Here is a 72,089-nt window from a genome sequence, read left to right as displayed (position 1 = left end):
AGATAGCAAGGTTAACACAGAGAGATTGATTGTTCTCATTTCTGCAAAAATAGCAGGGGCTCTGGGCCTGAAACCTAGATGAACAAGCAGATTGACTGGCTTTTGTTTCTTTTGAAAATTCCTCCAGACCATAAATAAATAAATAAAATTCATACTTTGCAGTGAAAGTGTTATTTAGCATGAACACTTAATTATGGCCAGAAACTAACATCGTTTGTTGAAAGATGCTCAACTTATTGTTTGAAGAAACATTTGGCATTAATCAGAACATAAGAAACTCTTGGTAGCAGTTAGCTGCAATTAATTAATTTCTCACCATATTAATTCTTTTATGTTCTTGTATTTCAGTCATGCATTTTAATATTCATTTCTTTTAATGAAAGGCAGAAGCTGATCCATGATACACAGGGTAATGGGCAAATGTTTATGGCACATGGACTAACATGTGTGTACCTATGAGAATGAAGTTATACAGTAAATATTTACAAAGTATGGCATGAGTAAATTGGACCAGATTCAAATATACGTTCTCTTATGTATGTGTGTACACACTCACACAGACACAAAATATATGTATTTGTTTCTTCGCATTTTTATGGTTATTAAGTGTTGGGGTTGTTGTTTTGACTAACATGAGTTAATCAACACTTGTAATGAGCTTCTTATTTGTTACAATACTTCTGATTATTTTTTTTTACTATATTTTTACGAATACAAATACACATTGGCTCAGATGTTGGTCATTAGGCTGTGATGAGAAAAATTCTACACAAGATTCACATTAAATGAATACAAGCGTAACATCATTCTGAATGTACCTAATTAGTTTGGCATAAAGCAAGGACAGAAGAGGTTAGAAGCCAATAGGGGGGAAAAAAGACTTTGAACATTCAAAGTCAAATAGTCCCTGTAAAATCGAAGTCTTTCTAAAGATTCAGAAACATGCATTTAAACATTCATCAAGTCTAGGAAATGCAGAAAAATATATTTCTCTTTTCCAGAAAACTTTCTCCCATAGTATTTCTTATAGCAGTGTTTTTCATTTTCAGCATGTTGGCTGAGGAATTCTGTGAATTAATGTCCATACACCTTAAAATCACTGATGTTGAGAAACACCACCCTATAGAAAAGGCAATGTCTCAAAAGACTCCATGCCCAGTTCCTGCAACCTCTCTTCATATGTTTTAGTTTCTAGTCCCCTTATCATCCTGGTTGCTCGCTTCTGCACTTTCTCTAGAGTGTCAATGTCTTTTTTGTAGTGTGATGATCAAAACTGAATGCAGTACTCTAGGTGTGATCTAACTAAGGCCTTATAGAGTGGTATTAGTACCTCCTTAGTCCTAGATTGTATCCCTCTGTTAATACAATTTAGGATTATATTGGCCTTTTTGGCTGCTGCTGCACATTGCTACCTCATATTTATTTGGTTGTCCACCAAGACTCCAAGATTCCTCTCGCAGACGCTGCTATTGAGTGTGGTTTCACCCATTTTATATGTATGTCTTTGGTTTTTCTTACCTAGGTATAGGATTTTACTTTTCTCTGCATTGAATTTTATTTTATTTGTTTGGACTCAGTGTATAAGTCTGTCCAGATCCATCTGGATCCTAATCTTGTCCTCTGGAGTATTGGCTACTCCCACCAGCTTTGTGTCATCTGCAAATTTGGGTAGTTCCCCTTCTATTCCCTCATCTAGCTCATTAATGAAGGTATTAAAGAATACTGGGCTTAGGATGAAACCTTGTGGTACTCTGCTGCTTACTTCTCTCCATGTAGACTTGGACACATTCAGGACTAATAGTTGGGTACAGATGGTCAACCAGTTGTTAATCCATCTCCACAAGCTTTATTTAGTTGGCGGAAAAGTAGGTTGTGGCCCACTTTTTCAAATGCTTTGCTAAAATCCAAGCATACTTAATATACTGCATTTCACTGGTCTATTAATTTGGTCACAGTGCTGAAAAATGAAATGAGATTGGTTTGGTGTGATTTGTCCTTAACAAACCCATGTTGGTTGTTGGTTATTACCTTGTTTGTTTCTAAGTGGCAGCAGATCTGCTTCTTCATTATTTTTTCTAGTATTTTCCCAGGTATTGATGTTAAACTGATTGATCTGTAGTTACCTGGGTCTGGTTTTTTGCCTTTTTTGTAGAAATGAGTTAACTCATTTCCAGTCTTCAGGTTGTTCTCCTGTGTTTCAGAATTTTTGGAAGATGTGGTGCAGTGGTTTTGAAATGATGTTCTGCTAGTTCCTTTAGGACTCTGGCTGTAGTCCATCTGGTCCTGGTGATTTGTATTTGTTAAGTTCAGACAGGTGGTCTCTTACTGTATTTTCACTTATGTTGAATTTTTTTTCAGCTGTTTTTTGCAGTTGTGTAACTGGTTTGTTGATGTGCAGTTTCTTTTGTGTGAAGACTGATGCAAATAATGTGTTAAATAGCTTTGCTTTGTCTCTGTTGTCAGTTACTTCTTTGCTGTTTTCTCTTTTTAGTGGATCAACTGTTTCCTTGATTATTATTTTTTTGTTGTTGTTGTTTATGTGTTGGAAGAATTCTTTTTTTTAATCTTTGACTTTTGTTGCTGTGGGATATCCAGAATTTTATTTTATTTTATTTTATTATTTAGATTTGTATGCCGCCCCTCTCCAGAAACCATGTTCCACATTCTTTGTCTATTTTGTTTTCAGATCTTTAAAAATTATGTGTGATCTTATCAGCTTCTTCTACTGTTTGCTATCATCTTTTTTCATTATATTTGTTTCTGGTCTGTAAGATCTCTTTGTTTGGGATGTCCAACTGAGTATCTTTATTTATTTTTTATTGAAAGTAGTTGTTAATTGAATTGTTAATTGTTAATTCAATTAAATTGTTAATTTAATTGAATTCAATTGCTAATTGAAAGTAGCTGTTAAAAATCAGGTCTCTATAATTTGACCCTGACCAATAATAAAATTGTACTTATTTTATGTTGTAAATCTTAAAAAGTAACTATGGAATATGCAGGAAAAATGTAGCTTCATTTAATGCTATATTAAGTTATAAAATGCTATAAAATTAAATGTTATATTAAAACTGTGTTATTCCCTCCATCCAGACTACATTCTTTTTCACACATTTAGGAAAATGTATTGTTATCAAATTTATTGTGGCTGCTTTTTTATTTTAGTGCAATTATGCAGTCAAATTAAGAGCAGATTTGTATGAGAGATTTAGTGGAATATTTAACAAAATCATAGGATTTGATGGAACATTAGTAATCAATGGATTTATGCACTTTTGAAGATTTATTGATTCCTTTGGGACTGAGTTCCAACATTCCACGAACACACCATGCCTTTTTGAATCCAGTAAACATAATGTGGAAAGGAGGGAAGAGGGAAGGAATTTAAATTCAAATAAATATTCTTGTCATTCTGATTCTTTCATTGTTTTTTCATTTCTAAGCAAGGGATTTTATATGCGTTACTTGAAATAATTTGGAGACACCTTTACATAACGTCCTCAGATCATATGTATAATGATACTATTTATTTGTGTCTATGAAAAGTATAAAAATGTAAACAATATCAAGTCATAAACTGTTTCTGTAGTTTTCTGTAAATAATGGATTGTTGTTGTTGTTGTTGTTGTTGTTATAATGGTAATGTAGGTAATGTAAAGTGACTATATGGTAAATTTGCACCTATAGGCACTCAATATGCACTCAAAGTGACTATATGGTAAATTTGCACCTATAGGCACTCTTCAGAGCCTGTTAATAAATTAAATTTTGCACAAGGCTAGAAAGCCATAGGTCTATTTAATGTAGCCATATTTCAAACTAGAGTTCTGAGCCAGAAATTTATGCCAGCAAATATTAGTGATATTCAATTTTAAGTCCTAATGTCAACTGAGGGAAAATTAGGAAGTCCGAGCAGTTCAAATGAATATAAAGGTTTACTGCTGGCAAATGCTCTCTACAAGAATATGTACTACTAATAGACAAAACAAATAGGTGGTAGATAAGAGTCAATGGAATTCTGACTTGGCTGGATGTAGATCTCGTGTGGGCACAAAGGGTGGAGACTGATAACGCGTTTGACCTCTCCCTCAGGCTCAACCTATGCCCAAGATTACTTAGAACTTCCCTAGTCATTGAATACTCATAATACCGATTATAAAATGTCTGTAAAAATTACTAGGGAATTATTTTTAATATGAAGGAAGAGGGGAGAGCATTTACCACATAGAAATATAGACTTACTGGATGAACTGTATTTAAGTGATGCAGTGCATTTTTATTTGAATTCAGAATAAGTAGAAATCAAATCAAGTTTTCTTCTCATGCACCTTATTTCTTTTGAGGGTGGGGCCCTTGACATTTATTCATTCATTCATTCATTCATTCATTCATTCATTCATTCATTTATTTATTGTTAGAGTTGAAAGGAACTATGAAGGCCATCGAGTTCAACCCTCTGCCCAAGCAGGAACCCTATAGTACACCAGTCAAGTGGCAGTTCAATCTTCTCTTAAAAATGTCCAGAGTGTTGGAGTTCAGAACGTCCGCTAGTAGGTTGTTCCATTGGTTGATCACTCTGACCGTCAGGAAGTTCCTCCTTATCTCCATGTTGAATCTCTCCTTGGTCAGCTTCCAGCCATTGTTCCTCGTCCGGCCCTCTGGTGCCCTGAAGAATAAAGTGATCCCCTCCTCTCTGTGACATCACCTCGTATACTTGTAGACTGCTATCATGTCCGCTCTGGCCCTCCTTTTCTCTGGGCTATCCATGCCCAGTTCCCTCAGTCTCTCTTCGTAAGTCTTGGTTTCCAATCCCTTAATCATGTTTCTCAATTACCAAAAGTGACCTTAACTTGGGAAAATTGTTGAGAAATCTTCTGCTGTATCATGACCTGAATGTCAATCCATCAGACAGACCCTCACCTTGCCATGGATGAATGCCAATCCATCAGATAGCTCTTAAACAAGTAAATGAATTTTTGGAGAGGATGCAGCCCCAACTCATGTGATGTAGTAGACTATCAGATTGAGCCTGAGGAATGGGTCAACCACAACATCAATTTGGAGTCCCTTCTTGCCCACAAGAAATCTAAGTCCAGCTCTCCTTTAATTTCTCTCCTCTGCCAATTTGCCTACAATTAGTAGTTCAGATTCTTGTTTAGAGATAGCATGGAACAAATTTGTACTCATTTTGGACTCAACTCTGGTTCTGGATTTCTTGTGCCTGACATGTCCATCCTAGACAAAGGATTATCTCTGAAACTTGCGCTATGTGGAAACGTGGTCCTGCTGAATGTAGAGATCTAGGCAGCTGACAGGTTTGTTTCTTCATGCTAATACAATTTACCATGCTAATACAATCCCTTCTTTCATGAATTGAAAAAGACTTAAATATTAAGGTGAAAGAAAGATTGATTCTCTGTTATTCTCCCCTTGTCACTATGCCCAGTTGTAGAACACAGAGTGGGGTTTTTAAATTTTGTTTTCCCTGCTGCGATTCAGAATAGAATAGAATAGAATAGGAATAGAATGGAATGGAATGGAATGGAATGGAATAGAATAGAATGTAGTTCTCGACTTATAACAATTCATTTATTGCCCCTTTGAAGTTTCATTGGCACTTTAAAAAGTGATCTATGACCATTTTTCACATTTATGAACATTACAGCATCCCTGTGGTCATGTAATCAAAATTCAGAAGTTTAGTAACTGACATGTATTTATGATGATCGCAGTGTCCCAGAGTCATGCGATCACTTTTTGTGAATTTCTGTCTAGGAAAGTCAATAGGGCAGCCTGAATCATGTAACAACCTTGTTACTAGCGGCAATGTGCTTAACAACTGTGGCAAGAAAGGTAAAATGGGGCAAAAATCACTCTGTCCTGCCCAGCAAGGGAATTTTGGGATCAATTGAGGGACCACCGGGAAGATTTCTTTCAAAAGTTGCATTTGGATCACTTAACCCACAAATGCTGCATATGCTAAAGGCAGAATGGGAAATTAAGGAATCTTGATTGCTCTGCTTCTACACACCCAGATAAAGCAAAACTGTAATTCTGTTTGCTCTAAGTAGCAATTTCAGACCAATCTATTTAGTGTCTCTCAAATAAACAGCCTTGTTTCTTTACAGATGGGTTTAAAGATCAATTAAAAAATAACCCTTCAAGGCAGAGCTATTCCTATTGGGAATTTTTAGGAGAAAGATTAAAAAAGAAGATAGATATTTAATACTCCATATAACTACCAGAGCCAGGATTGTTTACACACAGAAATCTGATAACATTCCTACTTTCTCAATGGTTGTCAGAAAATTTTTAGATGTGCAAACTGAGATGTGCAAACTAACAATGGAGATACATGATAAATAAGATATGGAAGCATGGGATAAATGGTATAAATAGCTAGAAAGAAAATAAAATATCAAATTCTGTTATAAATCAGGTTTACTAATGAAGAAATTTTAATGTCTGTTACCTCTTTACTTCCTATATAAGTAGATATATATGTAATCAAAAGGGATGAAATAGTAGTTGAAAACAGAATAGGAGACTCAATCCATCAAATATAGAAAAATATAGCATAATAGTGATAGTCAAAACAAAAATAGCAATATTGTAAAGTGTAAATATTTAGGAAAATATTATGAAAAAGCTGTAAAAGAGGTTTATTGTTTTTATATTTGTTGTTGTTTTATATGTATTTTGTATGTCTTTTTATATGTTACTTTTAAAGGAAAAAGCTTAATAAAGATTTTTTTTTAAAAAAAAAACCATAGTTTTCATTCACGTTTCCCTAATGTCTGCATCGCTTCTGTGGATATTTATGCATTGTTTTTGATATAATTCCAAAACATCTTTTTAAATGAAACTTTCCCTGATGTGATGTTAAATATAAATTTCCCTGAACAATCTTATTCTGTCCTCTTGTTTTCTTCAAAGCCATCAGGCTCCATATTGGAGCTGTGCAAAACCTCAAAGCAGTGTTTCGATTTAAAAAAACCTATTAGAACAAAAACACCCCTTCAGCCCTGCTTCCTGAAATCCAGTACAGTGTTCCCTCGATTTTCGCAGGTTCGAACTTCGCGAAAAGTCTATACCACGGTTTTTCAAAAATATTAATTAAAAAATACTTCGCAGGTTTTTTCCTATACCATGGTTTTTCCCGCCCGATGATGTCATATGTCATTGCCAAACTTTCGTCCATCTTTAATAAATATTTTTAAAATAAACTTTAATAAATAAACAGTGAGTAATAATCTAAATGGTTGCTAAGGGAATGGGAAATTGTAATTTAGGGGTTTAAAGTGTTAAGGGAAGGCTTGTGATACTGTTCATAGCCAAAAATGGTGTATTTACTTCCGCATCTCTACTTCGCGGAAATTCGACTTTTGCGGGCGGTCTCAGAATGCATCCCCCACGAAAATTGAGGGAACACTGTAGCCCCTTCTGAAAAGTGGACCTGAAAAAAAGCCATTTACACGGGCTTCATTTCAAGCTGGTTTGTTATAGGGAGTGCCTTATTATTATAGGGAGTGCCTTATTATTATAGGGAGTGCCTTATTGAAGAAAATATGGAATGGAGAAGGCAAATCCTGGCCACCTTGCTAAGATTACTATTAAAGTCATACTTTTGTATGGGCTTCCAGAAACAGATGTTCTTTTTTGGACACATACTGCTTTGTTCCCTTTATTTTGGATCGGAGGACCATCTATGTCTTTGCGGCGCAGGCGGAGTAACAGTCGGACACATAGGTATGGGTATAATGGGGTCACTTTATTAACCCAAAATCTAATTTAACTACTTAAACAATTAAACCATGTGACCTGCAGGGGTGCATAAATCAAATGGGGGTGGAGTTAACGTTCAACAACCTCCTCTGAGCAACTCTCGGGCGAAAGCTCCTTGCCTGGGTGCAGGGGATTGGTAAACTTACACCTGCCCCCTGCCCCTTGCCACGCCCCCTTGGCATGTGGGATGACTCGCCACTGGTCTCTGGTAAGCCCCAGCCAGCGAGCCTCAGGAGCGACCCCCTCCCCGAACCCAAGCCGGTCGAGCCCTGTAATCCGAGAAGGAGATCGCCCCTCACCTCACTAGAGGTGCCCCTAAAGGAGATCACACAGTTGCTGCTTACGCCCATTTCTGCCCCCTATTGGCCTCCCCCCCCCCAGTGACCTTGGGGGGGGCACTAGTTGTTGAGTCCACCCCCTAACCACACTCCCATGCACAGAGTGGAGTAGGCGAAAAAAACATTCACAGTTTAGCCAATTTACTGTGACTGCCAAAAATTCCTACTCGGCCCCCCGAGGGGCGACCCATCATATGCACCCTGTAACAGAGGGAGGGTGGGCGGGTGTCCTGAAATGCCGGGCGAAAAGGAATGTCTCCACGAGGCAGCCCCTTATATAGGGCTGCCTCCCTCAATGCCCGGCAGCCAATCGGTGCCCAGCGCACCTCACTGATGTCACTGTGGCCCCCAGTGCTGACGTGGGGCCGCAGGCTCCACCCCACAATGGCGGCCTCCTTCCCCCATCCACACCGCAAAGACTGTCGGCTGGGTGAGTCGCCGACGGGCCATGTTGAATGTTGTCTTGCACTGGAGCCTGTTTGGAGGAGCTTACAAATCTACTTCCAAAGAAATGCATAGTGAAGTTCTGTTGCATCCTTAGATAGAGGAGAGGGCAAGGAAATGAGTTTGGGGAGGGGGGGGAAGCTGCTGTGTTCCGTATAGGCAGCCCCATACTGAGAGCATTGCAACATTTGGACCTTGAAGTTGTTAGGTATTCCAAAGTTTGCAGAGGGCTGGAAGGAGTCGATCTTCATTATTGGCAAAAATCTTGGTCCAAGGAGCCTCTTAGTCATACTCTACATTCCAGACACACTCGAGACTCCAAGCCAATCTCCTCTACAAGAAAAATGGTGTATTATTTAATGATTGCACGGGAAATGATCCATTGAACTCGCTCAACGTCTTTCGTAGTGTAAGAATCCATGGATGAATCCAGCCTGCTCTTACTGCACTTTCTAAGGAAGAAGTAGATGCTAAGGCTGCCTTTGTTGACAGGGAAGGTGGAAAGGAGGCCTTTGAATGAATTGGAGGGTTTACATCTGAGGAGGCCAAACAAATCATAAGCATGCCTGGTGCACGCTATTGTATTCAGATTGTATGCATGAGAGGGAATGTCTGTATGTTTTCAAAGTGAAACAGAGCAACATGTCAGAAACAAATAAATTTGTCCTCATTAACATGCCAGACTCGAGCTGCCCTCATTTTACCTCAGGATCCAACAGCTTCATTCCACTGTGCTAGGATGGTCATTTAACAATTTTCTTAACTAGAAGGTTTGCTGAATATTTGAAAAAGCACTTTCAGATGCAGGCATGAAAGTCTCCCACTGTGTGTAGATAGATTTTTATTAATATATATATATATATCTATATATATCTTCCTCTGCTTGGAAAAAAAGACCTAATAGAAACTCTTCCTCTGCATATAGATCCTGAGGTAAAATGAGGGATTTATTCAGGTTTCTACTCTACGTGGTTCTGAAAATGTACTATGTACCACATCCATCGTTAAATCTTGTCTGTTTTCAACATATTACCATTTTTCCAAGCTACTTAAGGAAGTGCCTGACTTAGTAATATATGGATAATAACTTTACATTAACATTTTTAGTTCCAAGAGAAATATACTGCACTCAAGAATTTTCAATGAAGTTTAGCTCTTTTTCTACTTGGCAACTGGCCTCGGCAGCTGAGACTGCTTGAACTGGGTGACTCCAGAACCTGTATGCTCGGATACAGTTTCCATCATCCTTATCTTATATGACCTTTCCCACAAAAATAAAACTGACACTGTTTTGATTTAAAGACTAATGGGGTTTTCTTTTCTTCCTTTCTTTTACCCTTTTCCCTTTTAACATTTTATTTATTCAGTGCCTCATGAAAAAGGGAGAAATGACAAGGCCTGAGGTGAGATGAGCCGTAAAACGGTGGCAGAAGACACATTAACATCCACACCACCATCTAATTGTGACTCCCTGTTAGACTGATTTAGCAAAGCTGTCACCTGCGATGCTCTTTGAGGAAGAATTCAAGTGGAGAAAAGGCGAGAAAAGTGTCCTAGGTAAAGATTTGTTAGTGTTGATTAATCAGTGCAAAAATAAAGTGTTAGATTAGCCTAAAATGTAAGTGCTTTACACTCCCCTGTAAAGGTCAACACATCTGGAGGACATTACATAGGGGAGGCTTATCTAATGAATTCATTTTCAAGTCTTCTGAACATTTTGATAGGATAAATGCCACCTTCTTTACCCACTACTCACAAAGTTCAAGTACAGTGGTACCTCTACCTAAGAATGCCTCTACTTATGAACTTTTCTAGATAGGAACTGGGTGTTCATAGAAACATAGAAACATAGAAGTCTGACGGCAGAAAAAGACCTCATGGTCCATCTAGTCTGCCCTTATACTATTTTCTGTATTTTATCTTAGGATGGATATATGTTTATCCCAGGCATGTTTAAATTCAGTTACTGTGGATTTATCTACCACATCTGCTGGAAGTTTGTTCCAAGGTTTTTTTGCCTCTTATCAAGAACCATTTTCTACTTACAAACCCGAGCCTCCGAAACTGTAACCAGGAAAGGCAGGGAGAAGCCTCCGTGAGGCCTCTCAAGGAATCTCCTGGGAGGAAACAAAGCCAGGAAGGCAGGAAGAAGCCTCCATGGGGCCTCTCTAGGAAGCTCCTGGGAGGAAACAGGGCCTCTACCCTCCCTGTGGTTTTCCCAATCACACACATTATTTGCTTTTACATTGATTCCTATGGGAAAAATTGCTTTTCTTACAAACTTTTCTACTTAAGAACCTGGTCATGGAACGAATTAAGTTCATAAGTAGGGGTACCACTGTCTATTCTTCATTTCCTGAGATGTATGAATGAGTTATTCTATTTAATATATAGAAAACTATATATTTTTGCTGAGTACGTCCATAAAGAAATTGTGTTTTATTTTATTTCAGTGTTTTTTTAAGCCTAGTAGCTCTTAGACTTATATAGCATACTGAGATTCTATCTGCCAAACTGCTGGCAGCCAATGAGCAGCAGAAGTAGCTTGCAGTACTGCACTCTAACCACTGCACCACCGAGGCTCTAACAATGGTATGCTTGTGAGGCAGCTACTTTAACCAAGTAAGGAAACTACATACAGCAATGGCATCTGGAATCTTCCCGATTCTTCTATCCGCAGTGGGTCATAGGAGGTGTGTATATTTTTGTCGGTATAATGAAGTAACATGTTACATCTGCTTCTACTCTTCCTTTGTGTCACATCTGTATATGTTTATATCTATGTGTACACTGAGAAGCACAGGACAGTATCTGGATCTCATGGCCAGGCAGGAGAAGAGAGGGCTAAGAATGGTTGCATTGGGAAAGTGTTTCAAGGATGTTTTCTTATTGGATATTACTATAGATAAATATGATAAGGTAACAGCATATTTAATGTTGCATATCTTGACAGCTGCTAGACTGGCTTTTGCACAAAAATGGAAGAACAAGGAAACCCCCTCAGAGGAAGAGATATTAAAAAATACTGTCTTGTGCTGAAATGGACAGGCTTAGGGTGGAGTTGAAAGATAAGAATGAATTAGAATACTTTGAAATCTGGGGTAAATTGTACCACTGTTGGGAGTCAAGAAGGATTTTTGAGATTATGAATTAGTTGACAAATTGGAAATGTATTATTTTTATGTTAGTGAATTGGAAAAAATGGATTTAGCATTATATATGAAGTTGAATATATTTATATAGATATAAAGAATTGTATATAGGAGGAGAAATAACTTGATGGAAATGTTAAAATTGGAATGTTATGTCATGTTCAATGTTTTTCTTTTAATAAAAAGAATTTTTTATTTATTAAATTTATTAATATATTTTTTTAAAAAAGAATGTTTTTCTCCAAAACCTCTATCCAAAACTTTTCTTTTCTTTCTTTCTTTCTTTCTTTCTTTCTTTCTTTCTTTCTTTTTTTCTTTCTTTTTTCTTTCTTTCTTTTTTCTTTCCTTCTTTCCTTCCTTCCTTCTTCTTTTCTTCCTTAATTTAATTTTAATTTAATTTATTAGATTTGTATACCGCCCCTCTCCATGAACTCGGAGCGGCTCACAACCTTCCTTCCTTTTTCCTTTTCTTTTCCTTTCCTTTTTACTCTTTCTTTTCTTTTTTCTTCCTTTTTTCTTCCCTTATCTCTTTCTCTTCCTCTTTCTCTTTCTTTCCCTTTCTTCCTTTCTGTCTCTCTATTTTTGCTTGTTTTTCCTACCATCCCAACCTGGATCATGTTTTATTCAGTTTTTTAAGTTACCTTGTGGATAGATAGATTACTGAGACATGAATCCCTTTACATGTTTTCTTTCCAATATTCTGCTCAACTGGGAAGCATAAAATGTTTCCTTCATCCAAATGTAATGTATGGCTACTATGGATAGCTTTCCATGAAGGAAGAAGGCGTGCACAGTTTTGTAAGGAATCATACAGATTCCGCCAAGTAATAACGCAACCGTGAAAAATGACAGAGTTCCAAGATTTCTTTTCCTGTGTTTTTTTCACCTTGGGTAACCTTATATTACTTTTTAATTGCTTTCCCCTACTGTAAACTGTCTTCATCTGAAATGTCTAATCCAGATTTGGTGGAAGATGTCCTATCCCTCTTTGAAAAGAAAATTGTGGATGCTAAAAGTGTTCATTTTTTTAATGTGTTTCTATATCTGGAAAAATGAAATTTTTCTCCCTCTAATTTATTCTCCAAGTATGGCCATCCCAAATAGGACTTTGACTAAAGCATCTGCTAAGAATCATTCTGTCTCCACTAGTGAGAACAACTGAATTCTATATTTGTTTTGTGCAAACTGCACTTTTCCTTAGATACTTGAAAACACTCTTAAAACAGGAGATATAATGGACATTACTTATATTTCCTTTTCATTTGTGGAATTAAAAGGTGTTTTTTTAAAAAACCAGACTTTTATTTGCTAGAATGCTAATCTCATTATAAAATTTATACAAATAAATAAACTAATGAAAAATGTGTATGCCGTGCTAAAGACCCATAAATATACTTGATTAAATTTTCTGTGTCATAGCAAATGAAATCATTTAATTTTTTCATTAAATAAGTCATTAAATAAATCATCCTCCAGAATTAAGGAAGGGTTAAGAATATGAATCTGTTATCTATTTTTGAAAGTTTCTATATACTAAACATGAAAAGATGAATCAATAATGATATGCTTAAGGATTTATTTGATCTTTATACTGATGCCTCTGATATTTTATGATCTGTCTTTCTCTCTGCTTACTTAGTATTTTCTTCTGTTTTGTGTCCTGATTAGTTTATTTTAATCATTATAATATAGCAAGTTTTGTTTTTCCCTATATAAATAACATTTTAATCTTTTTCTTTGTATTGCATTTTTGTATTGTATCTTGCTATTTAAAACAAAGCCTAAAAACACAACCTGCACAGTGATACCTTGTGTTACAAACTTAATTGGTTCTGGGATGAGGTTCTTAAAGTGAAAAGTTTGTAAGACGAAACAATGTTTCCCATAGGAATCAATGGAAAAGTGATTAATGTGTGCAAGCCCAAAATTCACCCCTTTTGCCAGCCGAAGCACTCGTTTTTGTGCTGCTGGGATTCTCCTGAGGCTCCCCTCCATGGGAAACCCCACCTCCAGACTTCTGTGTTTTTGCAATGCTGCAGGGGAATACCAGCATCGCAAAAATGAGCACTTCGCTGGCAACAGAAGTCCGGAGGTGGGGTTTCCCAGCGAAGGGAGCATCAGTGAAATCAAAGCATCTCAAAAACACCAAAGTCCTCGAAACCCCACCTCCAGACCTCTGTGTTTTTGCAATGCTGCGATTTCACTGAGGCTCCCCTGCTGGGAATCCCCTGCAGCATCACAAAAACACAGAATTCTGGAGGTGGGGTTTCCCATGGAGGTGAGCCTAAGGGGAATCCCAGCAGCGCAAAAACAGACGCTTCGCTGGCAATGGAAGTCTGGAGGTGGGGCATCCAAGCAGCGGTGGTGGGTTTGTAAGGTGAAAATAGTTTGTAATAAGAGGCAAAAAAATCTTAAACCCCAGGTTTTTATCTCGAAAAGTTTGTATGACGAGGCATTTGTAAGACGAGGTATCACTGTACATGTAAACACTGCCAACATTTATTTTGCGATTTATCAAAACACAGATTTTATTATCCACCATAGTAGACAGCATATTTTCCAAAAGATACTACCTTGAACAATTTAATTAATGATTGTGTATGTGTCATTTAAGTTTAAAAATTCATCTAAAAATCAGCTTAATCCCATCATTGGGAAAGAAGCTGCCTCCCTAAACAAGGTTGAAAAAGACTTAATTCTTTCTCTTTTCCAAATGCATCTGGGTTTAGTTTTTAGAAGCATGACCATAAGGAAGGAACTTTATGGGAGTTAAGAACATTGGGGAAATGAAACATAGAATAATGGCTTCTATAATAATTCAAAGCTTTTGAAATGCAATACAATTTTATTCTTTAATATTTGGGGTGTACCCCAACCTTTAACAGCAGTCATATTAGTATTGGCTCCTTGTTTCCCAGAGGTTCAGACTGAACAACCACAGGGCTATAATTAGGAACATAATTTAAGACAAATTGCTGTTGTTTTAAATCTTATTGTCACCATCTGTCATGCAGAGTAACATATATCTTAGGTTTATATATTCCTGCAAGAATTGTCTTCATTTTAAGTATCGGTTGCCTTTTTAGTCAATTGGTCAATCACTGGTTTGCTCCTGGATTTAATATGCTATCCTCTACAATCTCAAACCTTCAAAATTTGGAAATTCCACAGAAATTAATTTTCAAATGAATTTCTGTGAGTCAAATTGGCTGGGAATGATAGATCCTTCACTTTTGAAAGCCATCAGCATTATCAATGTTGCAATGAACAAAAATGGAATACTTCTGGTATATATAGTAGGCCATCAAAGTATCAAAATTAAAAGTGCTATCAAGTAATACACCTAATTAAACAGTTGACATTATGTTCATCTTAAAAATGAATTTTTCAGAATTGTATTACTTAGTCAATCAAGATAAAGTCAATGTTACTTTAAAGTCATGCATATTCAACAAGAAAATAAGACTTTTTAAGTTCCTGTACAGCATCTTCAGTTTCAAAAAGACTGTGTACTCAATCTTTCTGGCAAACTATTTTGATCTGTGGTTTGAGCAGTATATAATGATTTATAGTTTAATGGATTTCATTTGTTAAATCCAATTCAATTCATCCAAATATTAGTAATTCCAATAATAAAGACTGTGTTCTCAATCTTTCTGGCAAGACAGACAGATCTGTCATATGAACAGTATATTATGACTTACGGCTTCATGGATTTCATTTGCTAAATCCAACTCCCAGTTCAATTCATCCAAACATGAGAAGTAAATAATACATTTACTTCTCAGCTGACCAGCTGTGTAAACCTGGTCATAATATTTGCATTAAAAGTCACGAACTGTTAAAGCAGATTAAAGTCTACAGAATTGAAGATACAAAACAGACATTTACTCCCAATTGCAAACTTAATTAAAATTGAAGGTTAAAAATGAAGGTCCAAATATGAAAAAGATTTCACAGAATTCTATTCCTTCTGTTGATAAGGTTGTTGGGGGTTTTTTTGTTATGACAAGATTTTATTTCACAAGCTGATTCACTATGATGTCATCATTCCATCTCAATTTTTGCATCACAATATTGCATGTAACCACATAAGAAACAGAATTAGCACTTTAAGATGACACTGCCTAGTTTGTCACTTTTCCTTCGATGGATGCCTAATACCAGTGAAGAGCTACCAAAATTTTTACTACCACTCTGTGGGTGTGGCTTATGCAAGATGCCCTGCATTTTCTTTCAATATATTTCAGTGCAAATTGGGTGCTCTGGGGTGCAGCTCCATTTTTGCTATCCCACTGCGCCCCCCCCCAAAAAAAAAATCCGTGCAGCAGCCCACTCCTGTCTATTACACAGAAATACATTCTTCCTCTCAATACAGTTAAATTCTTTCCCTAGGAGCACACAGATTGTTGAAGGTAATATGCTGGACTTAGAAAGGGCTGCAAATCACCTTAAAGTGGTATATAAGTCTAAGTGCTATTGCTATTGCTATTACATTTAAATAGAATGAGAGAAGAGCATTTCAACTTATCAGTGGAGGTATTAAACAAGGGGGAAATAAAAATAAAGATGTGAACTAAATTTCGATAAATTGTGAATGATATATCAAAGTTTCATATTGGGACAAATTCAAAAATCAGTATTGTTTGTTTGTGCAATTTCTATAGCTGCCCGGCTCAACCAATTAACTCTGGTTATGGAATGAACAGCATTATATTTTTATTTTTATTTTATTTTAGCATGCCCACTAGTATTTTCTTTTTCTTTCTTTCTTTTTTGAAATAATAAAAAAAAATATGATTTTTATTGAAGTTATTAATAAACATATAAAAAGACTTCTGAGAGTGGCGGCATACAAATCTAATAAATCTTAATCTTAATACAAACCAATCTAGAAAGGGGGATGGAGTAAAAGAAAAGTTCAGAAGCTTCAAGAAGCAGTAGAAAAGAAACAAGAGACAAAGACACTATTATAGAAGTGGCTTTCAATTTGCATCACACTGAGCATAAATTAATATAGTAACATTTCACTTTCTTTTAAAATTATGATTAAAAAACCCTCTTCTTGCCATAATCTAACTTTTATCTACATACAATCCATAAATCGTCATCTTTTAATGTAAGTCCTGGTTCAGTAAAAAGTTCCATAGGTGTTATCAGAAATATCAATCAAATAGTTTATCCCTGGTCAAATAGTCTAAATTTATATTCCTTCTATTTTCTCTTCACAATCTTGACTTTTAAATTTCTCCAATGGCATTGCACAACTTGATCCTTCATTAATCTTCAGCTTTTAAAAGCAGTCTTCAAAGCTTTCACCAACTTACTTTATACAGAGGCTTCGTCATAATTTCTTGTGGCAGCTGTTCCATTATTTTCTTTATTTGTGTTTGTATTTCCATTTTGGTCATCTTAATTTTGTTGTCTTCTATGCTTTCAAATTCTATAACGTTGTGTTCTAAAAGTTTAACCATTGAAATCTGGGTAATTTCTAAGATATTAGTTACCAATGAATTATTAATATCTCAGTCCATATTTCAAAGACAACTTTATATATACAGTGATCCCTCGATTTTCGCGATCTCGTTCTTCGCGAAACGCTATATCGCGATTTTTCCCACCCGATGACATCACTCTCTTCCTTCCTTTCTCATCTTTCTTTCTCTCTCTCTTTCTCTATCTTGCTTCTCCCTCTCTCACACTCTCTTCCTCCCTCTCTCATCTCTTTCTTTCCTTCTCTCTCTTTATCTCTCCCCCTCTTGCTGGCGGGTGGGCGGGCGAGCGGGGGCATCAGCGAGGAAGACCCAGGGAAGGTTCCTTCGGCCGCCCAGCAGCTGATCTGCTCGGCAGTGCAGCGAGGAGCCGAATCGGGGTTTCCCCTTTGCGTGGGCGGCGGGGAAACCCCTATCTTCATCTGCTCGCTGCTGCTGCGCTGCCGAGCAGATCAGCTGCTGGGCGGCCGCAGCAGCAGCGAGCAGACGAAGATCGGGGTTTCCCCGCCGCCCACGCAAAGGGGAAACCCCGATCTTCGTCTGCTCGCTGCTGCTGCGCTGCCAAGCAGATCAGCTGCTGGGCGGCTGAAGGAACCTTCCCTGGGTCTTCCCCGCCGCCCACGCAAACTCCACCATCTGCGCATGCGCGGCCATGAAAAAAAGGGCACGCATGCGCAGATGGTGTTTTTACTTCCGCAACCCTACATCGCGAAAAATCGATTATCGCGAGGGGTCTTGGAACGGAACCCTCGCGATAATCGAGAGATCACTGTAGTTGTTATATTTCAAAGACAACTTATAACCATCTTAATAATTTTAACTCTTTTCTGCCTGGTCCTTTAGTTCGGCTTTAATTCATCCCATAGAGATCCCTGTACTATGAAAGATAAATATATATATTTCTCGCATGCTCCCTGTCCTTCCCTCTCTTTTTAGCTTTCTACAAAATTTATCTAACTATGATTTTCTTAAACTGATAAAAGCCTTTCTCACAGAAGTTCAGGTCAACGTGTATAGAACTCCCTTCTTTAATTTTATCCTGACAAAACCCAATACAGTGGTACCTCATGATACGAACCCCTCGTCATACGAACTTTTCAAGATACAAACCCAGGGTTCAGAATTTTTTTGCCTCTTCTTACGAACTTTTTTCACCTTACGAACCTGCCGCCGGCCGCTGGGATGCCCCACCTCCAGACTTGAGTTCCTCCCGTTTTTTCCCACCCTGTCCTGCCCCATTCTCCCCTCTGGATCTCCATGGGTTTCCTCCGTTTTTCTCCATTCTGTCCTGCCCCATTCTCCCCTCTAGATCTCCATGGGTTTCCCTCCCCCCACTCCGTTCGCCTCAGCTTCGTCTGCCGGCAGCTTTTTTTTTTAAAGCCTTAATGTTTTGGATTTTCCTAATCGGCTTGCACGCATTATTGGCTTTTCCATTGATTCCTATGGGAAACATTGTTTCATCTTACGAACTTTTCACCTTACGAACCTCGTCCTGGAACCAATTAAGTTCGTAAGATGAGGTATTACTGTAATATATTAGTCTATGAAATAATGACTGGTCTGAAGTTTTCCAAGACGGAATGTGGATTTCAACTTGGGTGTTCCAAGTTCCTATCTAGCACCCTAAACATTATGCCACACTGCTTCATTTTTTAATAGAAATACTAGCAGTAAAGCATATTAAGTATATTCAATAGTTTAAAATGCTATGGAACCAAGGATATTGTTGATGATAGACATGATTAAACTCTTCTCTACAATTTATGTATTTACAAAAGCAGAACATTCCAAAGCATATTTAAGCTTCTCAATTATGTCTTGAGCATGAGAGAAAGAAACACATCAGATTTTAGTTTTATAGTAACCAGAAATTCCTTTGCTTCCCTAATACTTTTCCATAATAGTGTACCAAGGCATGTTGATTAGTTTTTATTAAAACAGTATTATTCAATAATTAACAAAATCTGTAAGCTATAACCAAAACCAAAGGTTTCTTTTAAGTCTTTCCAAAACAGCCAATACTCAAATTTTACCAATAATTAAAAATTAAACTAATTTTATTATCTTGTTAAATATCGGGTGCATGTTTGACAATATTTTCAGAATGCTAAGGAGCAAATAATGGCAAAACATCATTTATAAATACTTTTGGTCTTCCTTTGAAAAGGGTGCCTTTAAGAAAAAATTGAGGCAGGCAATTTTTAATTTTAAAAATAAATCAAAATATAGGAAGTTCTTAGAAACATATTATTGATATTCCTGCACATTTATGCAAGAAGTTTGGAAAGTTATGAAAAATAGTTTTGCAATTCATCATAATTAAAAGGCAGAATTTGTAAACAAGTCACTAATGCTTAATGTTGTAGGGCATGTATGTCCGGTGCATGATTAAAGCCTCAAAATTATGGTTTTACTGTATATTATAGACTCCACGTTTTATAGACTCCACATTTTATATTTTGTAGGAAATAATTTTTTTATTCTATAACTTCCTACAAAATATAAAATACAAAAACTTGTAACTCTGTGCTCTGTAATTCCATGTCCACATCTGCTTCTGGAAACCTGGTCATGTTCTTACTTATTTAGGATTTATCCATTGAGTTTCTGGCACTGTAAAACAAAACAAGATAAAAGCACAATTCAATTTCAGAAGCAATAAAATAGAAAACAGGAACTATGAAAACAATACGAGATCTTCACGATATCCTTGGGACCGCAAACATGATTTAATTTTCCCTCTCCAACTCACTTTTGTTACTCCCTCTAGTAAACTCCCTTCTTCACTTAAATGTATATAGGAAAGTAGGGTAACAATGGTAGGTCTCTTGCCAGAGTTGAGTTTCCTTTAAAAATATCATAGACAAAATTCATAGCTTTGCTGACTACATAAAACTGGAATTCATCACTTCTTAGAGATATTAAGTTATATTACAAGCTCCAGAAACTTGACCTACCTTCAACTGTGAAATCCAGTAGGTTCTTACAGGTTTTGGTGAACCAGTAGTGGAAATTTTGAGTAATATTGAGAACTAGCAAATACCCCCTGTAGCTGGCTCCAGAGTGAGGTGAGAATGGGGATTTTGCAGTATCTCTCCCCTGGAGTGGCGTGGGAATGGAGATTTTGCAGTATCCTTCCCCTGCCATGCACACCAAGCCATTCTCACCAAGCCATGCCCACAGAACTGATAGTAAAACAATTTGGATTTTACCACTGCCTATCTTATGGATTGAGATAGTAGATAACATAAGGGTGCCTCTGTCATCACTCTGAGTAAGCCTGTCAAGAATCCTTCTAAAAGGAACACTAAGAGAAACATTTATATGATCAAATCTGGACCAGACAGAGATCTATATGTATATTCGTTTTTCAAAATTTAAAGGGTGTTTTACTGCCCAATCTATGGAACTTGAATTATTTGTGCATGTAATTCAGGCTGCATTTATCCCACGAATGTATATAACCCATTGTCCAATTTATACTATGGATAAGGAACTCATGAGATCTGGAGCAACGGTAAGTTGCTCATGGTTTGGTTGAGTTCTGTGAATTGATAGTGAGGGCAGTGGGAGGCACTGCCATCAGCCTGGGATGCTTCTGTGCATGCGCAGAAGTGTTGCGAGTCCGCATGAGCATGCAAGGAAACCATTAACATGTTTTAGAACCCACTATTGATCCAGATTTATTAGATAGCCCTAATCCTGATCTCCTCTCTTCTCACTATGTTTGAGTAATAAGATCTAGTGTACTGAATCAGTTTTACTTTCATATATTACAAACTTCATATTTGGCTGGTTAATTGGCATTTCTTTGTGTCAAGTTGTGTCTTTTACTTTTTTCCACCATTAGCATCTTCTATACACATATTTAGCCTAATTACAAGTCTTGGGTCATTTCTTTGAGAACTTTTAATTCATCTCAATGTTTGAAACCCTCGTTCTTTTAATAAAAGCCAGGGAAATCCCACATATCATCTAAAGAACTGCTGTCAGAAAGGTTCTAAATGATACATTTAAAAAGCTGTTCTTTGCAGCTATTTTACTTTATTTAAAATATGACAAACTGTCTTTTATGTTTTCTCTATGCTTTATCCAGTTTTGAAAAATTTTAAACTTTAAAACAATTTGAAATTTCTGCAATTTTCAAGGTATGTAAAGTATGTAAAAGAAAAGAAAAAAAGAAGACATTATATCATCTCTTGTCAGACAACATTGTTTTTTTCTCTTGTTTTGACTTTATTTATTTTATTTATTTATTAAATTTGTATGCCGCCCCTCTCCGTAGACTCGGGGCGGCTCACAACAGTAATAGAAAAAACAATGTACAATACAAATCTAATAATTAAAACTAAAAACCCATAATTTAAGAAAACATACACAAAACATACCATACATAAACAGTATAGGCCTAGGGAAGTTATCTCAGTTCCCCCATGCCTGACAGCAGAGGTGGGTTTTAAGGAGCTTACGGCCAGGAGGGTGGGGGCAGTTCTAATCTCAGGGGGGAGCTGGTTCCAGAGGGTCGGGGCCGCCACAGAGAAGGCTCTTCCCCTCGGCCCCACCAAACGACATTGTTTAGTCGACGGGACCCGGACAAGGCCAACTCTGTGGGACCTAATCGGTCACTGAGACTTTGTTTTTAATGAAGAGGATTATCTTAAGACCAGAAAGGTGTACTGTAGAATAGAAACATACATGTACTGAGTGATAAACAAAACTGATATATTAAAAGATTTTTCTCCTGAGTTTTTGAAATGCTCAAGAAATATACATGCAAAGCTTTACTTTTCCTAACCATAATAAATTAATCCAAGGTCACTACAAATTTTATTTGTAGGAAACCAAATGTCAGGGTGGTGTTTGTTCTTTAAGAACATGTGTGCATTGGCATGTACATGTGCACATATTGAGAAGATGGACCAGAAACAATCATGGGGGGGAGGGGACTTTTGGTTTAGAGACAAGGAGTTCCTTGGCTTGTTGTATTCTCTATGGTGAGAGAAACTGATAGGCAGCAGGAAAACATTGAATGACTTAGCCTCTGCCAAGATTAGATCAATGTTGTCCTTAACGCCTTAGTGCTTAGAGAAGCCATCAATCAAAAACAAGTAACGGCTTTCAAAGGAAGAAGAAGTTAATGTACTAGACAGTGCTCATATGATGGGTGGACTTGAACTTGAAGTGAATTCCTATCTTTTGTTCCAAACACTCCAATAGGACCATGTCATTCCTGCAGGATTCCCTGGTTTGTGAGGGGCTAACAGGCTAGATTCAACCTCAGCTGGATCTAAAGTTTGTGGGGTGCACAAATGCAGGGACTTTTCCAGAAAAAAGTTTTGATATTTGCATGAATTTGTAGCCAGATGGAAGACCTTTTATGAGGAGGAACAATTTTTTTGTCTTTCTGTTTCATGAGAATTTCTATTTTCTTAAAAAGTCCCCCCAAAAATTATCTTCTCCCTTATCCTCATTACTATACCCTCTTCTTCTCTTCATTTTGTGAGTATTATATATACAATGCCTCTATCCTTACCTGGGGATATTATTGGTGATTGGGCACCATATAAATGTCATAATAAATAATAAAAAAAAATAAAAAATAACATCATGCAGCATCTACATCTCTTCTTTAGAGCTTAAAAGAAGGTAAACTGTATATACACTGCTCAAAAAAAATAAAGGGAACGTTTAAGCAACACAATATAACTCCAAGTAAATCAAACTTCTGTGAAATCAAACTGTCCACTTAGGAAGCAACACTGATTGCCAATCAATTTCACATGCTGTTGTGCACATTCAGCTTTGTACAGAAGAAAGTATTCAATTAGAATACAGTGATACCTCATCTTACAAACACCTCATCATACAAACTTTTCGAGATATAAACCCGGGGTTTAAGATTTTTTTGCCTCTTCTTACAAACTATTTCCACCTTACAAACCCACCGCCGCCACTGGGATTCCCGCATCTGGACTTCCGTTGCCAGCAAAGCACCCATTTTTGCACTGCTGGGATTCTTCTGAAGCTCCCTTCCATGGGAAATACCACCTCTGGACTTCCGTGTTTTTGTGATGGTGCAGGGGAATCCCAGCAGGGGAATCCCAGCAGTGCAAAAATGGGAAGTCCGGAAGTGAGGTTTCCCAGTGAGAGGAGCCTCAGCAAAATCGCAGCATCACAAAAATACAAAGGGCCGAAGGTGGGGTTTTGAGGACTTTGGTGTTTTTGCGATGCTGCAATTTCACTGATGCTCTTTTCACTGGGAAACCCCACCTCCAAACTTCCGTTGCCAGCAAAGCGCTCATTTTTACAATGCTTGGATTCCCCTGCAGCATCGCAAAAATGCGGAAGTCCGGAGGTGGGGTTCCCCATGGAGGGGAGCCTCAGGGGAATCCCAGCAGCGCAAAAATTGGTGCTTCGGCTGGCAAAAGGGGTGAATTTTGGGCTTGCACGCATTAATCGCTTTTCCATTGATTCCTATGGGAAACATTGTTTTGTCTTACAAACTTTTCACCTTAAGAACCTCATCCCGGAACCAATTAAGTTTGTAAGACAAGGTATCACTGTATTTCATTCATTCAGATCTAGGATGTTTTAGTTGAGTGTTCCCTTTATTTTTTTGAGCAGTTTTATATATCCCTCCCTGAAACATCATTGAATGCTAGGTTGTATGCTGTATACTATACAGGCAACTGCTAAAGCTGGTGTACTTTAGATAGTCATCTAAACTGCGGTGAGCTGTGACTTTAATGCTTGATAGACAATTGTAATAGCTCTGGCTATCTGTGCCCAAAGAATCCCAATAAGGAAGAGAGCAGTCATATATTCAATTCTGGTGATGAGTAGAACTTTGGCATCTTTTCATATTCACTCATTTTTCTTTTCATCTTCCTCAACAATTACTCATCTCTACTTCCTCTTAATCACCACAAGATGATACCTTGAATTTCAGTTTGAAATTCTTAAGTTCATTTCAAACTCCATCTACTGCCACCCCAAAGCATCTATTCCAATGGCTTCCCTAGTCTTCTTCATTGTCAAAGTAATATAAGAAAAAAACAAGGACTGAAGGTAATCAAAATTTTTGAATGAAAAATTGGAGTATCTGTTAATGGAGAATTAAGGGAATTAATGGAGAATTAAGGGGTCCAAGTATTAGGAAAAGTAAAATATACCTAACTGATTACAATTTGGGGACAATTTTATAGTTAAGGTTTTTAATAATGAGATTGTACTATTTTCTGGATAATTAAATTTGTTATTTCATGAAGTGATTTTGCTGTGAAAATTAAATTGTTGACATTTAATCACTCTTGCATGTTTTAAAATTTTATACATTGTCATATTTTAAATATTTTATTTGTACAATGCCCAGACCTCCTCTGTAAGGGAAATGGGCAGTTTTAAAATTTAATAAGTAAACTACATTAATGTATGGAGGCTTTAGTAATTTGAATGGTGAGCCACAGGCTTTGACCCAATTTGGCAAAACGTAGCACTCTGGGCTTAAGTGCCTGTCACCTACTCTACATCTAGTAATTTTGCCATATTTGGTTCTGGATGGGTTGCACTTTCCCAGACAGAACCAGTGCACAATCTGGGGGTCTTCTGGATTCACAACTCCTGCTCAAAGATACTGGTAATAATTTATAAAGCCACATATGTCATGGGCCAAGTTATTTGATGAACCACCTCTCCCAGTAACATCTACTGTACCTGTTCCGTCAGATCTGGCAGAAGCAGGTTTGTGAGTTCTGTCCACTAGAGAGTGTCATTTGGTGCTGCCCGCACCCTAGAGAACATTATTTCCTTGAGATCCACCTGGTCTTGAGCTTGATGGCAATTTGGAAGACTGGCTTTGTCATCTGGCCTGAGGAATCACAGAATGTGGAGCCATAAAATGGCTGTATTGTTTTTGAATGGCTTTCCTGGACATTCTAATGTATGGCTTCTAATTATTTAATTGTTTTTAATGTTTGTATGGCTGTTTTTATGTTTTTGGCATGTTTTATGTTTTTGTTGTAAGTCGCCCAGAATCAGGAATATGGGCAGCTGTATAAATGGACTTAAATAAATAAACAAGAGTGTAAAATGGTGCTTCCTGAAGAAATCTGCCGGATGCTTCATGAATATCAACCAGTGATCCAGAGAAAGCCATGGGATATTTCTCCTTGATAAGTGATGCCATTAGGGATACTCTTCCAGTTCTGCTGTAGCCAACTGATCAATCCCCAGGGAACATCTGTTTTGTGTTTTGCATGCTTGGATTGTTTATTGCCTAACACAAGGAGGAACTTGAGCATAATGGCATGCATGTTGCTGACAGAAGCATAATGGCACACAGACTGTGCCATTGTTTGCAGCCAAAAGGCATATTAATTGAAACTGACAGTAAATAATGAAAAAAGGCATACTTCCCTATGCCTGTACTTTTTTTTAATTTTTCAAGTACATATGGTAATATACATAGATATAACGTTGTACATATACATGAGGTGGATACTAGTAAGAGGGAAACATTAAGAGAGGGATGGTAGGCATCCTGGTGCACTTATGCACGCCCCTTACTGACCTCTTAGAAATCAGGTAGACAGTCTAAGGGTAAGGTTTTGGGGGTTTGGTGATGAAACCACAAAGTCAGGTAGTAGGCTCCAGGTATTACCTATTCGGTTGCTAAAGTCATATTTTCTACACTCAAGTTGGGAGCAATTTATTTGAGTTTGTATCTTTTGTGTGCTTCTGTATTGTTGAGGTTGAAGCTGAAGTAGTCATTGACAGGAAGGACATTGTAGCAGATGATTTTATGAGCTATGCTTAGGTCGTGTCAAAGGCAACAAAGTTCTAAGCTTTGTAAGCCTAGTATTTCAAGTCTGGTTGTGTAAGATATTCTGTTGCTATTAGAGGAGTGGGAAGCTCACCTTGTAAAGTATATCTGGACACTTTCTAATGTAATTATGTATGCAATGCGATATGGGTTCCAGACAGATGAGCTGTATTCAAGGATTGGTCTGGTGAAAGTTTTGTATGCTCTGGTTATTAGTGTGATATTACTTGAGAAGAAGCTATATAAGATTAATTTAACAACTCTTGAAGCCTTTTTGGCAATGTTGTTGCAGGGGGCTTTGGCACTTAAGTCATTTGATATGAGTATTTGAAGATCTTTTACAGAGTAAGGATTGTCTGCAAGGTCTTGTCTATTCAGCTTGTATTTGGTGTTCTATTCTTTTGCCAATGTGTACGACAGAGCATCTGTTGGTTGATTTTGGAGTTGCCAGATGTTTGACCATTCTGACACAAAGTCAAGGTCTTTTTGGAGGATAACAGTGTAATCGGGGGTGTTGAAGAGTTTTACAACATCAGTGAAAAGAATGCAGTTGCTTGTAATGTGATCAAAAAGGTCATTTATATAAAGTATGAAGAGTGTTGGTCCTAGTACGCTGCTTTGGGATAGTTGTTGAGTCCAGTAATGTGAGGTAGATTGAGATATCCAAGAAAGATAAGGGGGTAAAGATAAAGAACCCCAGGGAGGCTGCCCATGTTAGCAGTGAGGTTAATTTGTTCGCATGTATGATGTCATAGTCTGGGGCTCTGTAACAAAGTAGGAGGTGAAGTGTGGCATTTAAGGGTAGATAATAGATTTGTTGTTGTGGTGGGGTTGGATGTTGGGGGATGGATTGCCTTAGCAATCTTAGCCATCTTATTGCTCCAAGATTCTCTGCACAGTAGAATAATGTTTAATTAGGCAATGACATATTTTAATTAACCCTGACTTGTAATTAATGCATGCTGCATCAGAAAAACACACCAATGTACATGAACAGAGTAAATTGCTACATTTATAAATTAAAAAGACAAGACTCACAGGGGGAAAAAAGAAAGGCCTGCAGTTTTGGGTTTTTAAAAAATCCTATCTATGCATGTAATTTATTTTTGAATTAATTTGGATTTTAAAATCCATTGTCATTTGTTTGGCAGAAAATGAAGTACATTGTATATTTCCCCAAAAAAATATAAAAATAATTTGAAAATCATGGTACAGGATTTTTATATGAGTATAAGTGGCCAACAGATTTTTATAATGGCTGGTCTTTCTTTATATAATCCTTTCCAGTTTTAATTTATCCATTGTTTCCCCCCCCCCCCCAAAACTGGCATATTTGAGAGCCAAGAACCCCAGGGATTATGGGAGGGGTAGGGAGAAATCATAAAACAGCATCAAATCCTACCAACAACAATAAATTAAGTTCAAAAATGCTACCATTAAAACCAAAACAATATATGGAAAACTGGACTAAATTACAAATTTCATTAGTTGGCAGAATTTCAACAATCAAAATGAATACACTTCCTTTAGAACTAAGGAGAAATTTCCTGACAGTTATAATAATTAATCCGTGGAACAATTTGCCTCCAGAAGTTGTGTATGCTCCAACACTGGTAGTTTTAAAGAAGATGTTGGATAACCATTTATCTGAAGTGGTGTACGGATTCCTGCCTAAGCAGGGGGTTGGACTAGAAGACTTCCAAGGTACCATCCGTCTCTGTTATTCTATTCTAATTAAATTTGATATGCATTTTTGAGAATCTACAAGCAATATTTTTCTGAGTTCTTTTTCTCTGCAGTGCAGCACTTTTCTAATAAGTGTTCATGGTGAGTTAACAAGCTCATCTGTGTCCTTAATTAGTTGATTCAAACCCTCTCCCCTGTTGCTTGTGCTGCTGCCTGAAACTGACAGCACTTTTGCCTCCTAGCTACCTCTAGCCCATTCCTGCCATTTAAAAAATGATTCTTGGGTACTGGAAAAGGGAAGACCTAAATATTTTTCTTTCCTTTTCCTTTTGCAGTTTTTCACTGTAATTTTTGTTCCCAATGCCAAGAAAATTAAACGATTATTGTGTCTCCTTTCCATATTTGTCCCCATTTCCAATTCCTACCACTTTCTTTGCCTTAATTGGGAACCCTATTGAGGTATCTTATAAGTATATTGGCTGAATCCATCTTGCTTAGCTTAGTAAAGTATTAACAGTAGTTCTTTTGTAGAACACCTAAAAGGGGCAATTACATGTCTTTATAAACGTACTGACAATTTGCGAGGCATTCTTGACCTACTCTTGAATTGCCATAGGCAGTCCGATGCGGCCTTGCAGCTGCATTGATTACTTTGATCATGTATTACTTGTTGTGAGCCACTCCGAGTCTTCAGAGAGGGGTGGCATAAAAGTCTAACAAATTATTATTATTATTATTATTATTATTATTATTATTATTATTATTATTATTTTTATTTATTTTTATTGAGGAATTTGCATTTCAGTCAAAACAAAGCACATTTCAGCTGGCAACATCAAGGTCATCTCCATGGAGATCCGCAATGGCCAGAGGGAGTGACTTCTACAAAATTGCTTCATTGGGGAATGTGACTCGTGACATACCTTAGGAGAGGGGAAAACAGGATCAGAGCCAAGGCGTGAATTAAGTGAGGTCAGAATTGGCTTCACTTGGTCCCTGCTGACATGAAGCTCTTAATAAATAACTGGATTTCTTTTGAAGCTTGTCTTGAGACATGATTTAATTAGGGCATCAATCAGAAGCCTGACACATATACCTGCACAGTAAAATATTTGAATCATCAAAGTTGGGTGGAAGGTAAAGGTAAAGGAAAAATTGTGCCTCCTCTAGAAATAAAATATGTTTGCAGAATTGCTATTAGAATGCCAATGTGTCCTCCACAAAAAGATTATTCCCTTTAACTATTTGAGGGGACATATGTCATTTTTAAAGGTGATTATACTTACCCTTGCTAAAAAGCAGAGGCAGAGCTGTCCTTTTGCTACTACTTGGAGGTATTCTGCTCAAGGACAGTCATGTGATCACAATCAAGGCATTTGGCAACTTATGTTTGGTCATGTGATCACCACTCGCAACCTTCCCTGTCTTCTTCCCACCATCACAATCAATGGGGAAGCCAGCAGGAAAGATTGCAAGTCCTTCTTGTAAGTTGCTCCCAACCCTGCTGCTTTTTCTCCAGTCTTACTCTTAACCAAACTCAACCAAACCGAAATTAGCAGCTAACACCCCCCGCCCCAATATTTAAGTTAGAAGTACTGCTGCAGTTTATTGACTCTAGGTCATTTTTTAAGAACATTTTTTAATTATCACTTGATTGTGAAAATGTGTCCTGGAACAGAATAGTATTTTTGACAAGAGTTATTATTGGCAATCCCATTTCAGAGGAGAGCTGATAGAAACATCGTCCTCATACTGAATTTGCAATGAACAAAACCGCAAATATTTAGGGAAATAACTAAAAAGCGCCAGGTGCCAGATGAACAATAAAGTCTCCTTAACAGTGTACATATGGGTCTGATTTAAAGATTGTTATGTATTAGCAATTTTGATGGCCATGTTCTTCTAGAAGGAATGCATTTTTTTTTTACAATGGCAGAGATTCCAAAGTTCAAATATATAAAACTAAGAGTTATCTAAGACTCAAGACCAAGAACAATGAACAGTTAACTAAGTTGAATTTCTTCTGCAGAGAATAGTCTGTTCTGAGTTCACAACTATTGCTTTACTTTTATAGAGAGAGCTTTGTGCCATGATGACAAACCTTTGGCACACATGCCACAGGTGGCACATGGAGCCATATCTGCCAACACATGAACCATTGCCCTAGCTCAGAACCAGTGCACATGTGTGAGCCAGCCAGTTGATTTTCGGCTTACATTTCCAGCCTCCGGATGGTCTCCGGGAGAATTGGGGAGGTGGTTTTGGACTCTCCAAGCTCCAAAGAAGCCTCTGGAGGATGGGGAGAGTGAAAAATGGGCCTATCAGGCCCACCAGAAGTTGGGAAACTAAGAAGCAGGAGGATCGTGTGCACATGTGTGGGGCAGCATGGAGGTGGGGGGCATGGGGGGCATTGAATTATAGGTGAGGGCAGGCATCCACTTGCAATAGCACATGCATAAACATTTTTGGCACCTGAGGAGAAGAAGGTTCTCCATCACTGGCTTAGTGTTTAACCTGGATTTATGAATTTCTATTCTTAGATTAGCATAGTATTTGAAAGGATCCTAAGGAATCTAGGATTCCAATGAAGATGTGCTTCCATTCTCACATGTTATCTGTTCTACAGTCAGAGGAAATAGAGTGTAGCTCTCTTGGAACAGGGTAGATGATACAGGTAGACTTTTAATCTTTTAACAAAAAGTTGGTTAATAAATATTGTGACAAAATGTCCACCTAGTTTATCTGTGGAAGGAAAATGGAAACTGAACTTGAAACAACACTGGAATTTCAATTTTAATTGGACCTTAATTTTGTGTTTTAAATCGAGACAAGTGATGGGCAAACCCAACGGTGTTTGGGTTCGGCAAGTTCGGAAGAACTTTACGCAAAATTCAGCCGAACCCGAACTGAACCCGAACTCGAACCCGAATGGGGAATCCCTCCCATGAAGAGATTCCGAGGGTGGAGCTTTCACGTCACTGGCAGGTTGCGAAGAACGCCAAGGTGATCACTTCCTGGATTCCATGGAATCCAGGAAGTGATCACCTTGGCATCCTTAGCAACCTGCCAGTGATGTCAAAGCTCCACCCCCGGAATCTCTTCGTGGGAGGAATTCCCCAGCTCCTTCAAAGGGAGGTCTTCACGTAAAAATAAACATTGTTATTTTTACGAGAAAAAGGATGCCCGCAGTGGCGCTGCAAGGAAAGGGCGATCTTTTCACCTAAAAATAAAAAAATATATTTTTAGGATTATCATAGAGCTTACTGTAAAATTCACTAGCAATCTGTTTTTTCCTTTCCAAGTCATGGCATATTTCCCTATTTGTTGTCTTAAGACAGTTTATGAGTTTCTTTTCTTTTTGTTTTTTGAGTTTATTAGCTAACCATTTGCTAGGTTTGTTGGCATTTTCAAAATTATATTGACTGCAACTTTTAATTTGTTGTGCTAGGTTTTGTTGATCTATTAAATTTAACTAATGTTTTATTTGTGACATTTTTTGTTTAAATTCTTTTTTGGGGGGATATTTTTGTAAGTTTTCTTCTAGATACCTGTATTCTTCTTCTAGTTTAATCGATTTCTGTTTTTTTACTTTATGTTCTTTGGCCATATACGAAATAGCTATTCCTCTAGTTACGGCTTTGGCTGTATCCCATACATTTTGAAGACTGGTGTGTTCTTTAATGTTTTCTTGAAAGAAAAATTTCATTTCTGTTTGGAGTTTCTGTTTAAAACTTTCCTGGTTAAGTATAGATTTTTGAAGCGTCCATCTAGGACATTGTTTGGTTCCTTTCCATATTACTTTTAGTGCATTGTGGTCTGAAATAAGATTGGGTTCTATCTCTACCAATTGAAATTTGGTATTAAGTTCTATTGTGGTCCAGACCATATCCAGTCTTGACCAAGATTGGTGCCTATCTGAATAGAAAGTGAATTTTTTGAGGTTAGGATTTCTGTCTCTCCAACTGTCTTTAAGTTTTAATTCTTTAATTAAGTCAAAAAAGGCTTTGGGTAATATTTTTTTCTTGTGCTTATTCCTTTTGTCATTATTGTAGTCCAGTTCCTTATCAATTATTCCGTTAAAATCCCCTAATAAGCAAATATTGTCCGTAGCATATTCTTTTATGGTATTAAGTAATTTTTTATAAAATCTTTCTTGGCCTTCATTCGGGGCATAAATATTAATTAAGGTTATTGTTTCTGATTCTTTTTGTAATTCTAATATCAAAACTCTACCTTCTCTATCTTTGTATTTCAATTTAGCTTGAATGTTGGGGTTAATATAACAAATTACGCCTCTCTTTTTTCCGAGGCTAGAGATGTAAACAGGTTCCCAAGTTAAGAAGATGTTCAAATTTGTTTTTAATATGCACTTCTTGCATTGCAATAATATCTAAGTTTAATTTAGCAATTTTATTTAAAATTTTATTTCTTTTTTTTGGCACATTCAGTCCATTTATGTTAATTGAGTATAGCTCAATTCCCCTGTTAGATGTATTTTGTGCTAAATTTTTGTTATCTGTACTTTGGTCTAGTTGCCCTAGTACTTCTAGTCTCTTTTGGTAAGCCTGCGTAGCCATTATTTCCAGTAGTTAAATTATCAGTAGCCAGTGTTTCTTCCGATCTATTTGGAATCTGGTCCACTGGCTGTTCACTAATTGGTGTAGGATTCCTAGTTTCTTTATTGTTTATTATTTCGGTCGTCCGATCACTAGTAAAATGTTTTTCAAAAAATTCTTCGGCTTTATCGACCGAATCTATTTTAATCTTTCTCTCTTGCCAGGTCACAAGCATTCCCTCTGGGACAAGCCATCTAAAGTTAATGTTGTGCCTGGTCAGTTTAGCTGATAAGAAAGTGTATGGCCTACGTAAGTCTCTGACGTGTTTCGGGACTTGTTTTAGAATAACCAATTGTCTCCCTTTGTAATCTATGGGGTCTTCCCGTGCTCTGTGAAGAATTTCGTCTCTGACTGATTTTTTTACAAGTTTGATGTGAACTTCCTTAGGGAGGTTATAGCGTCTGGCGTAGTTAGTATTGATTCTGTAGACTTCATCAATTTCGTTTAGCATTGTGTCCTTTTCAATGCCCAATGCCTTTGAAAGAATGTCGGCCATAATGTCTGGTAAATCCTCACTTTTCTCCTCCCTGAGGTTTTGAAATCTAAGGAAGTGGTTAGCTTTTTCGCTCTCTAGTTGAATTACAGTGTTTTCTAATTCTTTATTGGCATGGACTAATTTTTCAGTTAGGTCTTCCATTTGTTTATGATCCTGGTCAATCCTATTTTCCAGATCCTGAATTTTTTGTTCTTGTTTTAACATCTGTTGTTCAAAAGCCTCATGCCTTTTATCCATATTTTGCATCCTTTCTTTTAACTTGGATGTATCGTTTCTCACTTCACCTATTTCTTTTTTAATATCTTCATGGTTCTTAAGCATTAACTCCTGCATTTGGAGCAGCATGGATTGAAGATCTTTGTATGAATTAGACCTTTCTCTGGGCAGCATATCATCCAGCGATCTCTGAGAAGAGGGGCTGGGTATAGCTGAGGTGGATTGATTAATTGACCTCTTCCCGGATCCCAATCTAGTCAGGTTAGATAGACTCATCATTTTAGCGATACAGTGATCCCTCGATTTGCGCGTTCTCGATTAGCGCGAAATGCTGCAACGCGGTTTTTCAAAAAATATTAATTAAAAAATAAGTCCGCGTTTTTTTTCCTACACCACGGTTTTTCCCGCCCGATGACGTCATACTGATTGCTGATTGGCCAAAAGAGAAGGGAAGGAGGGAGGGTTGCCATTGCCATTGCCGCCAGCGCTGCCCCAAGAAAGCCGGTGAGAGGAAGGAAGGAGGGAAGGAGGGAGGGAGAGAAGGGAAGGAGGGAAGGAGGGAGGGTTGCCATTGCCATTGCCGCCAGCGCTGCCCTGTGGGTAGCGGCGAGGAGCCCGGAAAAATCACCATTGCATTGCCAGCCTCCGAACTTGCGTCGCTCCACCTTCTGCGCATGTGCGGCCATGGAACAAAGGGCGCGCATGCGCAGATGGTGTTTTTACTTCCGCATCCAGTATAACGCGGAAATCGGTTAGCGCGGGAGGTCTTGGAACGTAACCCCCGCGCTAACCGAGGGATCACTGTATTCCACCCGCTGGCCCACTTATATAAATCCCTAATAGTCCGTTCCAGAGTTAGATAGAAAAAAATGCTTAGTTAGTATGTTAAGTGTTCAGATATAGAAATATAGCTAACATTGAACACGACCAAAAAATACAAGAAATTTTAGAACAGGCTAATCTCCCTAAAGTACCCCAGGGAATGATAGATACAATAAATAAGCCAATCACTGACATAGAATTAAAAGAAGCAATCAAAGGGCAGAAAAACAACAAAGCCCCAGGCCCTGACGGCCTCCCACCTGAATTCTATAAAGACCTGCCCAAAGAAATGGAAAAGGCCCTGCTAGAAACCTTAAACGAAGTCTTAGATAGAGGCATAATTCCAACATCCTGGACAGAAGCAAACCTAGCGCTAATATTAAAAAAAGATACGGACCCTACAGATATAGCTAATTACCGCCCTATCTCTCTTCTAAACGCCGATTATAAAATTTTTAGCTCCATCCTAGCTAGCAGAATCAAAGGATTCCTAAACCAATTCATACATTCGGATCAAAACGGCTTCCTCCCTGGGAGACAGTTAAAGAATAATATCAGAATAGTATTGGACACCCTGGAATACTACGAAGCCCATAGTGAAAAACAAGTGGCATTAATATTTCTTGACGCTCAGAAGGCTTTCGATAACGTGTCCTGGAAATTTATATTCAAACAACTTGAATATATGGAATTTGGCCCTAAATTCATAAATGCAATAAAAGCCATCTATACAGACCAATCAGCATATATCATCCTTAATGGAGATATATCGACAAAAATTTCCCTCCACAAAGGAACGAGACAAGGGTGCCCACTGTCCCCACTACTGTTTATCCTAACATTAGAAGTTCTAACCAGAATTATTAGAAAAAAGGAGGATATAAAAGGGTTAAAATGCAAAAATGAAACTTATAAGCTACAAGCTTTCGTGGATGACCTGGTATTTATCATAGAAGAACCTTTAGAATCAGGACCCAAACTACTGGCTGTCCTAGAAGAATATGGCACAGCAGCAGGTCTTAAAATAAATAAAACTAAAACTCAAATCTTAACCAAAAATATGAGACAACCGCAGAAAGCTATCTTAACAGCCAAACTTGATATCCAAATAGTTAAAAAAATCAAATATCTAGGCATTAATTTGACGAATAAAGTGTCCAGTCTAAAAGAAAACAATTATAATAAACTAATAGATTAAAATACAACTTGACTTGTTGAAATGGAAAAATTTACAACTCTCCTTACTTGGGAGGATTGCGGCTATAAAACTTAGCATCTTGCCCAAAATATTGTTCCTATTCCAAACAATCCCAATTCAATTGAAACAGGAATTCTTTATAAAATTGAACAAAATTACCAGTAACTTCATTTGGCAGAACAAGCGCCCTCGAATTCGCTTAAGATACCTACAGGACAGAAAAGATGAAGGAGGTCTGGCACTCCCAATTTGGAAAGACTACTATATTGCCGCATCACTAACTTGGATGAGAGAATGGATGAGCCTATCTAACACCAGATTACTTAACTTAGAAGGTCACGACCTTCACTTAGGATGGCACTACTATCTTTGGGATGAGAAGCCGAGGACCCATAAATATTTTACCAACCATCTGATTAGGAAATCTTTAATACATACCTGGAAAAAAATTAAGTTTAAACTTTACAAAGGAATCCCTACATGGTACGCCCCATTAGAAGCATATGTGCATCCTAATTTCCATTAAAAAAAACAATATAATAAGGTACAAGGATATACTAAATTCCAATGGGGAAATTAGATCAAGAATAGAATTGGAAAATTTCGGTCAAAAAACGGAGTGGTGGGAATACTTACAGATACAAACTAAATTTAACAAGGACAAAAGTAACCCTGGAATAATCAAAAACGCCCCGTTAGACAAACTATATACAGATGCCCAAGAACAATTAATTAAAAAATTCTATTGCTACCTAAACTATAACGAATTGGATAATATTAACACAAAAATCAATGTAAAACAATGGAATATGGATTTCAAAAAAGAAATTAAAGAAGAGGAGTGGCAAATACTCTGGAGCAGAAATTATAAATTGACTATTGCCACGTCCTACAAAGAGAATTTAGTTAAAATGTTTTACAGGTGGCATATTACCCCGATTAAACTAACAAAACTAAATAATAAACTTTCACCTTATTGTTGGAAGTGTCACCAAGAAATAGGCACCTATTTCCATTTATGGTGGCAATGCACAAAAGCTAAAATCTATTGGAATAAAATTGGAACTTGGATTGATGAAATACTTAATCTGACAATAGAAAAAACCCCTGAATGTTTTCTTCTGGGCATTATTAGACAAAAATTATCTAAATCCCAAATACATCTAATTGTCCACTTAACAACAGCAGCCAGACTAACCTTTGCCCAGTGGTGGAAGAATGAGGAGATACCTTCGAATGATGCAATAATAAAAAAAATTACATACTGCGCAGAGATGACGAAATTAACTATATTAGTAAGAAACGAAAATATGCATACATTTAATAACTGTTGGGATCTTTTTTATAACTGGATAGGAAAAAAGAGTGAGAATAACACGCCATAAGAATGATATGTTAGATATAAACACGACCAGTTACAAATCTGGTATATAGCTAATTTATATTTAATATAATATTAAGAGACTTTATGTATATACTGACAGTATCTTTACTATTACTTTCTAAAATCTCTATAACTTGATTAACTCAACACTTGCACTAACCAATCTAGATAAATAAACCGAACTATGGTAACGAGCTAGTGAAATAGGAAACAGTTCTCGTTCTCAGTACAGCTCCTCCGGACATTCGCCAACCTTTTACCCTTTCTATCCTTTCTACGTTCTTTGTTCTTTCTATCTTTTTCCTTCTTTCTCTCTACCCTCTCCATATCTACTTCTTCCCCTCCCTTTTTCTAACTTTCAATTTGTACCTTGTTAATCGACACGCCATTCGATCGTTCTCGATTGTTACGATCATTGTTTTATGTTTTGTATATTATGTTGTATTTTGTATTATTTGTATAATAAATTTTTTTAAATATATATATATATATATATTTAGGAAAAAGGAGGGCAGATGCTCATTGAAGAAAAAAGAGGAGAAAAGTATGTAGGAATAATGGAGAGTGGGGTAGGGATAACGGAGGGCAGAGGCTCATTGAAGAAAAAGGAGAAAAGTATGTAGGAATAATGGAGAGTGGGGTGGGGAGAATGGAGTGCAGATGCTCTTGAAGAAATTATAAATTGACTATTGCCACGTCCTACAAAGAGAATTTAGTTAAAATGTTTTACAGGTGGCATATTACCCCGATTAAACTAACAAAACTAAATAATAAACTTTCACCTTATTGTTGGAAGTGTCACCAAGAAATAGGCACCTATTTCCATTTATGGTGGCAATGCACAAAAGCTAAAATCTATTGGAATAAAATTGGAACTTGGATTGATGAAATACTTAATCTGACAATAGAAAAAAACCCTGAATGTTTTCTTCTGGGCATTATTAGACAAAAATTATCTAAATCCCAAATACATCTAATTGTCCACTTAACAACAGCAGCCAGACTAACCTTTGCGCAGTGGTGGAAGAATGAGGAGATACCTTCGAATGATGCAATAATAAAAAAAATTACATACTGCGCAGAGATGACGAAATTAACTATATTAGTAAGAAACGAAAATATGCATACATTTAATAACTGTTGGGATCCTTTTTATAACTGGATAGGAAAAAAGAGTGAGAATAACACGCCATAGGAATGATATGTTAGATATAAACACGACCAGTTACAAATCTGGTATATAGCTAATTTATATTTAATATAATATTAAGAGACTTTATGTATATACTGACAGTATCTTTACTATTACTTTCTAAAATCTCTATAACTTGATTAACTCAACACTTGCACTAACCAATCTAGATAAATAAACCGAACTATGGTAACGAGCTAGTGAAATAGGAAACAGTTCTCGTTCTCAGTACAGCTCCTCCGGACATTCGCCAACCTTTTACCCTTTCTATCCTTTCTACATTCTTTGTTCTTTCTATCTTTTTCCTTCTTTCTCTCTACCCTCTCCATATCTACTTCTTCCCCTCCCTTTTTCTAACTTTCAATTTGTACCTTGTTAATCGACACGCCATTCGATCGTTCTCGATTGTTACGATCATTGTTTTATGTTTTGTATATTATGTTGTATTTTGTATTATTTGTATAATAAATTTTTTTTAAAATATATATATATATATATATATTTTAGGAAAAAGGAGGGCAGATGCTCATTGAAGAATAAAGAGGAGAAAAGTATGTAGGAATAATGGAGAGTGGGGTAGGGATAACGGAGGGCAGAGGCTCATTGAAGAAAAAGGAGAAAAGTATGTAGGAATAATGGAGAGTGGGGTGGGGAGAATGGAGTACAGATGCTCTTGAAGAAAAAGAGGAGAATAGTGTGCAGGAATGACAGAGAGTGGGGTGGAGGGGAACGGAGGGCAGAGGCTCATCTTTTTTTTTAATGAGCATCTGCCGAACGTGACCCCAAACTTTGCCCGAAGTTTCAAAAAATTTCGGGTTCAGGTTCGGCATACCGAACACCGCAAAATTCGGTACAGACCCGAATTGTGCAAGTTCGGTTCGCCCATCACTAATCGGGACACTTTCACAGAGTTGGGCATTTGAGACTACTCTTTTCAGCAAAATTAGCATCAGCAGCACAGATGCTACACAAAAAAAGCACATTGGCTTCTGGTTTTCACAGTTCTTAGATCAAGTAGTTTGATTCAGTACACCCAACCTGTGAGAAAACCTTCAAAACATATGCACTATTACTGAATCAGGAAAAATAAGCTTGTATACCTAAACACAAAAGCAACAGCAGCAACAACCAAAATGCCAATGGGGCTAACGAATAGGGAAAATAATATCACAAAACACCTTATCAATTTCTATAAAGTAATGTAATAAAATAGAATGGGAATAAGCAGCAAACCTCCTGTAGACAGCATCTAATCAATTAAACATCTTCTGCAGAATAAACAAAAATTATATCATCCTGTTTCCTAGAGTGGCCAGTCAAATGTCTACAAGAAGCCCACACCCAGGACCAGCAAATATAGTCCTTCCTACTAATTTTAGCAGTATTGATCTTGAAAGGCAAAGATCGTCATGAAAAATAGCACACAATACCTTCTTTTTCCTTTATGAAAGTGCCCTGCTGAATGAATCTGTCAGTACTATCAAACTCATGACAGGAAGAACTCCATCAGAAAATCCTATTAAATGAAGTTAGTGTTGATTTGCTTGTTTAAAAGTTTTGATACAAATGTTTTTTTTAAAAAAAAAAGAAGATTGGCATACCACACACACACAAAAGAAACTCAATCTTGCTAGGAAATTTCCTTTAAGATAAAGATCTAAAAGAACATTCCCCCTTACTTTTGAAAATGTATGAAATTGTCAGGGTCATTTTGTCAACACAAAGGTCAAAAAAACACTGAAATTTGTAACATAGTGCATTGAGTTTACAGCCTACAGGTATCGTAGTCTTCGCTCATTGTTCCCTGGTTTAGTGACCATTTAAAGTTATGACGGCACTGAAAAAAAAGAGAAATTTGACTATTGCAAGTTATGGCTATCATAGCATCCCTCCAATCATGTGATCATGATTTGAATATTTGGGCCAGTACATATTTGCAAGTCGCAACATCCCACTCTCACACGACTAACATTTGCAACCTTCATCGCTGGCTCCCAACAAGCAAAGTTAATGGGAAAGCAATACATTCCAAATCACAGTCATGAGATATTATGCTTAAGTAACCACAGTGATTCACTAACAATTGCAGGCAGATCTGCTGTAGTAAGTCAAGCACGATTATATATATATATTTACTTACAACCATGTCTCCCCTTTAGGAACATGATGGAGTTGTCATTCCCAATTGCAATCAGTCTACAATGGCTATCTGATGGTTAAAATAAAATGCAAATCTCTAATTGCCCTATGCATTTCAAGAATGAGATTATCCTACATGCCTATCTAAACCAGGGCTCTCCAAAATGATCAGTGGGGTTATTAATGTTATTGTGATTTATTATTATTTGTAGTGCTAGGTGTTAAAGGAGCATTTATTAAATTATTTTCATGTAATAAATATTTCAGGGTCAATGAACAATGTGAAACTTCATGAAGGGGTTGATGAGCTAATAAAACTAGGAACTTCAATGGACTGGCTTCTTTGTTTTAATAAAGGTTTCTAAACAAACAAACAAACAAACGAGGGAGGGAGGGAGGGAGGGAGGGAGGGAAAAATCAGATCAAAATGAAACACTAAAATGGGTCAGGCTTATACCATTCCTCACATCTATACTGAAGTACAAGTACAAGTTGGGTATGCGATCTGATACATTAACAAGAACAATGTTACATAAACATTGGGAGGTATTGAGAAGTAAAAGACAGAAATAAAAACCCTGACAAAAATAATCAGAGGTGCCTTTTTAAAAAGCTCCTTCTCAGTTTTCACATAAAGTGTAATTTATATATAGAAACTGATCCAAACCCTGTTTTATTGCCTAATGTACATGGAGCCTGGTAAGCCAGCACATTTTTGTGGGCCAATATACATGAAGAAATCTATGGAACAGATGTCAAAATTCATTTAATATATTATTCTTGTAGTGTGAATTAAATCTACTTCAGAACCCAATTTAACGAAAGGCCATATTCTCCTGGAGAGTCAAATAAGCTTTACCAAGGAAGGAAGAAGGATGATCAATTCAAGCTACTGTATATAATCTATGTAAAGTTTACCCTACCCATCCTTAGATGGAATTAATATAATTTGGACATGATTTTGTTTGTCCATGCCTAGCCCATTGACAAGAATGGAAGAAGGGTAAATTAGCAAGGAGGGAAAATCTGGTATTACAGTTAAATGGAGAAAGAGCTGGCTCAGCATTTTTATTCAGAAGATTTAGATGGTTTCTTATCATGGTTTCTCATCAAACTGGAATGAGAGACATTCCACAAGATTCCATCCTAAACCCTGCACCGGTCAACATTTTTATTTAACTTGGATGAATTGATGGGAGTTGGTTAGTTTCCCCCCCCCCCCAAAAAAAATTGCAGGTATCACAATATTGGATGAACTCTTAGTAACTTTATTCAGCTTTGGTCAGACCCCAATGTAAGTCCTGGGTCTAACACTGGTCAGCACACTTTTTAAATGATTCAAAGAAATTGAAAGAGATTCAAAGAAGTATCACAAGGAGGTTCGGTCAAAAGTTACTTCCCATCGAATTCAGTGTGCAGGTTACGAAATAATAGAATCAAAGGCAGATTCTAGTTGAAAGATAGAACAATTTCCTAATAGCAAAGGCAGTTTAAAAAGCAAAACTAATTACTGAATATTATTGGTGGGCTCCTTTTCATAGGATCCCTGAAAAGCAGACAGTCAACTGTCTGGTTTGCTTTAATTTAGGTTTCTGATCCAAACAGAGAGTTGGATTTTTTAGTTTAAATGGCCCCTACACTATAATTCTACAAGTTTTTTTTCCCAGCCTAGTGATCACTGGGGACCTGTGAAGATTCTATACTTAAATTATTTAAACCCTCCAAGTCTCAGCTGGTGGGAAATATGAAAGCAGTTTAATCTATTTTAGGATTCTTTCACCCCCTTTTTCAGAAGGAGCCCCACAGTTTAGGAACCATTTATTTTGGAAAGGGAGAAAACCTCACCATGACATAATTGAATCCATTAAAGAGCAATAATAAATAAATGCCACTGAAATGCAGATTCTGTTTCAAAATGCATTCCAAATTAGTCAGCGAGTGCTCATTTGCAGCTTGCTAGTAGGTTTCCTATAGTGTGGTAGTAGCCAATGTGCTAATCAACATCTGCTCTCGTTTTAAACATTGAATTTTTTTTAAAGGCAGACAAAGATGCAAGACCCCAAAACCTAGGCGAAAGATCTGTGCAATTCAAAATCACATCTATAATTTATTTGCATTATTCTTGACCCACATTTTGTTTTTGCCGTGGGTTTATTCATATCGTCGAAAGGGGCTAATTGTCAAAGATGGGAATAGGATCATGAAACAGAAATTTGAAAATCAAGTAAAGAATTTTCCTAAAAAAATGTTTTTGCTTCCACCAAATAAAATTCTGAAAGATTTAGATCAGTAGGTCGGCCTTTATACGTCACTGGGGTTGTGCCAACATGAAAACAACAAAAAGACTATTCAAGTATTTGAAACCAAAAAAACCCACCCCCATTTCCTGAGATGTTTGTCTCAACCTCAGAATTAAGTATGCTAATTTGGCTCCAGATTGAGATAAAATAAGGCCATTTCAAGAAGTGCTCTTTCAAGAGTGCTAAGATTCCTGCATCGTATCAGTGAATCACCATGTTGGTGCAGTGAGCCACGGTGGTGCAGTGGTTAGAATGCAGTACTGCAGGCTACTTCTGCTGACTACAATTTTGGCAGTTCAAATCTCACCAGGCTCAAGGTTGATTCAGCCTTTAAATCCTTCAGAGGTGAGTAAAATGAGGACCCAAAATTGGCAGGAGTGAAATTCAGCGGATTCTGATAGCTTCTGGAGAGTAAGTTAGAACATATATCTTGTGACGTAAGTACATATCTTGTGACATAAGTAGTAAAATAGTACATTTCACCAAATTTCTGTTTGGGGGAAGAACTTTGAAAAAGCAAATTGTTTCTTCCCCCCCACCCCACCCAAAAAAACATCGTGGTATTTGGTAAGAGGACTATTCTTCTGGACAACACCCCTGAAAATATGTCTCCATATTACCTGCCCTTCATGATGCATTTCAGTGGCTTGGAAAGAGATATAGAAAAACAATATAAAAAAAGAGGAAATTGTTATTTCCAGTGGAAAGCCCCAAAATAAATGAACTTCTGCTAAGCTTCCAAAAGCCTTTCCACTGATATAACAGGAAAATAAGCCATGTAATCATAGAAAGAAGACAAAGGCAGGTGGTTGAAAAACTAGATATAAGAAAAGCTCAGTATTTTAGCAAATGTTTTACTTAACATTGATTAATGAGCAGAAAGAAAAAGAATGGTTCAGGTTTATCTGAGCATTTAAACCTTCGTCAATGTGGCTGTTAAACTGCTTTACTCACCCACCCAAACTTTTAAAAGAAATGTATCAGTAAAGGATAAGAGTAAATATTTTATGTTCTCTGTTCTCTTTTACCCAGCTAGTTTGCTTTGTCTTGAATGTCTGCTTCTCTTAATCCAAAATAAGTCTCATTCTTTCTCCATACATATGGATTCTCTTTGCATTGGGAGAGTCCCACCCAGAGCTGCTGGTTATCTCAAGCATCTGGTAGGTGGAGTTCAACCCTGTGGAAAATGTCTTCGGTTTCATTTTCACAGATGCAGCTCAAGGGGCTCATGTAAATTAAAAAGAAGTAGCACGGCAGAAAAAAAAATAATTTAAAATGAAACCACAATAGAGTATGATTTCCTGGAAAGTGACAAGCTTTGAACTAAAATTCTGCCTCACATATCCCAGTGACCAGTTAGGTCCACAGAGTCAGCCTTCTCTGAGCCCCGTTGGCCAAACAATGCCGTCTGCTGGGTCCATGGGGGAGAGCCTTCTCTGTCGCAGCCCCAGCCCTCTGCAACCAATTTCCCCTGGAGATCCATACCACCCTCACTCCTCTTGCCTTTCGAAAGGTGTTAAAAACACATCTATGCTGGCAGGCCTAGAGCAACAGTTTTGCTCCAGCCACTAGTATGAATGTGGGATGATTGATTCTTTTTATAGTGAGTTTTATGTATTTTCTAATGTTTTAATTGTATTTATTGCTTACTGTGTTTATTTTTATCCTTGTAAGCCACCCTGAGTCCACGAGAAGGGCATTTAAATAAACCTAAATAAATCTAAATAAATCTAAATAAATCTGAATGATTGAATGAATAAATGAATGAATGAATGAATACATACATACATACATACATACATACATACATACATACATACATACATACAATTTACTTGCATTTGCATGTTTTCAGACTGCTAGATGGGCTAGAGCTAGTGAAAGTAACGGGAGTTCACTCCATCACACAGTGCTTTGGTCTTAAACTTGGCTGTCAACTTTCCGAATGACAAGCTCAGTGTTTTTAATAGCTGAGCCATGGTAGTTGAAATATTAACTAGAAATTCCCTAAAGCAAAAACAATATTCTCAAAGGGAAACTAAATAGAATTCCACTTTGGAAAAGGCATTAAGATCTTTAGTAATCTTCTACTACTTCATTAAGCTGCTTTCTAATCATTAGTAGGAGATATATTTTCACTATTACTATATTTCACTATATTTCAGATTCACATTTTTAGAAACTCATGGGCTAATGCTTTCACTTTGCCTCTTTTTCTGTTTGCCTCTTGTTTCCTACAACAAAGCTACTTCTTTTATCTTTATCTCAAGAGCTAGACTTGAATGACCATTGCTTCCTTCTCAATGATCGCACATTCAGTGTTATAAAACTTCACTCTTGCCTTGCTTCTGTTTTGAACTCCATGGAGTTTGACAGCGGAACTTTCTCACTGGAAAATTCTGCCTACCTCTAATTTTCCAATTCTGTGGTTCTCCTCACCCCTCCTCTGATGCCTTCAAAACTCCACAGTATACTGACACTGTCTTTTTGCAGCTGGACAAGGCCTTCTGAGTGATCATTTCAGTAGTGATCCCAGTGCTGATCCCAGTCCTCAGAGAGGGGCGACATACAAATCCAATTAATAAAATTAATTAATTAATTAGCAAAATTAATTAATTTTGTTAGCAAAAACTTCAGAAGAGAAGGATTTAGGGGTAGTGATTTCTGACAGTCTCAAAATGGGTGAGCAGTGTGGTCGGGCAGTAGGAAAAGCAAGTAGGATGCTTGGCTGCATAGCTAGAGGTATAACAAGCAGGAAGAGGTAGATTGTGATCCCCTTATATAGAGCGCTAGTGAGACCACATTTGGAATACTGTGTTCAGTTCTGGAGACCTCACCTACAAAAAGATATTGACAAAATTGAACGAGTCCAAAGACAGGCTACAAGAATGGTGGAAGGTCTTAAGCATAAAATGTATCAGGAAAGACTTAATGAACTCAATCTGCATAGTCTGGAGGACAGAAGGAAAAGAGGGGACATGACTGAAACATTTAAATATGTTAAAGGGTTAAATAAGGTTCAGGAGGGAAGTGTTTTTAATAGGAAAGTGAACACAAGAACAAGGGGACACAATCTGAAGTTAGTTGGGGGAAGGATCAAAAGCAACATGAGAAAATATTATTTTACTGAAAGAGTAGTAGATGCTTGGAACAAACTTCCAGCAGACGTGGTTGGTAAATCCACAGTAACTGAATTTAAACATGCCTGGGATAAACATATATCCATCCTAAGATAAAATACAGAAAATAGTATAAAGGCAGACTAGATGGACCATGAGGTCCTTTTCTGTCGTCAGTCTTCTATGTTTCTATGTTTCTAATTAATAATATTAATTGCATGCCTCTGACTTTCAATAAGTTAAAACTGGAATGCACAGTACTTTGCTTCCTTAAAAGAAATAGCTGAGGAAAAACAGCTGCTCCTTTATGGAGATGGGTTTTGGAGCAACAAAATTGCTTCGTTTTGCAACACTGTGATTGCCTCTTGCTGGGAAGGTCCAGCAACCTCATCCAACTTCTAAAACTGTCGGGCAAGGCTTCAGAACAACCCAAATGACTCAATGGGACAAACCACATTGTCTTCATGCCTTGATAAGATGACTCACCTGATGGAAAATATCCTGCCAAGGAAAACAACAGCCACACCACTCTTTCCCGATGTGTTCATTTTATGTTTGTGTATTCTGACTCCAATTTAGTTATTACTGTAATTTAGTATGCACTGTTTTAGGAGGGGGCTTGGCCCAGAAAGGTAACTAATAAATTGCTGTGATAAGTAAAATAAAATTCAGGGCTCAAAGCCATTATAATGATTAAAAGCAGAGAGAATGCAAAATCAAGCCAGGCAACTTTCATTTATCACATTTGCAATGATTGGAAGACAAACTTGAAACCTCCACTTTCACTAAACTTTTTGGTGGAGTTCAAGGCTGAATCATACTAAGCATGCTGATTTATTTCTAATATTATTTAGAATATTAGAATGTGTATACATGAAGCATGTTACACATGTGTTAAGTCCAATCAGCAAGTCCAATTATCTTATCTATCAGTAGCAATTATCTTGTGCCAGTGGAATCAAGAAGTAGATTCTTCCTCTGCAGTTTCTGGGCAGTTACTACATCATAGTAATACCAACTTCTCCCTCGAACATTCCACTTGAGAGCTATGTACCTTGTAACCTTACTTTCCAGATAACCCTCATATTTGCAATCCATCAAATGATATTCTAGAACAGGGGTAGGCAAAGTAGGCTCTTCTATGACTTGGGGACTTCAATTCCCAGAATTCCTGAGCTAGCATGATTGGCTCAGGAATTCTGGGAGTTGAAGTCCACAGGTCATAGAAGAGCCAACTTTGCCTACCCCTGTTCTAGAGGGATAAGGGTGAGTAGTACTCTTATAGAAGCCAGGAGAAGAAAATGGATCTTTGCATTAGAGTAATTCTTAAATATGATTAATAAAATAAAATAAAAAATAACAGTTGGCTAAGAGAACTACTCTGGCTAAGATAAACATTGCTGAAGACTCCCTTATGGATGGATATTTTGTTTTCTTGTGGCTCATAGAAATAAATCATTTGTATGTATTTATAATTATCTTTTGATTACTATAGGAGACGTTCAAGCAGTCAGGTTGATATTCCCAGGAAATCTTTTCATTAATATTCTTAAAAATGTCATTCTTCTTATTCTGGAGATGCCGTAAACCTGCTTACTACATATGATAGGTCAAAACCTAATCTGATTTCTTAGACACTAATCCCATAATGAATTAGGTTTGGGGGAGGGGGAGTTTAAAGATGTCACTACTCTATCTTGTTTACTACACCCCAATGTATTAATCTTGCCTTCAAGATTAATTTATTTAGAAGTAGGGTCCTCAAACTTGGCCACTTTAAGAGTTGTGGACTTCAACTCCCAGAATTCTCCAGACAGCTTTGCTGGCTGGAGAGTTCTGGGAGTTGAAGTCCACAACTCTTAAAGTGGCCAAATTTGGAGATCTCTGATTTAGAAGCTGAATTATAGTCTCTATATTAAACCGTTGTTAAGAATATTGCTGCATGGCAGTGGAGAATAATTTTATTATTATCCTTTTATATATTATTTTAGTTTCTATTTAACAATTTAAAAATATATTTTTCCTTTTCTTATTAATTTCCTTGTGTTAGTCACTGTTATTCATTTTTCTTCAGTATATATTTTAGTCAAACCGTTTGAATTCTATTTTAAAAGGGGGCTCTGCTTTTGTTCTACTATAATTGTACCTTGAGGAAAATCAGTGAACTAATATTTTGATAAAAACTTAAACCAAATGTTGCAAATAGAAGCTGGCAGGAGTTCACAGCAAGGATCTGAAAGGCTTTCTCCAAGCTTTCATGATAAATATTATGTTGGCGTAAGTGGTTGAGTGTGAATTAAGTGTATACTAAAGAGCACCAGAGTAAAACATACGTACATTCAATTCATACATAGGATGATTGGGGACCAAGTGGCAGAGAATGAGCAGGAAAAAGTTTTCTTATTGTTTGGATGGTGGGGGAAAACGCAGATACCATAGTGAGCATCATTAGCAAAAGTAAAAACTGTCATTAGTCGTTCAAATCTAGATTATGATGCATGAGGAATGCTGTGCAATCTTCTCCTCAACTCCTCATCCCCGCCTTAGTGCAGCAAAAGCAATCAAAGAGGGGGGGATGCAATTCATGTAGAATGAAGAATTGTAACATGGAAGTGGCACAGTGGTTAGAGTGCAGTACTGCAGGCTACTTCTGGCTGCATGCAATTTGGCAATTCAAATCTCACCAGGCTTAAAGCTGACTCAGCCTTCCATCCTTCTGAAGCTGGTAAAATGAAAGCCCAAATTGTTTGGGGCAATATGCTGACTCTGTAATAGTAATAGCACTTATATACTGCTTCATAGTGCTTTGCAGCCCTCTCTAAGTGATTTATAGAGTCAGCATATTGCCGTAAGCCACTTAGAGAGGGCTGTAAAGCACTGTAAAATGGTACAAAAGTCTAAGTGCTATTGCTATTTGGAGGTCTCTAGCTTAAAAGGAAATGAAGGATGCATAATGAAAGGATCTAAAATTATGTGCGGTGTGAAAAATTGGAATCAGAAGAGATTTTTCTCTTTTTCCCACCATACCAGAGAATGGAGTTAAAATATAGAGATTTAGCATACAGAGAAAGGAAAGATGTCCTCATACAAGTTAATTTGTGACTAAAGAAAGGCAGTGATGTTTGCCAACTTATATGATTTTGAATGCAAATGTGGATTTTTTTTAATCACTGTGTATTTTTTCAGATATTAGAGGCAGTATGTCCTTCAGGACAAGTAGTACCAGCAACTAGGATCCCTCTTGTACATCAGTGAAAACAAAATGCTGAACTAAATATGCAGAACTTTGGTCTGCGTCTTCTCAATTCCGGAATCTATACAGAAAATATTTCTCCAAAGTCAGGGGTGTCAAACTCAAGGCCGATGGGCTATATCCAGCCTCTGTAGTGCTTAAATCTGGCCTGCAGGGCTGTCCTGGAAACAGGGAAGGTCCTGCCGGCTGTGTCTCTGCCAGTGAAAACAGAGATAAGTCCTGCATTAGCATTTGGCCACCCCAGGATTCCCCTGACCTGAGTGAGGTTGAGCTGGCCACACCCATCCCAGCCATATCCACCCTGGCTCCCCAAGATCAAACACAGCCCTGATGCGTTGCTCAATGAAATCAAATTTGACACCTCTGATCTAGGTAGTGCTACTTCATTGTGTCTTTATTTTTAAAAACTTCAGGAGAACCACTTGTTCTCTTTTAAATATAATTGTTTTCTCAACAAATACTGGTTATCAGTAGCACAAAAGAATCTGAAGCAGAGTTATTGGCTTTGAGAAGAACAGCGCCATTAACAAGACAAAAGAAAGTTCATTACAAGATCTCAGGAAACAGCATATATGAATAGTCAGCCTTACCCTATAGTACAAATACTTATAGATTTCATGCCTTGTTTAGTTGAAATAGAAATTAGTTTCATGTTTTTGCAAATCACAGTAATTAAAACATAATAATCAATTCTTCATTCTACTAGTAGAATGGATAGTAGGAGAATTCAGGTTCAAGGTTCAAAAATTACTTAAAGAGTCTCATTGTAGAAATTAATTGTACGACACAGCATTACCAAGTTATATTAAACTGCTTTCAGGTTTTCAGTACAAATTATTTTGGATTATACCTGGAATATAGGACTATTTGTAGGAAATACATATCTGCATAACTGACCATGTGAATTCTTATGATGATAAAGTGAAATGCCACAACTTCTAGACATTTCTTCTATTGCTGGTACTGTTTGAGTATGTCTGTATATAGTGCTGTATTTAGGACTGTCCAAATTGGTTTGCAAAAATCCAGAAAATCACTCAATGGTAGTTAAGGATTAGATAGGTTGTATCAATTTGTTGACATTCAATTGTCATATGGATTTTTCTAGTCCACAATGAGAAGGCTATGATATTTTTTTTATGAACATCACTTCTCCATAGCAACAATTACTATTAACATTTCATACGATCCTTCTCTCACACAAATCCCCAATGGGACATAATGTGATCCACTTGGTTCCGGTTTTCTTTCATGGATTATAGCACATGGCCCAGTTTAGCATGTAATAAGTGGATACCATCAACTCTTCTGTCAGAACCCAATGAGCAGAGTTCAGGAATATCACCTTTATTGGTACAATACTGCTAATACTGCTAATACAAGTAGTCCCTGACTTACAACAACAATTGGACTGAAACTTGCATTGATAAGCAAATGATCATAAATCAAAGATTACACACACCTGTAAACAGCAGTTGTATCTAGATGGTTCTGTGGTGGCATCATGCTGGGTTTGTAATTCTGTGTATCTGGAAGAAATTATGGAGGTTATGATATGTATCAGGGTTCTCCCACCTTGGCAACTTTAAGATTTGTGGACTTCAAGTCCTAGACTGAAGTTGGTAATTTCGCTGGCTGAGGAATTCTGGTAGTTGAAGTCCACAAGTCTTAAAGTTGCCAAGTTTGGAGATCACTAATATATATGATTGTCTGGAAGGGGGGGAAATGATTTAGCAATGCCTAAATTATCTTGCTACCTAATTTTCTTTACAAATCTACATATAAACACAAATGTTTGCTTGCCATAGGAAATTATATTTAATCTTCAACACAACTAATAATTAGATGAAACAATTATGCCACAAAATAGGCAAATGTGACATCTGCACCCAGTGTGTATATTTATTATTATACCTTTCTACTTGCTACTTTATTCCTTCTCTTCCATTGCTCACATATAACTGAAAAATCATATGTGTTTTGTTTTGTTTCCATCTTATTTATTTTATTTATTTATTAGATTTGTATGCCGCCCCTCTCTGTATCTGAACTGCAGATAAAACATTCTACCTAATTTAGAATGACGTTAACATCATCTGGTAGGCAGAATGCTTCATATCTATCTCCAGTGGTATTCATAGCTCCTGTCCTGTCTTCTAGGATAGCATTATTCTACTGGATTTCACCATTTTCCTTTTATATTGATTACTATTGATTTATATTGATTACTGTGTGTTTTTTCAATGCATAGCAAAGGTAGAAATTTGACTTACGTAGATGAAGTCTTGTCTACAGTTTTCATTTGATGTTGATAAATTGACATATTGGATTATTTTGCTCAGAAGAACATCTTGGTTGGCTGTTGAAAGCAGATGATGAATCCCTCTCTTTCAGCACTTTTCTACCTACAACTTCATGGAAGACTTTCATGATGGATGATGCTAACTGTATTTCTGGTTTGAGGGAAAGCAAGAAGCTATTTGAAAAAGACAGGAAGGAATGGCTGTTGGCGCATAGCAGTTTCATCCCAGCACATATTGGAATGTTCCAACTCAGGGGTTACATATCAATGCTATACAACACCCCCCAGAGATTAGAACGACCCCCACCCTCCTTGTCTTTCGCAAATTACTCAAGACCCACCTTTATCGCCAGGCATGGGGGAGTTAAGATATTCCTTCCCCCTAGGCCATTACAAGTTATGCATGGTATGTTTGTGTGTATGTTTGGTTTTATAATAAGGGTTTTTAGTTGTTTTATTAATTGGCTTGTTACATGCTGTTTTTGTATCACTGTTGTTAGCTGCCCCGAGTCTGCGGAGAGGGGCGGCATACAAATCCAATAAAGAATAATAATAATAATAAAATACATTTGTACATTACGGGACTTGCTTCTACTTTCCTCCAAAATGTAGTTCCACGACAAGCCCAACTCTGTTCTAGAGAATGCTCCAATTCCCAGATCTTGGAAATGTAGGAAGAAGTAAAAATATGTTCTGTCATATATCATTCTGAAGTGAGATGACATCACTTGCATATAGCACTTCATGTTAAGAAGTACGTGCTATAAAATATTTAGTGACTCCTAGCAGTTTTATGGCAGCACAATATACAATAAAAGGGAGAAGAGAACTGGATGTCCTCATCACCAACAAGATGCTTTTAGGAGGGGCTGATAAGAAAAGAGAGTATTATCCGTGCAAGTTGTTCATATGAGCTGACCTTTGAATAATGTTGAGCCTTCTGATTCTTTGGTAGCTGCTAATTTATTTATTGTTCTGTCGGGCTCTCTGGTACATTCCTCCCAAAAGTTCACAGGTACAAATTTCAGACACACACACGTTTGAAAATTCAAAACAATGTTCTTTATAATGAAAATTCACATAAACTAAGCCCTCTTTTGGTATAGCAAAGAGCACTGGTCTCCAAACAAACTGGTAATTTGTACAAGTCCCTTATCAGTTCTGTGATACTTAGCTTGCAGCTGTGAGGCAATTCACAGTCCTTCTTCTTTTACAAAGTGAAACATACTTTGCTCTGGTTTAGTTTCAAAGCGGGGAAAAATCAGCACACAAAAGGTCAAAGTCAGTAAAGCAGTCATGAAACACAATGATCAGATAATCCTCAACAATGGCCAAACCCACAGGCTGCTATTTATAACAGCCTCACTAATTACCACAGCCCCACCCAACCACAGGTGGCCTCATTTTCTTTGATAATAATCTCTCAGTTGTTGTTGCCTATGCATCGCTCTCCACATGCGTGGCTGTATCATTAACTCTTGTTCTGAATCCAAGGAGGAGCTAGATAATTGATCTCTTTCTGAGCTGTCTGCCACACTCTCCTCCTCCCTGTCACTCATGTCTTCTTGGTCAAAGGAGCCTTCCTCAGCAGATTCCACCCGGGGGGGGCAAAACAGGCCTGCAGCATGTGGATGTCTCCCCCACATCCACAGTCCTTGGGGCAGGAGCTGGGCCAGAGCTAACCACAACATTTATTAGTGATTTATTAGTGATATTTATAAGCCATCCCAATCTAACAAGACTCTGGGCAACTAACAATAATTACAGTTACTAAAACAATATAAAAATATGACAATAATAAAAGTAACGTTCATGTGAAGAAACCATTCATACAACTGCTAGACTGAACATGAGAGAACAATAAGATGAGAATGTTATTCCAGAGGTGTAATTGAGCAATCTAGCTGGGAATTGACATTCTGTAGAAACATCTGGATGGAACAGATAGTGGATAATATTTCTTTCAGCAGAACTTACAGTATTTCAAGCACAGAAACAATCCTCTATTTAGATACAACCCGTAATAGAAGAAGCTATGTCTCAGAGTAGATTTGGAGAAAGGAAGGAAGGCCTTATCCTGTTCCATCATGCTAGGCCTCAGTCCTATTGGCAATAATTTGTCAAGTCACAGTCCTGATGACTGAAAGAAAAAGACCAGTGTTCATACATACAGATGTAGTGATTATTTGTATACCTGCCACTGATTGGCTAATCTAGTGGCGGAAAGCTTGTCAATGGCTAACAGGCTTCAGGGAAGCCCTTAAAAGTGGCTTCCCTGTGGCCTGTCAGCAGTCCATATTAACTTTAGCTAATAGACAATAAAGGTGCTGAACTCTTCCTATGACTTGCCTCTTCATTTACATGCAAATCTAATAACCAGTCCTTTAAGAACCAGCAACAGAGTGTTAGCGTCCCTGCAATTTAGCCTTCTAGCTTTATAGAAGGTTAATGTGTTGCTGAAGGCTGTTCATACTTGCAGTATAATGGTGAACGTGGAATTTGCAGAATTTGCACACTGGAATGTGCTTTAAAAAAAACAACCTATATGCAAATATGTCAGAACTTGTTAAAAATCAAACATTTTTGAACCAAAGATTTCTGGAGTTATGGAAAATCCATCCCACCCCTAGTTATATTACTTCAACAGTTGGTTATATTCTGTTAAGAAATCTCTCTTATGAAATGTCTTTTGATATTAATTTGAATATCAAATCAATAACATAAATCTCTTATTTCAGAACTAGAGGTTTTATTCTTTGTTCTCAGTTAGAATGTGTGCACAAGCAAGCTTTATCCACCCCATTTTTAATTATCTATCTATCAATGTACCCATCTACCTATCTACCTACCTACCTTTCTATCTATCTATCTGTCTGTCTATGATGTATCACTCTATCATCTGGAAATAAGTAAATAGTTTGCAAACTTAACACACTGGTGAATTTTTCTATTTTCTAGAAAGAGTCTCCAGAAGTCATCGGACATAGATTAAAAATTGCATCTTGAATTAATTTGAACAATGCTGCCAAATATTTGCAGGCAATAAAATCTAAATATATGAAAGCATTAAAAAGTTCCCTAGACTGATATTTACTGCTGCTCCCAAGTGGACAGAGAGCAGGGAGAGAGACAGAGAGTTGATTTGTGAGAGTATAGGATTTAAGAGAAGAAATGGGGGCAAAAAAATAATCTGGGAGACTTTCCATTGATGGTAAGAGATTCTTTAGGCTTGTTTGCTCTTAACTGTGGTCATTCAATAAACCTTCCTTTGCACAACTTGCTGGCATCAATTCTATTTTTAGTTTAGAGGACAGGCAAGGAACTACAATTGCTGCATTTTATTTTACTTTTCACTGAAAACTTTTGACAGTTTATAGTTGCTGGAAACCATCCACTTTTGTGTTGTAGTTGTTTTTTTAAAATAATATTGTACTTTATTTATTGAATTAACTGCCCTTATATGTCTAACTTGAGCATCAGCTTGGTACACTGGCTAAAAGCACCAGGATACAATCTGAGAGAGGATGAAGCCAATTGAATGATCTTGAGCCAGCCGTGCCCTCTCATCCCTAGGAAAAAAGAAGTGGCAAGCCACTTCTGAAGTCTTGCCAATAAAACTGCAGGACCAGCCCAGGCAGTCTCCAGATTTGTGATAGCCTTCCACGAAAATGAAATAGTCTTAGCAATGTCTTAAAACAGTGTCCTATCCAACCTTGGCAACTTTAAGACTTGTGGACTTCAACTCCCCAAAATTCTCAGCCAGAAAAGCAAAGCTGGCTGAGGAATACTGGGAGTTGAAGTTCTCAGGTCTTAAAGTTGCCAAGGTTGGAGACCCCTACACTAAAAAAAATTCCCCCATGCCTGACGATAGAGGTGGGTTTTAAGGAGCTTGCGAAAGGCAAGGAGGGTGGGGGCAACTCTGATATCTGGGGGGAGCTGGTTCCAGAGGGTCGGGGCCGCCACAGAGAAGGCTCTTCTCTTGGGTCCCGCCAAACGACAATGCTTAGTCGACGGGACCTGGAGAAGGCCAACTCTGTGGGACCTAACCGGTTGCTGGGATTCATGCGGCAATGATTGTGTTCAAACCAAATAAGCTAAGAAATCCACTTTAAGACAAAGATTATGATTTATTGCCTTATAAATTTGTTTTGTTTCAATTCCACAAACCATAATCCCAGGCTTGAATGTCCCTTTAAGATATTGCATCAAAAGGGTGAGATAGCACTATTCACAAAACAATTCAGCCAACTATATTTTTGCCTTGCTATTTAACGTAAGCACAGCTGGCTTCTGGGACAGTCAGGCATCCTGCCGTGAGTTTGTTTGACAGTAATTTTCCCAGGTTTTTGTTTAAGATAGTGGAGGACCCTCCAACTCTGCTTTGATTTTGAATTGTTGCATAAGAATAGATAAGATCTTTCCAGCCTCATGAGTTGTTCTCCATAGCAACCTACCAGATGCTGATGAAAAAATTGAGAGCAGAATGTATATGTAGCTAATGGTCCTTTTCTTTAATATTCACCCTGCTTCTAAACTCAGCAGTTGATTATCACCTACATGACTTGGCTAGTGAATTTGCCAAAAGAAAAAGAAAAACCCACAACCCTTTCTAAAGTAGATATGAGGTAAGAACTGTTTCAGGAAAGGATTTCAATTCAGTGCAATTATCATTGCTCCACCACCATCCGTGTTTGTTGCAGACAGACCCTGGTGTCAAATTTACTGATTAATTTTGCACATTTTGTCTGTTCTGAGCTTTCCTTCTTTCATCTTCCCTGAATGATTCTGTGAAGGGCAGAAATAATAGGCATTTTGGATTGTTTTTCTACTCAGTGTCACCCTCAGTTCTTAAAATTGAGGCTGAATACTGTTGTGGTGGGCTCTGGCCTAGCTCCTGCCCCAGGGAATGGGGAGGTGGATGCAGGGGAAAATTCAACATGTCACAGGCCTGTGTTATTGCCGACAGAATCAGTTCAGAGTGTAGTTTCCTCAGACGAAGAAGAAGGTGGGAGTGACTCGGCAGAAGAGGGCTTGGCACACAGCCAAGGCAGTCAATCTTCCTTATCTTCTATAGCGTCAGATGATGACATTTTGGACCTATGCAAGCGCAGAATTATGCCTAGAAGAGACCAAGTAAGAACATATTACAGGAAATAAGGGAGGCCACCTGTGTTTGGGTGGGGCTTCAGTAATTAGGGCTGCTGCTATAAATAGCAGCATGTGGGTTTGGCCATTGTGGAAGAATATCTGTTGCAGTTTCGTCAGGAATCTTGTGTGCTGGACTTTGTTGCTTTTTCATGCCTTTGAAACCAAAGCAGAGCAGCGTGTGTGTGTGTGTGTCTCCCTTCGTTGGAAGAAGAAGGGGTGTGAAGTTTCTCCACAGCTGTTGGCTAAGTACTTAATGACTGCTTAACGAACATTGTACCGATTACCCAGTTGTTTTGGGAAGAGCACTCTTTGCAATACAAAAAGAGTGCTTAGTTTATTTTGACTTTTGTGATAAAGAACATTGTTTTGAATTTTCAAACGTGTATGTCTGTTTGAAATTTGTATCCTTGAATTTTCGGGAGGCTCCTATCAGAGAGCCCAACAGAACAAATACTTGTTTGTTTGTTTGTTTGTTTGTTTGTTTGTTTGTTTGTTTGTTTGTCAATCAAGTATAGGATAGTAGTTTATATAAACATAACATAAAAAGTATTGATAATAGAAGACAATAGGATAGTAGGACATGGAGGTAGGCACAATGGTACACTTAAGCACGCCCCTTACAGATCTCTTAGAAAAGGGGAGAGGTCAACTGTAGACTATCTAAGGTTGAAGATTTTGGGGTTTGGAGAAGAAACAACAGAGTCAGGTAGTGAATTCCAGGCATTTATCACTCTGTTGCTGAAATTGTATTTTCTGCAGTTTAGTTTGGAGCTGTTCAAATTTAGTTTGAATCTATTACGTGCTCGTGTGTAGTTGCGGTTGAAGGTGAAGTAGCCATTAACAGGAAGGACATTTTGGTATATGATTTTGTGAACTATGGTTAGATCAGTTCGGAGGCAACATAGTTGTAAATTGTCTAATTTCAGTATTTCAAGTCTAAATGGTAGGATGGAAATGATTTTAATATAAATAAGAAATAAGCAACAGTACACTGCTATCAACAATGACTGTTCTCTTGAATAGAAGAGCTACGCTGGAATTATTCTTTGAAGAGCTACGCTGGAATTATTCTATTCAAAAAAGATTTCACTCAAATCCTCATATCAGATCAGAGCAGCTGCAGTGTTTGGCTTCTGCTGTATCTCTGGCCTTTTGTGGTTTTTCTGTTCATGTGGAGAGATCATCTCACCTCCCACACCCAAAGTGAAGTGCCAAGAGAGATCATGCCTATCTTGCAGAAATCCTCTCTCTCTTTACTCAGAAATATCTCCCTATTCAAACAATCTTTATTGCAACCATCTCCATCCTTTGCCTTCACCTGTTCCATTGCACCGTCATTGAGGGCTCCTGTAGACCGCTATATAAACAAGCTGATTTGAACACTCCTAACATAATCCTTTTGGTTATATAATCAAAAGCAGTATTACCAGAAATTATTAAAAGTGCAGGTACTTTTAGCAAATATGGCAATGAGTAAAACATAGCATTTAGTAAAATAATGGGTGAGTATTGATATGAACTTTCCCCAGAACCATACCATCAATGGTTCATTCATGTCAGCCCTTTGGGGTAGTTCAGACAAGAAGCAGAAACTATGAGTATTAATACTGTGATTATTGTAGGGTTACAGTAACAGGATTTACAAGTCTGAAAGCATTTCTCATTTCCATTGCCTCTTCTGAGACATCTCCCACATCCTTTTTCTACCTGAGGACTAGAGACTTCTTGAAAGATTGCCTAGGCTGAGGCTCTTCCTCCCAAGGTCTCTACATACCATTACAATTGACCTCAGGTTGGGAAGCTTTAATCCTAATAATTCAGCAACTTTAGTCTGAAATCCTATGGAGATTACTAGAGAGTAGGCTTTTTTTTCTATTTCTGGGGTTGGTTTCAGAGTAATTGTATGTCATACTAAATAGTATTATTTATTTGCTTGCTTGCTTGCTTGCTTGCTTGCTTGCTTGCTTGCTTGCTTGCTTGCTTGCTTGCTTGCTTGCTTGCTTGCTTGCTTGCTTGCTTGCTTGCTTGCTTGCTTGCTTGCTTGCTTGCTTGCTTGCTTGCTTGCTTGCTTGCTTGCTTGCTTGCTTGCTTGCTTGCTTGCTTGCTTGACTTCTAAACTGCCCAACTCCTGTTGGACTCCGGACGGCGTACAACATATAATAAACAATGTAAAAATAATCCAAACTGAATAATAGTAAATAGTAAACTGAAGAATCTTATTAAGTAAAATGGAAATATGTGAAGGCAGAAAAACTGCTTCCTTCGAAGCTCTCCTAAATTTAAGTTGGATCAGGAAAATGAACAAGATTTTTTTAAAAAATAAATGTTCGGCATCTGGGATTATTCCATGAATTATGTCTCCCTCAAAAAAAGGTCATTTTCATTACAAATGTTGGAAAGGAAATTATGGCAAGTATGAGCATGCAATCAAACTACTCTTCATTTTATCATGCATCTCACTTATTTGCACAGTAATTTTAAAATGGGCATGTCTTCAATAGTTCAATCATGCCAGCCATGGTGACACAATACCTGGCTTGTCTCTAAAAAGGGAAGGTTCTGGATATATTGGTCAAGCTAGTTTCAGGTTTTGGATGAGGCAGATTATCTTGACCCCTTTCAGTTGGTTTTGAGACTTGTACAGTATGGAGATGGCATTGATTGCATTTGTTGGTGATCTATGGCAGGATGAGGATTGGTGTATCCATTCTGACCCTTCTTAATTTCTTACTGGTCTTCAGTGCCATCAGTCAAGATTCTGGATCAATCTGGGATGTTGGAAACGGAAGATCTGGTGTTGCGGTGGGGCCAGTTCCATTTAGTGATTACTTCATCACTGAATTACTGCAAAGTGCTCTACATAGGATGTGCTCTGTATGGCATGATGACTTCTCAATCACAGTTGTTAGTAGAGGGTACATGGTTGTTAGGGATTGCCATTGTAAACTGCATACTGTAAAACTGTACTGTCACTTAAAGAGTTAATGTGCACTGAAAGAGTTAACTTGTACTTGAAGAGTTAATATTCAAGGCTGTTTCATCACTTCCTCATTGAAGCTATAAAAGCTCATTATTCTGCTCGGTCATTTCCTTTTTACTTTCGCCTGAGAGATGGGGGGGTTGTGTTTAAGCTTCGTGCTTGTATAAGCTTTGTGCTTTTATCTATATTATGTTTAAGCTTCGTGCGTATCTTCTTGTATTAGCTTCATGCTTATTTATCTATATTGTATTTTGCTTTGTGCTTTTAATCTTGTAATTGCTCAGTGCGTATTATTCTGTATTTGCTTCGTGCTTATTCTGGATGGTTTATATTTTGTTTATATGTAAATAATACTTATTTAACTAAGTCTGTGTCTTGGCTTTATCACACATCCATGCTCTGTTAAAATTCTCTGCTCGGTATTGTCGAAGGTTTCATAGCCTAGCTAACCAAGACAAGCCAACAACAGTAAATGTAGCAGTGAGGAGAGGGGTGAAATTCAAATGTTTTCCCGACCGGTTCTGTGGGCGTGGCTTGATGGGCATGACAGAGGAAAGATACTGCATTCCCACCTCATCCCACTCCATGGAAAGGATACTGCAAAATCCCCATTCCCTCCCCACTCCTGGGGAAAGGATATTACAAAATCTCCATTCCCACTCCACTCTGGAACCATCCAGAGGAGGTATTTGCCAGTTTTCCAAAATTCCAGCTAACAGTTCTCAAGAACCTGTCAGAACTTGCTGAATTTCACCCCTGAGTGAGGGCAGTTGTATCTTAAAATATCCATGTAACACCCCTACTTTCTGTGATGCACTGGTCATCGCTAAACTTGCAGATGCAATTCAGAGTGCAGTTTATCACCTATACAGCTTTTCATTCAGCAGGAGAGAGTCATTGGTTGGCCTCTGTCTGGTTATTTTTGCCTGCCCAGTAAAATTTGACAAGTTCTGCAAACCTCAAGTTCTACCACTTAGACCAGTGTTTCCCAACCTTGGCAACTTGAAGATATTGGGACTTCAACTCCCAGAATTCCCCAGCCAGCAAATGCTGGCTGGGGAATTCTGGGAGTTGAAGTCCAGATATCTTCAAGTTGCCAAGGTTGGGAAACACTGACTTAGACAATGTCAACTAGTGAGACTCAGGAGATGTATCTTCTCTGTTCCTGCCCCTGCCCTTTGGAACAGCATTACTCCTGATATTCAGTTGGCCCTGACTTGAATGCTTGCCTGCCTTTCAGAAGGGCCTTAACAACTGGCTCTTTCTCCAGGCACTGGGTCAAGGGATGGTATGACTCAGTTGGTGAATCCCTACATTTCTCTGTTTTGTGTTTCATTATTCACCATGTTGGCTTTGGGACCAATATGGGTTTGTTCACTGATGAGATACATCAGCAGATGGTTATATAAATCAGACAAATATAAATAAACCTCAAGATGAACTCTATCTGAAATTAAGCTTTCTAAAGATGTAAATGCAATGACTAAAAAAATGCCTCAAATATTACACATTTTCTAGAAAATAAACAACTTTCACTTGTAATTATGAGTCACCACCAAAAATTGGAAAATGTACCACATTTACAAATTAAATTTTAATGCACGATGGCTCTTAATCAGAAGAAATAAATATTAATTTTAATCAATTTTGCATGATACTGAGATCTTGAAGCCAGATGATTTTGTAAGGAAGCCCTACAATTTGACCTTATGTTATTTGTTAGGCCAGCCCTTAAATCCAAGGTTTACAGTCAATAATTTCAGATAGCTTTTAGTCATAGGAAGCCAGCAGAGCAAGCCAATCAGGTCAAGCAACACTATACACCCAGTGCTGTTGATACCTGTAACCTAAATGAAATTATTAAGGGCAACTATTTAATAGGCAGTTGATAGGTATTGGCACAATATTTTTATGCAGCAGTTTCTTAGCTTTGCCAATGCTAGTCTTTCAACACTATGTGAGATTTTTTTAAAATTTTTCCTTGATTTTTATTGATTAAGGAAAAATAAAACAAGAATAAAAAGTCTAAATGATTTGCCAAAGACCCCTGCTACCTTATAATCATAATATCATGCCTTCATTTTGCTAATATTTATTTGAAGCTTTTGTGAATTATAACAATCATGGTCGATTTAACTTTCCTGGATTTTACAATTCAAGTGGCTTTATTGAAGTCAAGAGTGAATCATAAACTACCGAACATGATTTGAAAATTTTACAAAAAAATATTTTTTTAAAGAACCCCTCTATTTTTGGAAGTACAGAGCATGTTTTCATAATTGCGCAGCAGAAAACACATTTAGCTTTTGCCAGCATGAAATTAAAATTGTAAGATGGTCTATATAATGATAGTTAAGTGGAAAGCAGAGTCTCTCAGTCAAAGGAACAGCAACTAATACAATCAGACAGGTACATTTTTAAAGATTTAGTGATCGAGGGAAGAACTGTGGCATGTATAAATGACATAAAGCACACATGACTTGGAACTGAGTCCCTCTAAAGCCCATCTGATTCCAGCAAACTGGAAAAGATCTTCACATGCTTTCAGTTACTCTCCTGAAATTCCTGGATGAAGGGAAATCTACATTCTCTCAAAATCTCTGTATCACCTAACATAGGACATATAGGGGCCGCTGATCTAATGCCTGAATGGGATGAATACATTTAGCAAGGATATAAAAACAGAGCAGTGGTGATTTCATAAAAACTGCATGCTTGAAGCAAATCCCCAAAAAGAAAAGCATCAGAGGAAGCCAAAAAGAAAATAAAAGGGAAAAGAACATCCAGTAGAGAAACCTCATTTCTTGAGGGCACTCACTTCCTTTGTGGTCACAGATCAAAAGCAATGATCTTCTTTCCCAGTGGATGAGTCACTCTTTCATCTTTTTCTTTCTTTCTTTCTTTCTTTTTCTTTCTTTCTTTCTTCCTTCCTTTCTTTCTTTCTCTCTTTCTTCCTTCCTTCTTTCTTTCTTTCTTTCTTTCTTAATATCTTTCCTTATTTTTTTCATTATAGAAGAACTGAGAAGACATAGCACAATCATACATACCAGAGTGGGACACACATGAATATATCCAAGGTACAAAGACATGAAAACTGGAAAGAAAGCAAGAAAGAAAAAGAAAGAAAGAAAGAAAGAAAGAAAGAAAGAAAGAAAGAAAGAAAGAGACAATCTAGCCATAATGACCGAGATGCCCAGTTCCTTCTGGACCAGTAAATAAATTGCCTTTGCCAATTAAAGTTGGTTTTTTAAAAAATATTTCTTCTCTCACATTGCTAAATATACTGATTTTAAGACCAGGATAATTTGGGCAAATTAATCATTAGCTTAAGAAGCTTGAGTCGCCCGAGTCCTTGAAGAGGGGGCAGCATAAGAGTCCAATAGATAGATAGATAGATAGATAGATAGATAGATAGATAGATGGATGGATGGATGGATGGATGGATGGATGGATGGATGGATGGATGGATGGATGGATGGATGGATAGATAGATAGATAGATAGATAGATAGATAGATAGATAGATACCAAGGAGTTTTTGAAATTGGTCTATTTTTCATGCAACATGGCACTAATAATTCCAGCACCATTGACAAAAATTCACCGTCAATCAACTGCAAAAGGCAGCTTTACTGGAACAGTTTACATCCTGCAACCATCAAAGAACAACATCTGCCTATCCCAGGTCCTTTTATCTCACTTTATAAGTGGATCAAACTTTCAAATGCAGTCTGAACATCTGGCTGGCTGTGCAACCAATCAAAATAATAATAGCAACCCAAAAGAGAGAGATTCCTAAATCAGAAAAACAGCCCACATGTAGAAAAAACAGTCGGTCATAATAAGATTTCATTAAATCAAACCTCAGGCTGTTTTTCTCTTGGCTTCTATTCAGCAATAGAATGAACTCTACTTTTTATTTATGTTTCTGAACAAAACAGAATGTTTAGAAATTAACACACTGCACAAGAATAACATCTTTCAGGCTGAAAAATATCCATTTAATTAATAAAAATTCGACACTAGAACAGAAATGATAAGCCACTATCTATTATACATATTGAATTCCATCTTTTAGGCAAAAACAGGAAAAACCATTGTGTAACAAATAACGTTGTGTTTACTTATTAGTTTTTTATTCCACCTTTATTAGTTTTAGAAATAACTCAGGGAGACAAACATACATAATATTCCTTCCTCCTCCAATTTTCCCCACAATAATGAACTTGTGGGGTGGGTTTGCTTGGAAGGCAGTGATTCCACCAAGATCGTCCAGCTTGTGTTCATGCCTAAGGTGGGGGAACTAAGCTCATGTTCTCATGTCCTCTCCAGGACAACACCTTCACCATTGCACCAAACTGGCTCTTGTTACACGTGAAACCCATGTATAATTTGCAGAGTGCAGGGAAGAAGCATAAATGTAAGTAAACAAGTAAATGATGTGTGCGTAGCCCTGATCCTGATTGAAAGTCATATAAACCAGGTCTGCTCTACAACTGTTCTACATGTCTAGGATCATGACAATGTGTGATACAAGAACACCTATAAAGCCCTACGTGGCTTAGGACCAGACTACTTACGGGACCATCTTTTGCCTCATGTATCCCAGTGGCTGGTCAGATCCCACAGGTTCAGCCTTCTCCAGGTCCCGTCAGCCAAGCAATATCACCTGGCGGGGCCTTGGGGAAGAGCCTTCTCTGTGGCAGCTCTGGTCCTGTGGAATCAACTCCCCTCAGAGATTCACAGCGCCCCCACACTCATGGCTTTTCAAAAGGTCTTAAAAACACACCTTTGCCCGTAAGCTTTGAGCCATTGAGCACTGATATTCTGCTCTGGTTGATAGCACAACAGTGTTAGGAATAAATCTGGTTGAATGGTTTTAAATTGTTGGAGTTTTACTTTATACAGTGGTACCTCATCTTACGAACGCCTCTTCTAACGAACTTTTCGAGATACAAACCCGGTGTTTAAGATTTTTTTGCCTCTTCTTCCAAACTATTTTCACTTTATGAACCCAAGCCGCTGCTGCTGGGATAAAGGGGTTTCTTTTTATTTCCTTTTTTGAAGAAAGAAAAGGGAGGGGCAGCTTGGAGAGGGAAAGAATTTGCATTTAAAAAGTAGGAGAACAGCATGCTTGCACAGGCACTGAAAGGGTGTCTTTTGAAGAAAGAAAAGGGAGGGGCACCCCCCCCTTGCCTTTCTTCCTTCCCACTCACCCTTTAGCCTAGCCTTGCTTCTTCCACCCGCCCCCTTTAGCTGCTCCTCCTTGCCCTCTGTTTGCCTTCCTTCTAAAGTTTGGGATTTTCCTGAAGGATTTTATTTATTTATTATTTATTAATCAGATTTGTATGCCGCCCCTCTCCGCAGACTCGGGGCGGCTCACAGCAATCGCCATACAATGTAAACAAATCCAATATTTAAATTAATTTTAAAACACCACAAGTTAAAACCAATCATACACACTAGCATACCATACATAAATTTTATAAGCCTAGGGGGGAAGGAACATGTCAATTCCCCCATGCCTGACGACAGAGGTGGGTTTTAAGGAGCTTACGAAAGGCTAGGAGGGTGGGGGCAACTCTGATATCTGGGGGGAGTTGATTCCAAAGGGTCGGGGCCGCCACAGAGAAGGCTCTTCCCCTGGGTCCCGCCAAATGACATTGTTTAGTTGACGGGACCCGGAGAAGGCCAACTCTGTGGGACCTAACTGGTCGCTGGGATTCGTGCGGCAGAAGGCGGTCCCGGAGATATTCTGGTCAGGTGCCATGAAGGGCTTTATAGGTCATAACCAACACTTTGAATTGTGACCGGAAACTGATCGGCAACCAATGCAGACTGCGGAGTGTTGGTGTGACATGGGCACATTTAGGAAAGCCCATGATTGCTCTCGCAGCTGCATTCTGCACGATCTGAAGTTTCCAAACACTTTTCAAAGGTAGCCCCATGTAGAGAGCATTACAGTAGTCGAGCCTCGAGGTGATGAGGGCATGAGTGACTGTGAGCAGTGACTCCCGGTCCAAATATGGCCGCAACTGGTGCACCAGGCGAACCTGGGCAAACGCCCCCCTCGCCACAGCTGAAAGATGTTTCTCTAATGTGAGCTGTGGATCGAGGAGGACACCCAAGTTGCGAACCCTCTCTGAGGGGGTTAGTGACTCCCCCCCCAGGGTGATGGACGGACAGATGGAATTGTCCTTGGGAGGCAAAACCCACAGCCACTCCGTCTTATCCGGAGCATTTGCATGCATTATTTGATTTTACATTGATTCCTATGGGAAACATTGTTCCATCTTATGAACTTTTCACCTTACGAACCTTCTCCTGGAACCAATTAAGTTCGTATCATGAGGTACCACTGTACTTTTAATTTTGTATCTGTATTGATTTTATCCCACCCTGAGTGCCCTGGAGAAGGGCAACTCAGAGAGAGAAAGGGAGAGGGAGAGGGATGGATGGATGGATGGATGGATGGATGGATGGATGGATGGATGGATGGATGGAGAGAGAGAGAGATTCAGTACACTGGCCAAGATAAATAAGGAAGAGAAAGAAAAGTCACTTGGTGAGAGTTCTAACATTGCCCTCCCATCTCCTTTAGATACCTCCTTTCCAGGGTCTAAGGGGAGAAGAAGAAACTTCCGTGTCATCCATACCTCACTTCAGATTACCTCTCCAGAAGGACAGGATGCAAGTCATCATGTGAAGGTCCCTCTTTTTTTTCAGTCTGTAATCGTTTCCCTTCTACACCGAGCCCCCGGTGTAGAATAGAATAGAAAAGAATTCTTTATTAGCCAAGTGTGATTGGACACCCAAGGAATTGGGTCTTGGTGCATATACTCTCACTATGTAGCTATCACTTTGAGCAGAACCTGGTCTAGGAAACCAGTAAACAGGAAAGTTCCTCTAAAGGGAAACATTCTTCCTCTAACCTCCACCACCACCACCACCCAAAAAAAAACCACTCCACCCTTTATCCTTCAATTTTACAAACAGTAAAAATAGGAAATGTGGAAAGCAAAGATACGACCAGTCTTAGCCTTCATCTCTTGTTCTTCCTCCTGCTGCTTACAATCAGTGTTAGTTTTTAGTATTTTTGGCATGGATAAGATAATTTCTATGACTATCATCCTCCTTATATGTCTCATAACCCCTCTGTGAAATGTGTAGCGTTAGGCCATGTGACTTTCCAAAACTGCAGCAAGAAGTCTATAAATCAAACTATACATTGTTCTGTTATGGGAAAAACTATGCTGAGAATCTCAGAAGAACAATTGTTCCAGCTTCTGTTATTTCCACAGCTTTTTTTGTTTGATGTTGATGCTTTCTGAAATACATTGTAGGATTTATTCTGAAACTGCATTGTATGTTGTGTCTCATAATGATCCTTTGTCTCAGAATGATCTTTGTCTGTAATATATCAGTCTGTTGTTCAACTGGTTCTGGGGATGGGGGTTTCTTTACCAAGGTTATTTGCTTTTCTTCCAGGAGAAATAGTTTAATAAGAAAAATGTGTATCTTAAATTTATTCTATAATTGGGGTGATATGTTTTGAGCCAAAGTTATTCTATTTAGTCTCCCTGAATTGGGGAAATTGGAAACGGAGATGTCTTAAAACCATTTGCAGCACAGTCTTCCTTGTTTTTTCTAGTGCAGTGATGGTGAAAGCTTTCTTCCTCGGGTGCCGAAAGAGCATGCGTGTAAGCTATCATGCATGCATGAGTGCCCACACCCAGGAGGCCCTTTGGAGGCTGGAAACGGCCTATTTCCCAACTTCTGGTGGCCCCAGTAGGCTTGTATTTTGCCCTCCCCGGGCTCCAAAGGCTTCCCTAGAGCCTGGGGAAGGTAAAAACTCCCTTCCATGTCCCCCTGGAGGCTCTCTGGAAGCCAAAAATGCCCTCCCAAAGCTTCCGTGTGAGCCAAAAATCAGCTGGCCGGTACACACATGCACGTTGTAGCTGAGCTAGGGCAACAGTTCATGTGCCATCAGATATGGCACCCATGCCATAGGTTCACCATCACTGTTCTAGTGTGTAGGGCTCAACATTCCAGAAGCAGAAGGAGACAGATGAATCCATTTTGATTTCCCACCCATGAGATCAGAGTATGGCTTGGACTTTGGGGGAAAGAGGAGACCCGAGAAATCTAGGGACTCTGGAATGCCCTACTAAGGCCCTTAAGGTTTCTCTAACCATAACTGACCACAAATATCACAATTCATCCAAGAAAAATCTTCACTCAGGGAAGCTTCAGCGGATAGTGCCTTTAAACGGAAGCTGAAACACTACTGAAGATGATTTAGCCCATGTGCACATCTTCTATGTCAGAGTCCCATACTGAATCCACATCAAAGATGCTTGGGTGTAGTCCATATCTGGAACCTCCTGCTCTTCTGTACAAAGATCCCTTGGGCAAACCATTGTTCCCAAGTATGCATAAACCACCCATAATCTATTTGGAGAAGCATTAAGATGATTGATATCTATTGTCAGCTTCTTCCTGGGAATCATAGAGCCGCTTTGAAGAACAAAAGCACCATGTGCATATTATAAATATGCATGTTGCTGTGTAGTTCGCGGCCTCTTCTGAAATAATATGACTCTCGAGAAAAAAAATCAGTCTTTACAGAAATCACATCAAATGGCTACAACATGAACCTCCATGTGCATATGAGAATAAGAGTGGGCTTGTTCCCATAAAGAGACAGTGGCTATTTGCAATCTCGATATCTACCTCCATAAAATATGAAACCACAAATGAATACGAGAAACCAGCACTGTTTTGTCTTACATCTGTCTTACATCTTGTTTCCATCATTTCCCACCTCCCAGACTGAACAGGGTAGCTAAGATGTATAGCTGTCTTGGAGCCAGTCACCTTGGTTTTATTTGTAATGCTTCTATTCACTGACAGAATATTTAATTCATAGAACATATGAGTGGTAAAATTGTTTACTATCGAACCTCATGAGTGCTTCACAGATATTTTCCCCATCGGTGGATTTCTCTTGTCTTCTTATTCTGCCAAGTTGTCCTTGGGAAATTATACATGAGTATAGTCCCATTTTAGTTGAAGAAACAAGCCAGCTGAGTGTCACAGTCAATTGTGCATCTCATGCTAATTAGGATTAGACTACCATCCATATTGGCAAATATGTTTTTCTGTGACTGGCAAGAGATCTCCAAAATCTCAAGGAACAGTTTTTCTCATCAAATGCAACCAAATCCAGATGATGACAGCGATCAGACCTTTTCAATGCAGAAGGCATGCACGCTATCAGTGGCAACTGAAAGGTCTGTCAGTTTAAGTTTAATTCTGTTTTTCCTTTTACCATCCCTACATTCCTTTCTGCATCAGTCTAAAACTCAGACTAGAAGATGCACTATTTTCAAGACTTTTTTTTTCTCAAGAGATGCTGTATGCTGTTTTCAAATAGGCATTTTCCTCTTAATATTTTGATAGTTTGCATTGTGAGATTTTGTCAAATATATTATTTCAATGATGAAATAATATATTCCATTCATATTGTAAATGAGATAAAATTATGATAAAATGTGAAATAAACTAGCCCCCTCTCCAACATGCACACAGATATATCCTACAGCATCCCTTCTATTATAACCTTTTTGTCATTCTCTTTTTATTAGTTTATAATAGAGAATACAAATATACAAAAGAAAATATTAAGAATAGGGGAGGGAAAAGGGAAGGGAGAAGTGTAAGAAAAAGGGGAGAAAGAAAAAAGGCATTTACCTCCATCTCCAACTTATTTGAAGATAGTAACATCAAACCTCAACTTTTTACTTTTACATAATAATAATAATTAATAATAATAATTTATTAGACTCGTATGCCGCCCCTCTCTGAAGACTCGGGGTGGCTCACAACAACAATACACAATGCAATACAAATCTAATGATTAAAAACTATAGCTCAAAACCCACTATCATTAAAACAATCAAAATTACGCAATCATCACCATACATAAATCTTACTAGTCAGAGAGGGGATATATTAATTACCCCATGCCTTGTGACATAAATAGGTCTTCACGGTGTTGCGGGAGGTGAGGCTGGTGGGGGCAGTTCAAATCTCTGGAGTGAGTTGATTCCAGAGGGCCGGGGCCACCACAGAGAAGGCTCTTCCCCTAGGTCCCGCCAGATAACATTGTTTAGTCGACAGGACCCGGAGAAGGCCACTGGGATTCATGCAGCAGAAGGCGGTCCCATAGGTATTCTGGTCCGATGCCGTGTAGGGCTTTATAGGTCATTACCAACACTTTGAATTGTGTCCGAAAACTAATCGGCAACCAGTGCAGGCCGTGGAGTGTTGAAGAAATATGGGTGTATCTGGGAAGGCCCATGACTGCTCGCGCGGCCGCATTCTGCACGATCTGAAGTTTCCGAACACTCTTCAGAGGTAGCCCCATTTAGAGAGCATTGCAGTAGTCGAACCTTGAGGTGATGAGAGCATGAGTGACTATGATCAGAGACTCCCTGTCCAAATAGGGTCACAACTGATGTACCAGGTGAACCTGGGTAAACGCCCTCCTCGCCACTGCCAAAAGATGATGTTTTAAAGTTAGCTGTGGATCGAGGAGGATGCCCAAGTTGCGGACCCTGTCCAAGGGGTCAATATTTCCCACTCCCCCAGGGTAATGGACAGACAGATGAAATTGTCCTTGGGAGGCAAAACCCACAGCCACTCCATCTTGTCAGGGTTGAGTTTGAGCCGGTTGACACCCATCCAGACCCAAACAGCCTCCAGGCACCGGCACATCACTTCCACTGCTTCGCCGATAATAATATAATAATGTAAACTAGCCATTTCTATAACAATAAATCTAATCAGCAAAACCCGAAATCAAAGTTTCATTCCCCCACACCTCAAGCACAAATTCCAGAAGTGGCTTACAAGTGGTTTACAAGAAAAGCTATAAAATTTCCTTAGCATCTAGCAGAAGTTTATATGTAATACTTGATTTTTTCCCCTTGCCATAAAAATTTAGAAATATCCATCTGCCATTGTTTAAAGGAGTATCAGTTGTGAGCTTTGATAACATCTGAAACAAAAAAAGCATCTTTGGTAAAACATTCACCTTAGTTACAGAAAACCTGCTATGATATTCTGTAGTAGCAGGCATTATTCGTATCAGTGGCAGAGGCCTCTAGCAAGATCTTAGGTAAAGGTAAAGATTCCCCCGCACATGCGTGCTAGTCATTTCCAGCTCTAGGGATGGTGCTCATCTCCATTTCTAAGCCAAAGAGCCAGCGCTGTCCAAAAATGTCTCCATGGTCATGTGACCGGCATGACTAAATGCCAAAGGCTCACGGAGAACTGTTACCTTCCCACCAAAGGTGGTCCCTACTTTCCTACTTGCAATTTTTAGGTGCTTTTGAACTGCTAGGTTGGCAGAAGCTGGGACAAGTAACGGAAACTCACCCCATTTTGTGGCCTTAGGGATTCGAACAGCTGAACTGCCGACATGATCGACAAACTTAGCTTCTTTACCACTGAGCCATCGCATCTCCTTAAACAAGACCTTGCATTCATGTAAATACCCCTATAATATGATTGAGTTGAGTCCAGCTGCTGCAGAAAATTACATAAATGTATGGCAATTATTCTACAGAAATGATTACAAAGACTTAATAATTTGTGTGTTTAAAATAACACCTAAGAAATATATTATTTTATCTGGATATCCTCTCACTGTAAGTATTGTATACATTGTTTATTATGAATTAACTTGGCATCTGTTCTGGTTTCTGGTAGAAGTTTAGTAATTACACATAACTCTCATTAAATGCATCATTTCATGAATAAAGCAATTCCATTTATTTCTCTGCTCTCTTGTACTTCAACACATTCCAGACATCAGTTGGTCCGTTATCTCTCTTCTAGCCGCATTCTCACATTCCTTTTCCTGCTTTAATTAGACAAGATTTATTTCCTAACTACATAACTATAAAAAACAGCAGCACTGACTAAATACAATACAAAATACTTTGGCTTACTTTAGCGTGGCGAAAAACCCCTCCATATTTCTTTTCAGCAACGTTGAAACTCCAACCTTCTTCTCCACTAGCCCCCTGACGTGCCAATTACCTCACTACAATATTTAACCCATTCCTCTCCTTAATATCTTCTTCCAGAACTTTGCTCTCTATGTTTCTGAATTCTTCTGAATTTAGGATTAAACTAGCATGCATCTGATTTTCCCATACTAGATCCTGAACTCATAGCCCCATCCTGTGGCTGGCCTCCCACCTGTTCTACTACCTGTAGCCCTGGGGGCCCCACTACTTCATAAACACTATCTGAATCTGAGTCCTCAATATCTTCATCATCCTCCAACTGATCAGGAGTATGTACAACAGCATCTAGTTGATAAAACCAATCCACGGTTAGTAGAGTTCCCCTATATACTTGAAGCTTATTGCCTTAAGAAATTTCTTTCTAGATCAAGATTAAGAAAACCTTCACATAATAAGTAGAGTGTTTATACTGAGCTACTGAAACATCACAGAAGAAATAGCGATCTTTATTCATGGCGACATCTGTGTGTACTCTACACCCAGAGCTTCAAAATGTTGATCTACAGTCATATCAAACAGAGTGATTTTGCCGATACAAGCTTCAATAATTTTAGTGAATGATTAAATTTCAATTAACAAGTTAGACAGTTAATGTAATTTCATTTTAGCGTAAATTAACATGAGGGGAAGAAGCAGGACGTACAGTCAATCCTTCTCATTTTAATAAAAATAGTTGTCATTTAGCAACTGCCTCATTTAGTGAACATTCACCGTGACAGTCTGAAAAAGTAACTTTGCAACCAATCCTCGCATTTACAACCTCTGCAGGTCTTTGCTGAAGTAAGATCATAATACAAACAAAGTGTCAGCTGCCACTTTGTTTAGCAACAGAGTTGCCAGCCCCTATTATATTCACTGAAGGAAGACTATCTATATTATTCTTGGGGGGAAATAAATCCCCATTAAGGCTAATAACTTTACAGATGGTAGATAAATTGACTTATAAAACTGGAAAATCATGCCAGACCAGAAGTCCCAAATATATTAGAAAGAAAACTTGACTAGAAGAAAGGAGATCCACTTTCAGCTGCAGGTGGAAATTGGGGCATTCATTGTTTTTTCACCCAGTCAACTTCATAACATGTGGCTGGTAGAATGAAATGGAAGGA

The sequence above is a fragment of the Erythrolamprus reginae genome, chromosome 1 (genome assembly GCF_031021105.1).
Source record: "Erythrolamprus reginae isolate rEryReg1 chromosome 1, rEryReg1.hap1, whole genome shotgun sequence".
Taxonomy (NCBI): domain Eukaryota; kingdom Metazoa; phylum Chordata; class Lepidosauria; order Squamata; family Dipsadidae; genus Erythrolamprus; species Erythrolamprus reginae.
Note: the sequence above shows the minus strand (reverse complement) of the source record.